This window comes from Pleuronectes platessa, chromosome 17, assembly GCF_947347685.1.
Source record: "Pleuronectes platessa chromosome 17, fPlePla1.1, whole genome shotgun sequence".
Lineage (NCBI taxonomy): Eukaryota > Metazoa > Chordata > Actinopteri > Pleuronectiformes > Pleuronectidae > Pleuronectes > Pleuronectes platessa.
In genome coordinates, this window is record NC_070642.1 from 9,225,374 (window position 1) to 9,297,462 (window position 72,089).

The following is a 72,089-nucleotide window of genomic DNA, read 5'->3' on the forward strand; positions in this document are numbered from 1 at the left end:
TTCATAAAAGTTGAAATGAGCAGTGACACCGCTAAACGTTCTTGGAGAATTAAGAGCAAACTCAGCGGTGGCCCTTTCTATTGGAATGGAAAGTCAGCAGAGAGGAACCTCTAATACAAACACACAGAAAGTTCTTCTTCTCCCTCATAGACGAGTTGAAAATCTATGATTGTGCAAATTCATTTCAAACATTCGGACTCCCACTCACACACAAGTTGTCCTCCGCCTCACTGTGAAGTCCACTCTCAGCGCTAGTGCACGGGAAGTCTCAAGTTTCCACATCGCACTTCTGTAAACTGTAAATTGGACCACGTTGGCTTCCCATGGTGATGTCACGAGTTATTCCACACTTACACTTTTAAGTCTTAAACTGTTTTTAGGAAAGAAACACAGAAACTTTCCCCTTCAATCAAAGGAACATAAAAAAACAACCTTCTAGTGTCAAACTCTTTAAAGCTGAACCCAGTGGACAGAAAACGAGGTGGATGATCTCGACACACAAACATGGAGATGAAGAGGAAAGAGTAAGTTACAAAATTCCTATTTTATTCTTAAAATAAACAAAAATGTACAATCACAATGCCAATTTCACTCACTGTTGTCAGGTCTGTTTGTCCCTTGAAAAAAAACAACAAAAAACAAAATCAATGATGATCATTGATGAAACGTACCAGCAAAGTCTAATGGCGTCTCCATTAGACTCAGATTCCTGACAAGCGTTCATGAGAGAAGAAGCATAACAAGAGACAACAACAAGAAGACTTTACATACGAGCCTGGATATCATACATGGTGATCATTAAATAATACAAGATCTCTGGTGTTTGCAACATTACACCAGAGGAAAGGAAAGGATGAGCGACTTAGTTTCTGAGGTGGAGGAAAAAAAACAACACAAATAAAAGCACATGAGGACAGAATGGGATGTCAGTGCTGCGGTGGCATGTAAACAGTTTTTAAAAGACCATTTCCTGTTAAAATTTGGAAAGAATCTGCGACAAATGTGCAGTTACTATGGAGACACTGGATAAATGGGTAACTGGAAAACATCGCTGTAAAATCACAACAATCTAAAAGGGCTTTATTTGCTTTCTTATGCTTCACCGTACCAGCAAAAATACTTTTCGTTTTGGGCTGCAGCAGTCGGGGAAATGTAGTGTGACATGTTCAATTCCATTAAGTGAGTTCAGAACATCCTCTGCAGAGACGGGGAAAGAGGCTCTGCGTGCAAACCTTCAATGAAAAGCTTGAAGTCTGATCCTTGGACAGGGCCGTGTTTTTCTCAGCTTTTTCAAATTGGGTTATTATATTACCTATATGCACTGAATATCAGATTGCATGAAAGGAAAAAAAAATAGCTTTTCTTTTTTTAAACAAATACCAACTGCCTTGTGAGATCAGATTCTGGTCCAATGTAAATGGCTTGTTTGGCCAAGTGTTATCCATTCTGCGTGTGTGTGTGTGGGTGTGTGTGTGTGTGTGGGTGTGTGACTCCAGTGGCATTATATCGATAGAGAGTACCAAAAACCACGAGCCCCGCTGGCAGCCGGCCACAAGTGCTGCTAGAAATAAAACAAGAAATAAGTGCTTTATGAAACAAACATACACAAGTCTCCCATATTTTTCGGTTACCAGTTTGCTGCCAGCAGCTGCATCCAATCACCTCGGTTTTTGCACGTTTTCCTTTTAGAAAAAAATATCTCACGCAGTAATTTCAGATTGGAAAATATCAGACCTCCCACTCGTCCTGGTGCCACGGAGATTTTTCGATTGTGCCACTGGTTGGTTGGTGTGGTTTGTACAAATGTTATTTGGGTAAATCATGTCAACAAAAGCTAAAACACTGGAATAAATAAACGCCTGAAGGAATGTCACAGTCTCTTTAGTCTTCAACTGTGATGTCTCCTTTTCATTCTTAAAGACGGAGAGAGGAGAACAAAGTACCCATGTGTGTCACACACTAAGACAAACTTTTTCAAAGCCATCTTCTGCACATGATATGAAAGCGATAATAGACTTGGCGCGTGTCTCCCTGCGATCTCGACCGATCACCCGAGGATTTCTCCCGTCCTGAGGAGTTCATGTATCAAACACCAGCCGAACCTGACAGAGTCTGACCTGCTGCCTCGGAGCGAACCACCAGACGTGGGGCTGCAATCATCGTCTTCAGGCTCCGTGGCAAATTGTGCATAAAAGCACAGTTTCTTATTTGGATAAGAAAATACATATGTATGTGAGTGCATGTCAGACTAGACAAACTACAGAAACCAGGCAGACTTTCCCCCAACGGATAATTATTTTTCCTCCCATTGAAGAGCTCTTTTATGGTATGTTGCCAAGAGGCACAATACGAGTTATTGCTCAATAAATACCGAAGGTTTAATTCCGAGCCAAATGTGTGTCAACGCCTAGCGAGGATGTCGGGCTCTTAACGTGCTGAGCAGTTAAACTGAAAGTAACACCAGAAGAAACATGTTGCAATACTCTTTGGAAATTACATTTCATATTTGAAACAATTTAAATCTTTGGGTACTACAAAACAATTAGACCTCTCACTCTCTTAAATTACCTATCAAAAGAAAGAAAAAAAAATCGTTTTAACTTAATCATATAGATGCATCAAAAATATTCAGATTACACTTCTTTGCCTCAAGTTTCAAATACAATACATAATTTATGGCTTTATAAGTTAAAACTAAGAAAACGCCTTAATCTACATCGCTTCACCCACAATATACAAGTTAAATTAATTGATTTAAAGCAAATTTACTGTCCATACCACTTAAGGTAACATATGTGTTACTCTCATCACTTGCTACTCAGTGCGTAACTTGCATCTTGATATTGTCGTAGTACAAAAACATGCTCTGCAAAAAGCCTTATTGAAATACAAACACTATACAAAAAAAGGCGGTCTCCTACAAATATTGTTGAAGCATCCCTTCGCTTGTGGATTATAAGAAAAGTGAAATAATGTCTTATCCACTGGGGCCTAGTAAACCAAAACTGTCTTTCTCATTATTGCTGTGAGAATGACTCCCTTTGTAGTGCCTTGGTCAAAACACATTCCAGGAAGACAAGTTCGTACAAGTCTGGTCTTTTTTGTCTCTTTTTTTTATCTCAACCTTAATTTCCAAGCAAAAGGTAGAGATAGCTGATGAGAGCTCAAAAATCCCCTTTTCAATAAGAAAAGGTTTTGTGCTTTCAAACCATGACCTCAGCTGACTTCCAGTCTCCGCCCCCCTGATCTTCTTCAATACGGCCTCCAGACGGCTTCATCCATGCGGCCCCCGGGGTTGAGGACCGTCGGGGAGTTGCTGTGGCTCCCGTCCCCGTCCACGCCTCCCTCCGTCTGGCTGGGCAGGTTGGGGTTCACCAGGGAGGTGCCCGTGGAGGCGCTAGTGCAAGGCGGGATCATGCGGGAGGGTGAGCGATCCCCGCCAGGAACCATAGAGAACTGGTAGGAGCCGGACGAGGCCCCGTAGTAGAGATATGGTGTGCTGCTGGTCTGAAAGGGTCCACTCTGGTTCTGGGTGGAGCCCGGGTAGGGAGGGGGAAGGTAGGTGTGGTAGTGGGTGCTGCCCAGAGACATGGCGGAGGTGACCGGCGGGGTGTAGGTGAAGGTACCCGGGTAGTGCATCCGAGGGCTGGGGAACCGAGTCTCTGTGAGGGAGGACAGGCCCGGGAACTGACGCTCAAACTGACCAGGGAAGGGGCTCAGGTCGGAGGAACCTACAGACACAAAACACACACACACACACACACAACATGAATCACTGTCTGTCATGAGCAGTTATTACTATGAAAGCATAAATCAATACACTCCCTCACACCAGGTTGTCAGTTTGGATTATGTGATATGTGGCTTTGGACCGTCTCACTATTTAGCACTTTGTCTTGAGGAGTAATTGAATTGAACAAATAAGTCCCTTGAGAAATTAAGCGTTAGTTAACTGAATTGTGCGTAATCAGATATTTCAAGTCAGATATGTGTATCAACCAATTTGGATTGTGTCATGGATTTTGTGGCCACACTTATGGAACAGTATTGCCCCATAAATATTGTTCCATCCTTCGACGTCTGGGCTGTGGCTCACTTCATCTCAGGATTGTTGATAACAAATGTCAGCAAGGTCCCACGCATGCATCTGCTTTAATGTTTACACCTCTGCATAGAAGTTTCTGTGTGAGTGTGTCGGTGCATGTTTATGTGTATCTATATGACTCTTTATGCATGCAAACACACACTCGGTCGTGCAAACAGAGTGTGTGTGCGTGGGTGGGTGGGTGGTTGTGTGGGTGGGGTGGGTGTGTGTGTGTGTGTGTGTGTGTGAATACTGTATGCACATAAAAAAGCAGTTGGGATGAATCAGGAGCTGCACATGTGGAAACACTTTGAGCAAGAAACAGTTTCCATGAGATCCATAATGAGGCAGGGCTGAGCTCTGATGTGGCTCCTCTCCTCGCCTCCCATCGGCTCCAGCGTGTGTGTGTATGTGTGTGGGGCCGTGTGCGCGCGGACTTGTGCGAGCGTGCGCGTGCGAGCGAGCCGAGAGGGAGCCGCTCCATCTCACCCTCCGATCCCTCTCTCCGCCTCATCCCTTTAAAAAATATCCCAAAAACCACTAACTGGCTGCGGCGAGCTTCGCGCTGGGCGCAGAGTTTAAGGAGAATAGGAGTCCCCCCCCCCCCCCCCCCCCCCCACCTCTCCCACCACCACCGCCGCCACCCGCTCCCTCCCTCGCGTCTCCTCTCAGCGGTTTTGTCCAGCCATGGCGCTCTTATCATAAATCACCAGGCGTCTTCCGTGTCACCATGTCTGCTGCGAGAGGACAAGGGGGGGGGGGGGGAGGAGGAGGAGGGCGTGCAGTGTTTATGTGCAGGGGCGGAATTGTGAAGCCGGTTTGTCGCTAGCGTCAGATAGCATATGCTGCCAATTAGGGCCCTTTAAACTTCCTCTTTCCACAAGATCCGTTTGATTCGGATTAAAATAGTAGGCGATTGTCTCAGCTGCTGATCTCAGACCTGAGCGCCGCTGCTCGATAAACTCCTGACTGCTGTGTTTACCACTGGGACCCTTGTGGTGGTGAGCCAGGTTCAGCTGTATCAATCGGAAGGCAACCGGAAGTGAAGCATCGTCCAAATATTTGGGAGGATTTTGCGAGGTTTGGAGCGTCACTTCCAAATGAGGTGTCTGAACTTTTGCAACTGCTTCTTGGCGAATGTCATCTGTGTGTGTGCGTGGAGGGGGGGGGGGGGGGGGTGCTGTTTGCACTGGAGCATCCATATCAGCTGCTGCTCGTGCTTGTCGGTATGTTCTGTGGCTGGATACTGTTACTGTGCAGCCTGGCGAGGTGTCAACATGATCTGCGCAGATCTGAGAGCCTCAGTCACATCACTTAGGAGGCATTAAGCGCTCGAGGTGTGCGAGCGGGTGAGGGAGGGATGGGGAGGTTCTGGCCCGGTGCTTATGCGTGTGCACGTGTCGCTTTGAGAACAAAGCCCGGTGCCCACGAGATGAAAGCTGAGGGGGAATACGGGGCTAATCAAAGCTGACAAGGCAGCTGGCTGGATTTTAAACCCTCTCTAATGCAGAGTCACACGGCCGCGTCGCGTAATCACTCACCCTCGCTCGGGGCGCATGCACGCACACACACACACACACACGCACACTAACACAGAGGGTGTAGTTACAAAGAAACAGAAGGAAAAAAAAGTCGAGCAGGAAAGAAAGCTCACATGGCAGTGAGTCAAACAGGTGTACGGGGGAGAAACTTGTCTGGCGGCACGTAAGGATGTTAAAGGAGGTTTCACATTGGGGGGGGGGGGAACAGAGACAAATTGGAACACAGATGCCACTGTTACGGCACAACAGATGACTGGCTAATGCAATTACCCAGAATGCCTTGTGAGAGTTCTGTATCGCTATAAAGACACTTTATTTGTCAGTCACGAGCCTGTTATTATCCCTGGGCCTGTTATTACCCATACTCCTCTGGGATCAAAGGCTTGGAACGTGGAAAAAAAGGAAACAATCGTTCTTTTCCCCCACTTTAAAGAAACAGCGCCGTCCAACGCGATCCGCTCGCTGTGAGACACTCACGCTCTCACGACACGCTTCATTACTTGCGTTCATTTAAGAAAGAGATATGAGTATTTGTTTGTTTCTGCTTGTGAGTGTGAAAATGACCAGTGTGAGCGTCTTCCTCCCCTCTGATTACGGATGTCCTTCCCCTGTAGTCATTAAAGAGCATGGTCCTTTAATTTGAGAGCAGGACTTTCACGTTTAGATTTTACAACGCCCACTCAAAACCCCAAATAGCCCCTCCTTGTGCTCGAACTGTTTGTTGGCAAAACGTTGTTGCTTGGACAAATTCCCAACACTTTTCTTATTCTTTTGGATTTTTTTGTGCTACAAGTCTGTTATGTTTCCCGACCAATAGAACGCCAGGTGTAGTGATGACGGATGAAATGATCCCGCCCTCGTGGTTGGTGCGTCAGCTTTACCTCTTCTTCTTCTTACTTCTACGGTTACTTTAATTAGGTTCACACAGATGCTGTATTATTACACTGGCTCCCAGTCAGAGGCAATGTGAAACGAACACACAACGTGGCTTCAGTAAAAAAGTGTTATCTGGATTATTTGAGGATTATTTTTGAGATTATTTGCAGGTGAGACAGTCATAACAGGACAAGCGTGGTTCTACCTGGCAACCGTCGAGACACGTCGCTGATGGCAGGCAGGCCTGTGCCTCGGCTGGAGGAGAGGGGGGCGGTCGAGTGGACCGAGGGGGAAGCCATGGGACTCAGGTAGGACGGGTACGTCTGCTCATATGACCAGGGAGGAGAGGTCTGGGACTGACGAGGGTCTGATGGGGAGAAAAGGAGCGAGGGAGGAAAAGGAGAGGAAAAACCGCCCAGAAAGGGAAAAAAACAGACAGGAAAAGAGAGAAAGTATAATTACCAGCGGCCCTTCATCATTGTTGTCCCGGCTAAACCATGGATCAAATTGACAATAAGACACACAACAATCGCAGACATCATTAGTGTCCCTGTTTCTACGTGCTTGTGTTCGGAGGTAAGTATCATTTGGGGCGAGTTTTGCAACATCCTCTGTAATAACACATACTGTTTACTTTTGAAGAGAAGATCTTCCTGTTTGCCTTATAAAACATTGTGCTTGCAGCTGAGGCACAGAGAGCCTCGCTGGCACACACCCAGGGTGTAAACACGCCGGCAGACTACCATGAAAATAACCATCATGCACACTTCAACGACGTGTCTGTACTGCGGCCGGGTGTGGTGAAGACTGACTGATATTCCAATATATGTGAGGTATTTTGAAGTGCTCTGATGATGCAATGGACTCATTTGTAGTGATTGAATGTCTCAGATTCTGTCGTCTGATTCCCTGGATGTGCAATGTGGGTACAGGCCTGCTGTTGGATATTTCAAGTGAGGATGCTTGCTGTAATTGTTCTTGAACCCAGTTATTGCAATCACACAGTTGGTTTACTGTTTTGTGTTTAGTTTTCTTTGCAGGGTTAATTAACCAAAACAAGTTCCCCCTCACAGTATTTTGCAGGAGCCCAGTCGATTGAGCTCATCATTGGCTTGTTGTTTCAGGGTGTTTTTTATCCTACTGCAGAATAATAACAGGAGACCAAAGCCAGACCATTCTACATCGCTGACACAGCACTGTGGAGATGGTGATTCAGTGATTCTCGGTCAGAGGTAATTGCAGCCCAGGAGGTGCTTCTGCAGTTGTCAGTGGTCATATGGAAAGAGCTCAACTGAAAGTTACTTTCAGACATGCACTGTGCTCCGGGTAATCTCCTGACATTCTCCGAAGGGGCTGTATATGAGAATACAAGTGTCGGAGTGAGAGCATCCAGAGTTTCTCCTGCCAGCCCCCTAGTTTTTTAGAGATCATTATTACTTTATAATCAGTTGAGTAAAATAAAGTAAAGTAAAATATAATAAAATAGCAACTTTAAATAAATGAATAGTTGATATGATATAGTTAGTGAAAAGTGCCCAAAGATAAAAGGCTTAAGTAGGCAGCTTAAACTAATAGATAAATAAGTTAATTAAAACCAACCCTAACCCGAACTGCTCAAATGTTTCTCTAAAAGTACTATTTAATAGTTAGTGAAAGATGATTTTAAAATGAAAGGGTGGGATGAATAGGGCAGTTGAAATAGCTGAATATAATGAATATAGAGCAGAAAAAGTTATTTAAATGAAATGTAAAAATAGAGAAATCGATCACTGTTGAACATCCAGCTTCTGCCACTCCACGATGGGGTAAACGAGACGGAGCTGTGGCCGTAAGTCTGACAACATCTTCTGGGGAATCACTCCTCTAAATTCATAAATCTGCTGTTGGATCTAAAGTTTCCCCTCAGAACATCTCAACCTGAAAAACAGTTGACTCACATGGAATTTCTGCAAAATCCAGTGTATAATACTCTCCACTCACCACTGCTAAGCTGCTTAACCATCCCGCAAATGATCCGCTAAGTAACCCTACAAAGCCGCGCCAGAGAGTAACTAAGAGACTAAATGACGACCTGTGACGAGCCTGCAGAAGTGCGGGCGATCGGGTAACGTCCTGAGCCACGGCAGATGGTGTTACCTTCGTGGATGTAACTGATAGTGAGTGATGGAGTAGAGAAGGACAGACGATCTTAGAGGCGATGTAACACGCTGCGGAGGGCGTTTCTGTGGCAGAAACCACTGGGATGTACCTGATGGTCTCCAGTTGGGGTTTGATATTTCACCTCCCACACAGCAATTGCTTTTGATTGTGACTCAGCTTGTGACTCAACCTGCTGGATAATTCCGTAAAGCTCTTTGGGACACCAACTGCATTTGGCTCCAATATTCCAATATTAATCAGAGTTTAAATAGGACTCCACCATGTAAGCAGCATTTTCTGAGGAACTTGTGATGTACATTGTAGATGTTCCACCTTCTTATTGAATTCTTAAACAATGTTGTCATGTGTGTAATTTGGGTGAAAAACATCAAATGTTTAAAAAAAGCTGTCATGCTTAAATGCAAACATCAAATATAGACTGATTTCAAATCCTTACCATCTGCAAAAGTTGTGCAGCAAAAGGATTTTGAATTTTTTAATCTTATTTCAATGACACACGACACTAGACTCAGTGTTGACTCCTGATCACGTAATCTCAGAGGTAAGAGTTCAGAGAACAATCAGCTAATAGACTCAACAGTGTGGATACTTGCTGTTATGGTTCTAGAACCCAGTCCGCTCACCTGTTATCTGTGTCTGACCCTGCGGGTTGAAAGAGTTGGGCCCTGTGTTGAGATTTGGCCGAGGGCCCTGAGTGGGCACGGTGACCCTCACCCTCATCCTCTCCAGCTCACTGAGGCGGTCGGAGAAGAGGCCCGCCTTGGGAGGGTCCTCCAGCTTTTGACGATGCCCTGCAGACACAAAAAACAAGTCCTTCATTAGAGGACAAAGTCACCGACGGGAGCCGAGCTATAATAAAAACACAAGGTGTTATTAGATTTATTAGACATCAGTGTTTACATTGTTATTACTTCTGTGAAGTTGCATGCGAAACATAATTTATCTCACTGATGACAATCCACTCTGGGTGATTAATGATCAACATTTTTTTAGGTGTCTCACCCAACAGCTCGTCAGTTATACTTTCTGGTTTACTTTTAATGACTCAGGCCTTCTGTTTGCCATTGCTCACTTTGTAAACACAAGCTCAACAAAGACCAGCTTCTGGGAGTGAGATGCTACATCCTCCTAATTAACAAAGACTTTAATCTAATATCAGCTTATATGAGGGAAAAAGAGAGAGTTAAGAGAGAGGGATCCCAAGAGTGAGAAATTGCATGTACGTAAGTTTTAACCTGAGGCTTCTTCCTAAGGTAAACACAAGCTCTCACGCCATTCCCCCATTATCCCCACAGGAGTCGTAACTTATGCCAAATCTATTTTACTTGTTAATTTCCTGCATTCCTCTGCTGATCATTTTACACCTTTTATATCCCTGATCCTATTTTAATCAGCCTTACAGGCCCATAACTCGGTTACAGTACACAGGGATCGTGCAGCCTTGTCTTATAATGGGAACCATCGCGAAACCTGCCCATGGGCCCAGGTGTAGACAGTCGTTTTTCAAAGGTGGAGTTAACACAGAGGCCTGTGCACACACGCAGTGACTGTGTCAGTGTGTCTGTCTGATCTCGCACTGGTTTTCTCTGTAAAGGTGGTAAAGTAAATATCAAACAGAGGTAGAGCAGAAACTCCTGATGTGCTTGGCACAGCTCCAGCTGGCTCAGGCAAAGACAACGAGCTTCTTCAGAATCCTGCTCAACCTGTCTGGGCTGGGAACAAAGGCCTGGCACTACACCTATAGAGCAAGGGTGGGTGTCATGGACGGATCGGGAGACGGAAAGGAAAAGAAGAGGAGCGGAGAGAAGAGGGAGGGGAGAAATCATCATTTGCTTTACTGAGGCATCATTATAAAGACCACAGAAAGCTGCTCGGTGTGGGTCCTTGTGGGCTAATAGTTTAACATGTGTACTAATAACCCCCTTCCCCAGCTGGGGAGCTTTCTTAGATGCCTCCCTCTCTGTTTCTGCATATTTCCTGTCACTTTCACTGTCAAATAAAAACTAGAGGGGCACTCAGAGAGTACATTACTCCCCCAAGGCCTACAGTCCCCTGATGAAACCACGTTTCAAATCATTAGATCGGATCTTTCATTTGCATCCAATTGAACACACACACATCAGTCCCCTAAACAAACATGATTTCCTTCATCATGATCCAGGAATTATTCTCTGGGAAATATATATATGAAAATATTTTAAAACAACCTATCCGACAATTAAAGATAAAGTGGGTAAAAAGTCTGTATCCCCCCCCCCCCGAATCGATCCTGTCCAAAGTCTTTGCCTCATCCTGCTTAAAAAGCAAACAAGTAAAAGCTAATAAAACATAATCTCCTTGGAGGGCATGACAAAAAAAAGAGTCCTTTATAATCCGCCTCATCTTCTTCAGCGAAGCAATTTTCCACGACTGCAACATGTCAGCCCCAGAAATGCTTCTATAAACCATATGACTCTCCACAACAACTCAATTTATTCTGGAATAAATGTTTGGAATTTTAATAGCAAATACCGCTGCTGTGAAATGAGACATGAGAGTGGCGGCAGTGAGAAATCAGCCGGTGACAGACCATGATTTTTTATTGCGATGACGTTACTGGACTGGCATCATCCAGTTGAAAATAAACAGGCCATCTCATCATCTGCTTCTTAACATAGCCACTCTGGAACCTTAAATAATATCGGCTACTCGCAAACCTCTCCTCATTGAGGACTTTATAACAAAATTCATGTCCATATTTCATTAATAATATGTCTCCATCCTTCCTGAGGATAATTTGAACCTCTTGCTGGCGTTTATCATCTCTCTGCACAAGCGGTGCCCAGTCAATCATAGCGTTTCCATTTTCAACAGACAGAATTTCTATTCTAAAAAAGCCTCGGGACACAGTGCGGGCTTTGTGCGCGGGCCGTCTCCTAGTGATGGGAATAAATAGCAATGGGAGGCCGAGGGGAGACGGACACGAGGGGGGGAGGAGCGGCACATGGAGAGGAAGAGACCCTGATGACCAGTAAATTAAGATCTCTCGATGGGTCAGGAGACACAGGCTCCGGGAAGAGTGCTGAGCACAGAGAACAGCGAATGGTGAAGCAGTTAGAGAGCGTTTGACGCGTTGGAGGAAGATCCTGAAATACAGACAGATATTAACCTGTATATTTAAAAAGATGAAAACGATTCCGACGCCCACAACAAGTCATATTTAATGACACAGTGTCACTAACTGTCAGCTTCCACCCTGGACGATCATTCCGTCAAACACACCTATGGGATGCAACCGTGTTTTTTCTCCTCAAGGAATGCAGCATGTCAACCACCACATTAAGGACCACTTTACACTGCAAACAGCTCGACCTCAACTCCATTAGTTTAGCAGGCCCTGACAGTAAATACAGTTTTTCAAGGCTTAATTACACCTTTTAAATGACAACTGTTGCCAAACACAAGACGTCTCAGCTGTTTTATCGGAACCTTAGCAGGGCGGAGGAACGAGCCGGGGGTATTTAAAGGAGCGGGAAAAGGCGGATGATTTCACTGCCGTAGGGAAAGTCCCTGAGATTCCCATCATCCCTGTGAAAACAGCGGAGATTTTTGATAGCGCCTGCCACTTCCCTGCCCAGCCAGCGGCCGGAAACATGGACAGATTCAGACCAGATGTGAGCACACACACACACACACACACCCATGAATGGATGCAAACACGAGTCTGCACATGCAATCATGCACATTTGCACATATGGATGGTGCATATACATGTGCGCACACACCCACATACACACACCCACACACACACACACACACTGACTTATAAAAGATTAACCATGATTAGATAACACCTCTGTCGATGGTATCTGTAATCACACAGTTGCTCGCTGATCCTGGAACAGTATTATTTCAGCTGTCCAAGATACATATGTCTGGATTCAACTCAGCCCTGCTGATCTGATAACAGTTAGTAAGAGCAAGTAGGCAAACAGACTATAAGTCTTGTGCAATTAATGGCAGCATTAGATTGGATCTGTGCCTGAACGCTTTGATGGATGGTTATCTGCTGCTTCATATGTCCCGGTTCAACATATTCCTCAAACAATCCAGTTTCTTAATCTATGGGATGGCTCAGGTTTGGGATCATACATGTCAAGGGTAACTGGTTCCAAGGGCTAAAACGTCTCAAGGAACTGTTTGACATTTGGTGAAATATGCTAATTCACTCTCTTGCCAAGCGTTAGATGAGAAGATTAGAAAAATATGAAGCTTCAGGGGGGAAACAGCTCTCCTGGCTTTGCCTAAAGACAATAAAATTCATTTTATGTGCAGATTAAACAAACATACACAATGTGTTGATTAGTGAGGTTTAGAGGTGGTTGTAGGAGGATTTAGTTCCTTTTAGTCAGAGCCAGACAAGCTGTTTCCATTCTTTAACATCTCCGAGATACAGCTTCCTATTTACGTTCACCAAGAAGATGTTTCCACAATGTCGACCTACTTCTTTTAAGTACCGCCTCCCCCCCATCGACACATCAAGTTTCAGCTAACGTCGGAGACACGTCAATGGGAAATTCTCCTGCCTGTTGCCTGACTAAGTAACACGTGAGGAAAATCCTGTATAAATGGGATAATTTATAAATTTTGTGTCACGTCATGCCCTCGAAGCCCTTCAGGCTGGTTTATGATCACTGGGAGAGCTCAAATGAGTGTATCTTTGGGGCTGATTCAGAAAAACCCCTGTGCTCATGGAGCCTGAGTTGAATCAGCCAGTCTGTGTTTGTATGCGTATGTGTGTGTGTGTGTGTGTGTCAGTCATCTAACGGTGGAGCAGCCAGTAAAGTCGATGAATGAATGCACTGGGTCCATATTTCACTTTTTTATTCGGGAGCCCTCACAGTGGTCATGTTGTTTTTTGCGAACGGTCAGAAACAATGAATTATTTCAGGTGGCAATCTGAAGCTGGCAGAGATCGGCTCGGGAGGGAAAGGGCATGGGCTGGTGACAGCCAGACGCCCGTCTACCATGGGGGTCTGGTAAGAGAGAGGAGAGCGAGAGAGGGAAGAAAATAATAGAAACAGAAATGGAAAAAAATGTGAAAGAGGGAGAGATGGGAAAGGAGGCATGGGAGATGAGGCAGCAAGCGAAGGAGAGAAGGAGAAAGAGGGAGCCAGGCTGTCGTGGAGCGCTGCCAGCCGTCTGTGTGGTCCATGCGTTCCAGCCTGGAGGAAGCAAGCCAGGCGAGGGAAGGGCGCGCACACACACACACACACACACACACACACACACACACACACACACACACACACACACACACACACAGCTATTCTCAAAGGTGATACATTTATTGAAAGAAAAAATACTTTGTATTCACACATTTGTATCATATTGTCTGTAGTTTAAAGGGCACACACACACACAGTCATGTGTGTGGTTTTCAGACAGTGTTCCTCTGCACCTCTCCGCTCACATTTAAGTGTTTTGATTCAGAACAGGGAAGAACAAATCCCTCAGAGATGTTTTCGTTGGAAGTCGGAGTCGACCAACCAGAGCCAACTCCATTCTTAACCTTTATCTCTTTTTCTACATTATAGTCATTATGCATCATATTTGCTTTCTGCTTCTCTTCCTTGTTCTTTATTCATTCGTCTCTCTCTCTCTCTCTCTCTCTCTCTCCCCCTCTCTCTCTCTCCCCCCCTCTCTCTCTCTCTCTCTCCCCCTCTCCCTGCCTCCCACTGAATGATTTTGTGTTTTGCGTTGTAGAGGCCTTGGCACCTCTTCAAGGAACTTCATGAGACATTCAACTGACTGACTGCCTCTGGAAAAGCCTGAAGTCTTTTTTTTCCTCTTCTTTCTTTTTCCCCCCTCCTCCCTCCCTCCCTTCGTCTTTTCATTCCTTTTCCTCCTGATGTTTGGGTGAGTTTTATTTGTCCGGGTCCCATTGTTAAAAGCTGCTTCCAGCAAGGCAGCAGCAGATAGGTGGGTGTGTGTCTGTGTGTCTATGTCTGTGACGGACAAAAGACTACTGACTCTTCTAAAATCCCCTTTAATTACTATTGATGCAGTACAAAAGCATATTCTATTTTTTGGACAGATTGCTGGAGGCAGTCGCTGACAAGGCATGACAATCCACAGACATAAAGTGACTCATATTACTGTACATAATTCAAGAAAATGAAATGATAGCTATCTGACATCATCTAAATATTGTTGAAGAATGTAATTAGCATCTGTGCGGATCTTAGCATTTAGTTTTGAGCACAAACGTCCTTTGTAAGAAATAAAGCATTTGGCCTTACAGCAGGTAATTGCACCCTACGAGTGCATGTAACAGCCTCTGTGTGTGAGGACAATGTTCGACGGCCCGTTTGGTGATAACAGACATGTTAATGGAAGCATCTCACTTACTCATAATATTTCTTGCTTGGCAGTATGATGGCAGCCTTATTTCAGGCGTTTTAATAGGGTGCTGCCTGGCAACCACTCCAATAAAGTTGCTTAGGTGTGTGGGTGTATGTCTGAGGGCATGCAGTGGAAACATGCATCATCCTCTTCTGCCTATTTACTTTGTGGTGTACCTCAAGGCTCTGCTTTAGACGCACTATTGTTTTGTCTTTAAAGGGGGACATTATTGTCAAACATAATATTAATCCTTGGGACTCTAATGAGATCTTACTTGAGAGGTCTTTCATGGTTCATGTTAATGCAGACAAGACCCAAATGTATGTATCAATAACTAATGGGGATTTTCTCACTGTCATTGACTGCTTTACTGAGATTAGGTGCTAGATGTGCGAAACTTTACTTCAGCAAAACCTAAAGATAATCTTTACTTTTCCAAACTTCACTCACTACATACACTCATGACAACCTTGGCTGTCCCTGCTAAAGTAAGGAAGGTTGTAAAGTCCTTCTTTTCTCTTTTCTTTTCTAAATTTTTGGGGATAAAAAAAACGATCTCTTTTCTCTTCAAGAGACCTGGAGAAAGGTATCCACTTTTAATCCCATTACTGTAACTCAGCTTAGTTCTTAAATTAATTTCAGAATTGTTTGAGAACATTTCTGGTCACATTTTGGGTTAAATTAGGTCAAGGACCCAAAATACACCTTTCAACTTCTAACACTTTGTGAGCTGGACAACTGCCTTGGCTCTGGTAAGGGTTTCCTGCCTGGTCAAAGGTCCAGAAGAGTTACAAGACTTGATGGAGAGTTTGCTGAGTGGGGTCCACAGCTTTGAAATTCCTCACTGACACAACTTGACTCACAAGACCTGCTGGCTGCACAAAGTCACTATGCAGGCATTTTCAAGCTGATCATTTCTTGCCTGCTATTAGCCGTATTTTCTAGTGCAAGTTTACATTTAATTTTTCCCTCTGTCTCTAGATTAGTGTATTTGAATTTTTTTAATTTTTGTATGAATGTGCGCAAGTATAGAGATCTGCATGAGTAATTATTGTGTGTACGTGTACGTGTACGTATGAGTATGTGTGGTTGCCAATGGGTTTCTTAAACCACTAATATTGTCTGCAGACCTGTGAGTAACCAGGGCCTCTTCACCAGACTTGTTAACACCCTGACCAAAACCGAACCAAAACACGACCCCCTTTCCCGAGTCCAGAACCCCCCAGACCCAGCAGCTTGAAACACCAGAGACCATGCCTGACCGCTAACCTTCACCACTGACAGACAACACACACACACGACCCAGAGTTACGCAAAGTAACCACTGCAATATACGGCAGCAAGACACAGTCAAGTGACGCCATAATGTTTTTTGTCACCTCCTATGTTTGTCTGTCAACAATTAACCATAATCAGAACAGTGGGTTTGGACAGAAAGCCTTGTATATTGTGTTAATACAGCTCAGCTATTATCGCTCAGGAAGTTAGCCTCAGCTGGCTGCAGCCACCTTTAGGAGCAGCTGAAAGGAGACAGAACCACCTATAAAAGCATATTGGTTTAAGCAGCCACTCCCTGTCTATTAGCTCAAAATGACATTTAATGAGGCCTATTAGTTTTGCTCCAAATCAGCAGTGTGGTTACACTAGACACTAGCCTAATGACATCAAAACACACACACACTGTCTCTGAAATGTTATGTGTCTGCACACATGCAGACACAGGCGCTGGGCGACAGAAATACATGCGTCGGCAATCATATCTTCATGAGCAAACAGACATGCACATGCCTACATGCATGAACACACACACGTCCACAAACACACTTGTTGAGTTGTTGGTGCAGTGGCGAACCACAGGGTAACCAAGAGCTGTCAAGCGATTAAGCACAATGTGAACCACAGAAACCGAGTTAGCCTCCTGCTAATAGCACAGTGGCCAGAGGGACCTGACTAACCACTTACCATACACACAACACACACACACACACACACACACACACACACACACACACACACACACACACACACACACACACACACACACACACACACACACACACACACACACACACACACACACACACATATGATCATACCACAGATCTTTAAACTAGGCCTCACTGATATTCGTCACTCTAACCACCCAATTAATTAGTTAAAGCTCGATGCCACAGTTCAGAGATATGAGCCCCCTTCATTCATGGGTGGTCCATCTTTATTCCCCCTCTTATATTAGATGAGGAACCCCTGGGGGAAAATGACATCCCTCAGGAAGACTCATATGGCTACCATAAGTCTTATCAAACACATTTACACAAAATGTCCTTCCTGAACGAGGCACCCGCAACCACGCGAGTAATTAACAGGGAGCAAAAGTGTCAGAAAACACTCAACAAAAACAGAGGGTGGTGATTTATTTGAGCTTTTCCCACCGATCTGCAGCCCAAATTGAAATCCAGTGTTAGTGTCAGTGTATTTTCCACAAACAACTCAGTGTTTTCACAGCGCAAGGCCACAGAGTGCCAGTGTATGTCAACTTTAAGACAGTCTACTGTTCTTTCTCTGTGTGGACCTCTCCCTTAGGGGCCCAGTGTACCACAGGCCTCCTAATTACCCACTCGTTTAACACAAAATAGAGCTGTAATGGCCGACAAAGCCCCCCATGTGTCAATGAAGCGTTCACAGATTGAATCGCAGTCCTGGAGACAGCCGGTGCTCTCAGCTCCGAGGCCTCCTCCGTGCTGAAATGTGGAGGAGGGCTTGAGAGGGCACATGTGTGTTTTGCCACCCTCTGAACTCGGCTTAATGACCCTTGAGATTGAGACGTGTTTTGGCTGTAGTTTTTGGGTAAATTACACCGGCGCTGCAATTCTGACCACTTAACGGCGAACTAAAGAAGTTCAGGGGTTACGTATGATGACATGGTCTTTATTGCTTAAATTACTGTCCTGAGACTGAAGTTAAAACATACAAACTTTAACTTTAAAGCTTTCTACCAGACCACAAATTGAGCAAATACAAGGGAAGAACAGTGGATAGAGGTGCAAAGTCTCCTCCCCTCACCTGACACCATCAGCTATATTTCTGCCTATATGTAGTTTACTGTCTCAGTCTAACATCCATTAAGGCTTTATGAAAAGACTTTGTTGAGACCATCTTCAGCTCTTCTAAATAAATCCTTGCTTCGGCTCATCTGCTCGCCACCAAACAACAGGACTTGTTTGAAAGTCATCTGAAGGGGGACGGCAGATGCACAGGAAATGCTTTTGATCAAACAACATGGCTCAAGAGCGCCGAGCGACGGAGGGGAAATAGTGGGTGTGATTGTGAGTACATGTGCGTTTGAGGACAAGCATGTGCCTTTGTTGCTTGGTGCGTGTTGATGAGCACTGCATGTCTATTGTGTGAGGCGGTTTTTGGCACCAAGGGCAGGTTTCCTACAACAGAGACTGATGCTGGTACTAATCCGACTGTCTCCCAGCTCCTCTGTGTCTCTGTGCGTCCTGGTGCCACATGTGATGGGGGCGGCCGGGCGGGTATGATGAATATGTTTCTCTTTTTTTTTTTTATGAATAGGGAGGAGGATTTTGGGAAACAGCTGCATGCCAGACCAGTTGGCACTGACGGTTATAGTAAAGTTTTTTTTTCCTCCTCAGTTGTTTTTATATGGCCCATTAAAAGGAGCTGATGCTAGCACTCTGCTACCCAGTGTACCCTCTTGGGAATATTCGGCCTCGCGTTTCGTTCCTCTTCCTTTTCTCAAACTGTCACACGGGAGGCTGAGCTGTTTTCTCACTGGTCAGTGGTCAACTTAAATAGCAGTTGATTACTTATTAGCACAATCACAACTTCTAACAGAATATGTTTATTTAGTTAATTAAGCCGTTTTATTACACTCTCATCGTTTGAGCTGGGCATGTGCTGCCATTGGCTAGCTACACAGTCAGACACACCCACAGCTAAGTTAAAAGGACAAGCAAAAAAAAAACGCTAAAGAGCTTTTCAGGGTCTTTGGAGGAAGATTTTAGAAAAATTTGAAACACAATTACACTGATGATGTCATCATGTTTATCTCAGCTTGGTCTTGAGGCTTAAAATTTGAGCTTTCTTTAAAATCTCGAGGCGTGGCCCTCGACTGAAGTGGGAATTTACAAGGCAGAAAGGGTCTAATTAAATACGCTGTTGTGGTGCATTGTGGGGAATGTAGGAAGCAGTGTTTCTGGAGATTGACCCACAGAGGCGCTAATAAAAATAAGCATAATTTAGACTCCTAATGCTTTGATTTTAAACAGGCTTTCTGCATCTCTGAGTCCCCAAGCTTCATGTATGTTCACCCTCTCAAGGCACATTACAAAGATGAAATATGGATCATGCATACTCCCATAGTGTATTAGCGTGCAGTTGTACTCACTCCTGGGCTCACGCGGTCCGTCCACGGTGACTTTTATGGCTCGGTGGTAAGTGGCCACTTGTGGTGGGTTACTGAATACTGTGATTGTCAGCATGAAGCTCTTGCCTGTGGTGACATCAAACAACATCAAATGACATACCATCTGCAGAGACAATGACCTGCATTCATTGCTAAACCATCCCTAAGTCACAAGTGTGGTTGTGATCACATAATAGCAAATACAAACTGGGGAAAATCGACTTTTAGAGGACAGACAATATTGGCTGTTTGAGAGGCTCTATTTAGGCTTTTTGGCAGAACCTTAATGGAACATTAACCAGTAGAGACAATATATTGTAACCCAGAGTTTCTCCCTGTCTAACGCCGTTTGAGTGGGCGAGAGGCATTTTAATAGTCACTTCCTTTCCCGATAATCCCCAGCAGTTGCTGCCTTGGGGGTTAAGTGTGTCTCTGTGCAAGTGTGCTTGTTCCTGTGTGTGTGCACGAGGAATGCTATGAATCAGAACGCAGCCGCCAAGTCAGCAGCAGCATTCACGTATGAGGTATGCAGACGCGTCACGAAACCAAGGCTACGAGACGCAAACTGGAAGGGGGGGGGGGGGGCAGGTACCTACAGCGACCCATCGGAGCAGCTGTCCATTCAGTCGCAGCCGTCCACCCGCCTGCATCCTCATCCTCTTCCGTTCCACACTGCAGCTCACTCTAAACATGCCTTTCACGGCAGCCATAAGATAAGTCGGGGAGATAGCTCATCACAGATGCAACAGGTGTCCCACACACCTGGTGGGAGGTCCATGTGGGCGCTGCAGACCCAGTGATCTGCGATAACAGTGGGACACCCCCTGCGCTCCCTCCCATCATTGCTGCTGTCATGTGCTACCCGCGATCTAATTTGGGCTCAGTGTCAAACAAGCCTGTTCACTAGCACACTATTAAGCCTAATGATGTTATCAACAGTATCCGATTGCTCTCTGTCACCTGTCCTATCCCTCCAAGCTGTCATCAAGCAGTGGCACCGTTTCCACCTTATACAACTGTAACTATCAATCCTTGTCCATCTCTGCTTGCTCCCCCCTCCTCTTTATAGACAACCTTCAGTTATCTAACATCCTATCAGTTTGCTCTGTTTGTACTTATCTCCGTCGTGGCCAGGTATTCATTTCAGACACCTTGTAGTCTGATCCCCCCTGGCTCCTTTGTCACTTCCTGTCACTAGATTCTGTGTCACAGCAAAGGGACGCACGCAGGTTCTCCGTGGCAACACGTTCCAGCCACCAGGCCTTATCTCTTCTCTATACTTTTGTCACCCCTCATCCCTCATCCCTTTTGACTCCCACCTCCTGCCTGCCTTATTGACAGGAAACTGAAAGGAAAAGTCAGTGTTAGAGCTGCTGACAGCTCTTATCACCATCAACTTATTATTGGTGACAGTTTTCTATGAGACTTGTAGACAATAAAAAGTCTCAAAGAAATTATTTCCATAAAGTTTGGAAATGGCGAGTGAGCGACACAGCCTACGTGCCATAAATAAAATGATTAGGCATCAAGATGGTGAACGTTGCAACCAGTCACTTGGGTAATGCCAAATATTCAGGGAATTCCATTTGGCCTAATAGCAGTGTGCCTCTGCAGCGCTGCCTTACCGCCTGGGGATATGTGCAGAGCGATCAGCTGCAGGCCTGCAGCACCACCCAACATGTTTATAAGCCTGACTTGAACTGGGTCATGTCAGGTGAACGTTTTATGAAGTGGATGAATAAAAGCCTTGTTTCTCCTTATCAGAGCAACACTTTCTTCTGCAGCTGATGCTAGACTGACACACATCCCGTCTTTGTCCTTGGTATTGTTTCTTAACCTAGAGGGCAAATATACCAAGAAGGAGACAGAGGCTCGTCTGTTTCACCTCGGTTAAAAGATAAAAAACAAGATGAAGGAACCTCCTTTTAAAGCAAAAAGAGTGGCAGGAAGATGAGTCGCCACTCTAAGGAGACGGGCGGTGGGATTTGAGCAACGAGTTGGAGAGATCATTATGTGGTTGCCACGTAGGGAATGTGACCACTAATCCACACCACTGAACCTAATAGCTCCTCTGACTAATAGAAGTGTACAGGGGAAGGAGCACAGTGTTTCAGGCCTCACCTCTGCCACTGCGGCCCACGAAGCGGAGGTCGTTGAACCGCGCTACTTGGTTCTTCATCACACCCGAGGCGTTCCGCAGCTCGGCGGAGTAGTTCTCATCGTTTCCCGCCATTACCGTGACAACAGTCCCATCAGTTACGTCTCCCAGGGCGACCACCTGTCGGTGGGCACAAAGACCAAAAATTAGGCAGGTAGTTTTATCACAGTTCTGACAAGACTTTACAAACTCTGGTGAACTATATCACTACACAATAAACTGCAATATATTATCTCCCTCTCATGGTTAAAGGAAATACAAATAAATACAGAAAGAAAACTAAATAAAGCAATTCTGTCAGTTAAAAGCTGAGTGAAACCAAACATTCGTTTCATTCTCGGTTTCATCTGGCTAATGTGACAGACTTGTTTTACATCATGCCCCCCCCCCCCCCCCCCACACACACACACACCCTCCCCTAATGATGTTGATAAATGGATTTAATTTCAATCTACCAAAGCTGCTTGATATCGTGATGAATGCGATTACGTGAATCACTCTTCAAATACTTGTCTTAAATAACAAAACAAAGAATAGCAGTGAAGGCCTCGTGTTATCATTCAGATGCCTGGATGCAGATAAAAGAGCTTGAACAGGCCCGAGCAGCAATAATTACAGAGCCGTCGCAATGAGAACCATTAAATAACACACATATATTTTTAAGTGACAGATTTGATTTGAAGCCGGAGCTACAGCTACAAATTTCCACTGTGGTGTGTCTCTGAATTGATGGGGCCTCCTCCGTGAAATATCAGTCAGTCAACAGAGGCCTTCAATATATAAACAAATATATAACTACATCTAATAATAAACATTTTCTGCCTTTGATTTCCAGCTCATTAGATGTTCAACATGTGAGGACGAATTACAGTAATTTAGTGTAATCATAAAAAATGTATTTTGCTACAGTAAATCTAATTCTGGTTGTTACAAGCTGTTATAGATTTAAATTAGTTTTTTTTCACATGTGAAAACTATTGTCTTATTTAGAAGATTTCAATTAATCATCATTAAAAACAAAAATTATTCTTATTCTTAATATTAATATCTGAATGATAGGGTCACAGTAGTTTAATTCACAATATGAATTGACATTCAATTATTTTTTATTCTGCGAAATAAAACAATATAAGCAGGCATTTCCTTATTTTACATTCAACCAAACCTCTAACATTTTTTCTGCCTTTTTAAGCATCATCTTCAATTTAAGCTATTTTCTTTTAAAAACGCATAATCTGAAATATTTAGCTTGTCAAGTCACACTTAAAAAACGTTAAATGGGATTTAACATTTGCAACAATTATGTATTTTTTGGAGAAATTTATAAATACAGGAGAAATAATGTCGAATGTGACAAAGGCAAGAGAATAATAAACAAAACTGACCTAACATCGCGGCATGCAACGGCATGAAATCAATTTAAGTTGCTCAGAGAACAATCCTGCACTTCACATTTAATCTTTTTTAATCCGTTTTTGGCTCCAGTTTGTGGATGTCTCTCTCCCAGTAGAGATGAACCACACCGCAGTTCACCCAACTTTCACTCCAACACACACAGAGCGGAGTCGGGACTCACCTTGAAGGCGACAGGCAGCGTCTTGTTGCACCGCCAGTGGGAGGGCAGGACCGAGCACAGAAAGTTGGGGCTGTCGGTGCGCACCAGCTCGGCCGGGTGGTCGGCGATGATCTCGGCCATGCTGCGGTTCTCGTGGGGGCGCAGCCTCGGCACCGCCGCCGCGTCCTGCTGCCCGCCCGGGGAGCTCCCATCGTTCATCTTCCCTGGGACCGACTGGAGGCTGTTGGACGGCGGACTGAACCTCCGGCTGGCGCTGGGATCTACGGGAATGCGCATCACAACAGCGAGGACGATCAGAACAGGAACAAAAAAGGCACCAGAGAGGCTCCTCAGCTTGCTCTCTTTCTCGCTCTCACACACGCACACGCGCTCAGGGGAGAAAGTGTGCGCCGCTGCTGCTCGCCGAACCTCAGCGCGTTTGCCAATGGAAAATGGGACTGAGCGAACACCGACGTCTCAGAAACCGTCTCCACTACAAACTTTAGTGGTCGCCTTCAAAAGGACATAAAATACACTTCTCCAGCGAGGAAAAACAACCCCTGAAAACGTGATGATGTATAAATGACAAGTTCTTTTTTTCCTCTCAAACTTCTCGGAAGAAGCGTCCGTGCGCCATAACGCAGGCGTCGCTGCTCATGTGCGGATATAAATAACATCAAATAAATGTCCAAGCGCGTAACAGGCTCTAGAGTTACAGGAAAAAAGGCAGGTTTAAAAAGGAGCAGGCGAGCCAGATGCTGAAAAAAAAAGTTTTTGTGTGTCTTCCTCGAGTGAGAAGTCAAAGCGCTGCTCCAGGTGCGTCTTTGTGCCAGACTGAAAGAGTCTCTGGAAGCCCGCGGGCTATGTACACACACAAAAAAAGTTTTCAAAGTCAAAGGGATAAGCTTTGACAATACTTTAACTGAGCTATTTATAACACAGCGACGCCTGCGAATTGTATATTTTTTCCGTAAAATTCTCGCTGGTTTTTTTTAGGGTTAAAAATGTTGATGGATCAGCGAGAGGAAGAAAAAAAAATCATCGGTGTTGAGATGAAGGAGGCGGAAAAACGAATCCAGTTTCTGTAGCCGTAAATGTGGTTAGTGTTTTGAGGCCGGGGTTTCCCGTGCGCAGGCTTTTTGTGGTTTATATAGCTCAAGCGCTCAGCAATTACTGCACTGATGCGACTCCAACACGTGGTGTCTGGAGTCAGATCCATTCCCTGCGCCATAATCTATCACGCCTATATAGACGATCGCACAGGTCTCCGTGTAACGTCGACACCTTCGATAAACACACGTGGGGCGGCTGCGTCCCAAGCCCCAGTTCTTTCCTCCGCTCGATCGTCTCTCACAGTTACAGAGTTTAGCCCCGGAGTACGTACCGACATGTCAGCGCTCCCCCGGACCGTCCCGCGCGCTCCTAACCCCGGAGGAGATGGTCATTTCCAGTCAAGCACAACGCATCGGTCCAACCATCCAGGCCCCCCCCTCTCCCCCACCGTGTTGTGTTACCACGATATCCCGACAATGCGCTGCGCACAGGGTGAGCTGTTCAGAGAGCCCGGTCGAGAAGTGACTCACGCTCCATAAGGTAGGAGTGAGTGAGTCAGAGCCCAGCGCAGAGTCAGGTAGAGTCTCGGGAGTAGAGTTTCAGCCGAGCGCAGGGGAGAGCTGCTGTGCAGGTGCACAGGTACCCCGCTCCACACGGGCTCCCCACGGGCTTCACTGCGTGCTCGTCCGCACATGCGGTAGTTTCCTTTCATCCAACTGCTCTCTTCAATTACAGAGCATCATGTGTCTCATACGACTTCAATTCAATTACAAGACAACTAGATCTAACAGCTCCAAGAGACGACCATCTGGAAAATTTGGAACGTGCGTAATTACGCACACTTTTTCAAAACTGAATCTCAAAAAATGACGGTGGAAAGTAATCAAGTGCATTTATTCAAGTACTTTTTTCAAGTACTTGAACTCTAGGTGGGCATTTGCATTCAATTCTATTTGATACTCATACTCCATTACAACACGAGGAAATCATTTATCTTTCTTACTTTACTATATTTAAATGGAAGCCTTTAATGTGCATATTACGATTTGAGCATTCAAAAGATATGATGACCATTAAAAATCCTGTATTATTGTATTTTAAACTACTTAAACTGCTTTAAAGTAGTTAAGCTTAGCTCTGTCTTGACCAACCTCAAAAATAAAATGTTACTTTCTCCTTAATGCAACAGTAACAGTCATTTATAATTTTTTGACTAAATAGTAATAATAACTATTCACAGGGGGCTTCTTTTTATAATATGAGTAACTTTACTCTAAGCATTTAGCACATAATAAATTTCGATGCATTACTTATAATTCTAATAAAACATCAGAATATTTCCTCGACCAATGCAAAATAAACGATGCAAAAATATTTTTCTTGCAAATTGAACATTTTCCGAAGAAAGGCTAAACTAAAACAAAATAAGACCCCACGCACTTTGGTACAAATCCAGTTTTAAAAAGCCTGAATGACACTTTTACAGTTCTACAGCTTGCCACTTGTGAAACATGAGATAGAATGAAAGAATCCAATTATTTTAAGCTTTGATTTCAGTGTTGAAATGTGCATTAGTCAGAGTGGATGCTGCTCTGAAGACAGTCAGTGCGAGGGCCTGCTCTGCCTGCCCCTCCTGTGTCTACTGTAGAGGGCATCATCTCCCCTCCGTGAGCTCTCCGTGAGACCTCAGCCGACTCTCATCACCCACCCCGCCCTCCGTCCTGATTATCCATCAGTCTCCCGATGAGTGTTTTCTGAGTGCCACATCACACAACAGCATGTGTATAGCTACTCTGTGTTCCTTTTCCATTGCTCTTAAACAGGCTTTTATTACAGAGTCTTTAAGACAAAGGCCTTTGATACTCTGGGCCCGGTTTCAAAAATAAAAGTGACTACTGGGAGGCACAGCTGCCTGGTTGTTTAGATCCTGTCACGGCTTTTGCAACCTATTTAAAATGCTGCAGTTGTATAGAACTTTATACATTTCACAACAAGATGTTTGTGCAGAGACCAAAAAAAGGTTCGGTGCAGCCCGGACATTTGAAATAACTCAACTCCTTATGTTTCATAACTATGTATGTACGTGGGTGTGCACATTCATACATGTCTGTTAGCATGTGTGTGTGTGTCTGAGGATGTGGGAGGGATATATATAAAGTCTGAAAGCACTGACACGCATCTGGCACCTCGTCATGTGGACAGGGAGGGGGAAAAGAAAGGAAGAAAAAAAAGAGTGATTGAGTTACACTTCCCCTCCATGTGCCCCAAACACCAGAAATATGGTTCACATTGTCCAACATTCTCAAAGATCAGCTAACAACTCATGGATGAATAAATGTGAATAGTAGTAATTAAATCTGTAATAGTGATAAACATTTCCTTGCAGGAACCGTGAAGCTAGTTATTCCAACAGAGTTAAGTTTCACCTCTGATATTATCTTCTTTTTTTTTCTTCTTCAGCGCTCACTACGTTTGCAGTAATGTGGAAAACCTCCTGATGTTGTAGTGAAATCTAATTTAGGAGACGTTAGGGGATGAAATAATAGCTCACGCCGAGTCAATCAAGTTAGTCAGCCTAATTATTTTGGACGCATATGTGTTTGACATTGCTATTCTTCAGATTACAATTTAAATGTAATTTTCTTACAGTCTTTGCTTGACTAAAAAGAAAGAGTTGGTACAATTTCACTTCCTCCGTCGCACTTTTTTACTGGTCCTCTGCGTTGTCGTCCCATCAGAGGCAGCAGCAGGAGGAACCCCTTGATTTTTCCCACCTCTGAACCCCCCCCCCGCCCCCTCCACCCCGGCGTATCGTCTTGACAAGACCCCGCTCATCAAAGAGTGTTTGCCCCATCTGACTCTGCTTTTCCTCCCTGTTGCACGTCCAGCATCTGCCTTCCAGCTCCCTACATACTACAGGATACGGCGGCTCATGCTACGATGCCTGCTATCTGCTGCTGTCATCCAGAGGTGAGGGGCGACCTCAGAGTTAAAAAAAAAAAATCCGCCCGTCTGATTTCCTGGAGATGTGAGGCCGACAGCGGGAGGGGGCGTTAATGCTCCTGGATTTGCTGTTTCACTCAGAAGATGCTTCCATCACCGTAATGCTTTTACCCAGCCAAATATCAGCTTTGAATTCAGCTTAAATGCTGTAACCTTTTCCAAAGTATTGGCCTTTAAGGGCAATCGACCGACTCTGCATCAGACTTAATATTATGTGGTAATGAATCTCGCGTAAAGCTGCTCCCTCAGTGCGGCTGCTGCTGGCCTGCTGCACAGCTGGATCGTCTCTCCCGGCTCTGGGACTATTCATCTACTGTGTTACACTGGCTCGGAGTCATTGCACAGTAGGAGAAGTCACTAACAGGGAAGAACCGCAGTATACCACATTGAGCAGGATTTGCGTTTTATGATTTATGGTTATATTGTATTTCTGCCTCTCAGTTTCGATTATTTGTTTTCAATAAAAATCAGACTCGGCTGACGCTCCGACAAATTTTCCTGTCGAGATATCAAGCGTACAGAAAAAAAGTTTTTTGTTCTCGTTCCCACTTGGAATGACAGCGACTGTGTGAAGCGCTAATATGAGCACATACACAAAAAGACGCACACACACACACATCTGTCTATAATGTCAGCAAACAAACTGGGCAGAATCACTCCGTGTCTTTACATCACTCCTGCTCTTTGATTTTCACAGAAACACACACTTAGACCCTGTTTATATTCACTATTAACAACACCTCATTAGGGAAGATTACACGACACAGAGCCCGGTGTTGATGCAAAAAAGTTAAACAAGAGCTTGATGCAACAGTTCAAGCACGACACACCCAAGTGTATGGACTCATGCACACGAACACACCTTTTTATAGAAAAACAACAACAACACTAAAGTGAAAAAACTTTGCTGTCTCTCCGCACCGCTCTTCCTCCTTCCTCCTCTTTTTCACAAGCGCATACTCTCATCATTCAAGAGGAAAAGTACAGCCACTCAGGATTAAGGCTCCATTTCACAGTGGTGCATTTTTCAAGACACTTAATTATAGCTTTCTAGAGGAGGGCTGTGACGAGGCCCAGACTGCTGCAGCTCTAACGGGATGTTTCCATGTTTGGCAGACCACCAGCCCAAGCGGCTTGCCAGTGGACCAATCAGCAAGCCCACCAGGCGAGGCAGCGGAACAGCCAAGTATCCAGTCTATACTCGCCAATCAATACCCAAAGAACAGACACGCAGCCACAAATCTAGCCTGCCGGTCAGTTGCACTCTGGTGTGTAGCCAGGCCAACCGGGCATATGAATTAGTGAACCAGCTAGACAGCGGAGGATGACGATAGGGCAGAAACTTTACTCCTCGTGACCTCATCGACACAGCCTCGCCGACTCACATTCACGCACTGATCCCAGATCACAGCTAAGCCCTTAATGACTGTTTGTCACCGAGCCCGTGACATCACTGTGAACTTTTAGGATGAGGACGGCACGTTCTGTGGTGTGTGTGTGTGTGTGTGTGTGTGTGTGTGTGTGTGTGTGTGTGTGTCCCAGAGCAACCATTTTAATGGAGGCTTGTCCAAGATTCGTATTCGATTTTTTTGACTTTGGCCCCTGGAGCGGCCGTGTATATAGAGTTTAAGGGATTTATACTGCAACACATAGAGATGCAGAGCGAGTTTGTCTGACTTTTCTTAAAAAATGGCAGTGAGCAGCATGGAAAGAGATGGAGACATGGAGGGGGCGGCTGCTCACTGCTTGTGGCAGGAGGGTAGAGAGGGAGGGAGAGAGGGGTATAAAGACAATTTCCTCTCTGCTCTTATTGCTCTGACTGTCTGCCGCCTACTGCCTTCATGGAGGTCCCTAATTGAGATCACTTGTACTTAAAAATAGGAACAAAAAAGGAACTTCTGTGGGCTGGGAGATGGAGAGGAGAAAAATAAAGTAGTAATATGTGACGAGGGCTGCCATTAAAGAGCACCAGCGATAGATCTGAGCGACTCGGGCTGAGAACTCTTTCTGCGTCTGCCAGGGAACCTTCAGATGTTGACGTGCCACACACCACCTGCTGTCATACACTAAAACTGTGCATGTATAAAGAGGATTTGTAGGTTTTGTGTGTGTGTGTTTGTGGCTCTTTGATGGAGAGAGGGTGACAGCGCCCGGGGCTAAGGCCAGCTAAATGCCAACAAAGGGGGAGTTCGGTTTTTCCACTTTTGTATGCAAGTGTGTGTGTGCATGTTAGATCACTGCAACTAAATATCTTGTGCAGTGATCAGGCATATTTGGCCGCCCCCAGTCTGTGCAGCCTTTGTGTCATTAGCTTTTATTTGCCCTTCACTTTAATTCAAACGTTCCACCAATCACATCATCCCCGGAGCCGCCTTTCCCACACTTGGTCCCGGAGTGTCCCTAAGGCGTGCTGGTTTTCCCTTCAAATCATCTTTCACTCAATCAGGTCTGATCGTGCCATTAATCAAATAATGAGCCCCCCCCCCCCCCCCCCCGCGTCCTTGGAGACCAGTTTGAAGGATTGTTTTTTAAGGAAACGCAGCGTATCCAGGAGTGGTCCCGGACCGCGGCCGGGAACAGGAACCCTGTAAAGAGCGTTTTTCTTGGACTGGGACCCTCTGTAGGTGCTAAAGACAATACAGACACTCCGGCTAGGCCAACATTCCACTTTACACTTTTCCCTTCCTCTGTGTATTTCACTGGTCTACTTCCCCTCTGCAAACTAGCCGGCTAGTATCAAAATATTTATAGTACATCTGCAAGACATGCTGTTCTCATGTATCCAGGACCGTTAAGCCCTGTGTTCATTATGCGAGGTAAAACTAATACCAGATTTATAGGGGGAGATTTCCCTCTGTTCTGCCTGTCCGTGCAGTGCGATTGAGGATGATTTATGTGAGGTAAGGACGCACAGGCGAGATAGATTGACTAGACGGCGAGAGGCAAAAACAGCGGCCGCGGCCCAGACTAGCACTCGCAGGGGGGCTATCGGCTGTCACTTGCTCCGTTTCCACTGCTCCCGTTTTGAGACTGGAGGAGGCTGAGGCAGGACGGCGAGCGGCTGGCGACGGCGAGGGAAAGGAAGGAGAGAGTAGGCGAGGATATATGTTTGTGTATCATGCGTGGAAACGGGGGGGAGGAATGTCCAGGTGCACTTGGTCCAAATCGATGTGAGGGGCGGAGGAGGAGGACCAGATGGAGGGGGGGAAAAAAAACTCTGTCATTGATGCTCAATTAAACTCAGACATAAACATTTAACCAAAGACAGAGTGAACCCACGCTTGGAAATATACCTTACATTTTTTTGGTCTTGGAGCATTTAAATGTATTTAATATACTATCTGTTTTGTTTGGCCATCTTCATGGGACGTGCATCATGAATGGTTTTTACATAAATTTGAAAAACAAAAGTTTCTTAGCGTCTCCATTTCTGGGGGGTAATCTCGCCTGTCAGTCAGTCAAGTGAATATGTCCAGCATCGATACAACAGCCAATCAGATAAACAGGAAATGAAAAAACAGGAATGGGCAGGCGCTGCAAGCCGCCACAGCCCCGGGGCGTGCATCAAGCCACTCTCAACTTCCGAGGGTTTGGATCTTGCTCTCTTTCTCTTTTTCCCGATCTCTCGCTGATCGTTATCCAGGCTCGGAGCTGCTCCAAAAACACTGAGCACTGAACTCTGCAACCTGGAGCCATACATACTAGACTGGATTCCAAACCATTCAGATGTCAAAATGGCCCCAGGAAACCTTGGCTTGTGAAAGATGTCGAGAGGCCTAACATGCAGCAGCTGATGCTCCGTGTGCCGAACGAGTTAAAGCTGAGAGTGTCACGGCTGATGCGGCTCACTCAGAGATGGGCCTTTGCCTAAAACCTTCTGCCCAAAGCCTATAATTACAGCCGTGCCTATAAAGCTACTGGACAGAAATGACTCACAACAAAGCGGGGGTGTAGAGGGGCAGAAAAGAGACGGATGGACGGAGTTCACTTTTGTAACTTCCATCCTGAGATGTACACAGACCAAATCAACTCCAGTCATCTTTGGGAGCGGGTTCAATGAAAGACAAACATCATGAAAGCTGAGCGAAAAGATGAAGATGAATGACTATTGTCTGATGATGTGACCTGTGACCGTGGATTTTCCACACACCCTCAGAAATGGCCGGCGTTTCCAAGACAGGGCCTTTTCATGTCGTGCGTGCTCTGCCCCTCGCTGAAACGCGGATGACACCATATCTATAGAGCGTTAATCAAGTCCTAAGCGGGAGGACTCTTCTCGCTGCGTCCCACGAGGAACATCAATTATGTTGTGAAACGCTGTCCTTCATACACAATCTATTCTGCGGTGTTGCATTATAGCAAAGTTGAGAATTTGATCGTCATGCACACACAAACACACGAGAAAAAAACACCCTCTCTGGCAACGGGGTTGTTGGGATGTGGTCTCGGGCTGACAATTAAATTGTCCGCCCGGAATATACTGTCACTCTGAAAGCACGGGATTTACGGCAAATCATTTCACGAGAACTGATCATCTTAAAAGTTTTAAGTGGGTTTTATGGCGTCATAGATCACTCTGATATATTCTTGTGTCCTCAGGAGACTGAGAACCGTTCCCAGTAGTTGCAGAACTCATTTACAGGCAATTAAAGAGGCGCTAAACAACCCAACCTCGGCTCACTGAACTAATGTTGAAGAAGTCTTATCCCAAATTCAGCATCTTTCCTGCCACTGAGCATTATCACTCAACTCTCCATTCATCTACCTGTAAAACACACTTAAAATCATAAAAACAGGTATACAGGGTTAAACTCTATAAACATTAAACCTATTGTAAGCGATTATTTTTCATCAGTAATCATCTCACACTGCGAGCCTGGTGATTGGGTAATATTTATGATGGGCCCTCGGGGTGTGCTTCCCTCGCAGTCTCTCTCCTGTCTATAAAACCTTTTGCCCTTGGCTCAACTGCAGTGCCATTAGAACCTGATTGTATATGTGCTTTTTAACTATGCCTCTTATAGTGGCTGTAATGTGCACAGGTCATGTGTATATGTGCGCCTATGCATGTGATGCGGGTGTGTATTTGCAGTATTGCAGCGAAGGGGCTGGCTCTCAGACTTTGGTTAACCAGACTATAATTTGGAGGCCCGGTGAAGACTCCCAGCAGCCTCTCACTGTTTGTTTACCAGAGAGACCAACTCGACTGTTTCTGCTGCATCTGCAGGGTCCTGCAGGGAAAAAGGGCATGTGTGTGTGTCTGCCTGAGTGTGCACGAGTATGTGTGTGCAGGTAGAATCATGCGTGTGTGTGTGTGTGTAAAAGTGGCACTTTTGTCGGATCAGTTAGTAAAAACTTGCCTGTCAACATTATAAAGATCATTTCGAAGACACGTTTCCTTCAATTAGCTGATTTTCACATCCCTCATTCCCTTATTTCTCTCATGCATCTTTAAAAACAGCAGTAAATCAAGCCCTGAGTATACACACGCCACCCTGCCTCTGCTGCAATGGAAGCTTTGTCATAAATAAGAAAACAAAAAGAGCCCCACTCCCCACCTCCAAAAAAAACACCCTTGCATAAAGAAGTGTTTGTCAGCAAAAAATGACTGCTATTTCTGTTTGTGCCAAGTGTAATTCTCCCGAGACCAAACTGCTCGCTTTCTGTCCCAATTGGGATTTTTTCTTTCTTTTTTCTCTTTTCACCGATTCTCCTCCCAAGCAGGAATAAAAAGAAAACAATGCAATTCAAAAGACCGGAGCTCCCAGCCTGTCATTTAGCTGTAACTTTGAATTGTCTTTGCTCTGCGTGAGCTGTTTTCTCTCTCACACACACACACACACACACACACACAAGCACACAGAGTTGCTGCAGCATCCTAAAATTCCATCACGGGTGAGGAAGAAAGACGGAGGAGGAGGAGGAGGAGGAGGAGGAGAGGAACTTTCAAAATGACTCTAATAAAATATTCCTGCTCCTCTGGGATGCTCTTTTGCTCATTCAGCATCAGGAGAAGTGAAGCGGGAAAGGCCTGTTATTGGTCTCCATCCAAAGAGAGAGAAGAGAGAGAGACCTATTTCCTTCGGGGAAAGACAGAAAATAGAATGAACAGCGCAACAGTTGACGGAAAAAAACTTTCAACTGCGACAACAAAATGAACTACAGATGACTGTAAGAGGGCAGCTTGTCTGGGTGAGTGACAGGATTCAACTCCAGACTGAACGCCTGCTCCGCTGAGGATCAGACACTCCGCATGTATACACCCTTTGATCACGCCGAGCTCCCTGTCAGAGCAGCGTGATTGGACTGAGTGTGTGTAAACTGGAACATTTCGGGGGGATCAACATAAAACAGCTACAAGTTCTCGAACGTCTCCTGCCCCAGTCGCGGGGAAGGAGCTTTGAAAAGGAGCTGAAATGTAACGCTGAGGAGTTTTGCACTTTGGTAACATTGCTGTACCAGCATAAACAGTTTGAAACTTTTCCAATCTTTTTCTTTGCTCACAGCAGCACATGCAGGCTTCTGGAAAGTTGTATGACAAGAAACCTTACAGGTATAACTGTACGTCAACTCCCTCTGTAGTGTATATAAGTAACATATAAAACACTCGCTGGATGGTTTTAAACACAATAGTTGCATTTGTGTATAGATTTGAAGTGTTTTAATGTACTTCACCTCACTTCCTGCGTGGCATTCTTTGCGGTTACGGTACGATTGTGTTCAAATTATTAACAATAAAACACAATTGTCATAATTGACCACGTATATATATTAATTGAATATGATTTTTATATGCATGACAACTCCCTCCCCAATGTGTAAGGTCAATAGATGCAACTGAAAGCCTCGTGACATCAAGAATTGAGAATTATTTTCACTTCCAAGATCGATAAAAAAGGTTCAAGCTCAACTGGACTTCATTTACAAACATTGTAAACCTGCCTGTGAATGGTTTCTATGGGGGCACAGTTATGAAATTAATACAAATACGTACACTATATAATTGTTGTAATCATCTTATATCCGCAAGCATTTTAAAAGCATTTAAGTATTGATATCCTGCTTATTAATGCTAAGTTATGTTAATGTAAAGTGTTAACACATCACTTTATTGTTCTTAATCCCAATTATCTATCTTTCCTTCTTCCTTTCTCTCTCTCTGGAGGCCACTTGAGATCTAGAAGCTACCCTCGTCTCCCCAGAGACTTGTCAGTATCAGCTACACACTATTCAAAGTTCAAAGGCTGGAATCCAACTGCACACACACCTACACACACTCCCTGGGCCCCTTTTGTATCTCAGGGGCATATTTAATTTCAGTGGTCTGCGCACACGTTTGAATATGTTTCTATACGTGTGTGTGTGTGTGTGTGTGTGTGTGTGTGTGTGTGTGTGTGTGTGCCGCAGGTGGTATAGCACTGGTGACAGTGATTATTGTGGTGGCCATTGGCGCCCTGTCACATTTGTCATCGCCCTTTTCCTGAAAGCGTGGGTTTGGACTAGAAGAATGAGGGGAGGACAAAAAGAGAAGGAGAGGGCAGAAGGAAAGGGAAGAGGTAGAAGAGGAGGGGCAATGATGGTAAATGGCCACCCCCACAGTGCCATATGGGAGGTGGGCCGAAAAAGACTCTTGCGTTGCTCTCACCGGACGTCTCACTTGCGCGCTACTCTTTCTCTATATTTCATCCCTCACTCTCACATGAAAGAATCAACACGCATCCCCTCTCTTGCACATGTACTCCAGGCCACCATAAAAGGCTTGTGTGGGCGTTGCTGAATGGGTGGGCACTCTGATTTTCAGGTGTGTTTGATCTGCTGTGTTCACACCTCGCTGCTGGCAGGGGGCCCACAGTGTGGGCAGGTAATTTGAGCAAATTAGGAGATGGGGCCCTTGTGTTATTAATGACACACCATACCCTTCACTGCACTTCCACCTATTGTTCCCTCCTACACACCTTTCTTTTCTTCCGCTCCGAGTCCCCCAATCCCATCTGTACCTCCTGCTCAACACCCACCCACCCACCCTCAGCCCCTCTATCGGCAAAGTGTATAGAATGCACACACCCATGCATGCACGTGCACACACAACACACACACACACACACACACACACACACACACACACACACACACACACACACACACACAGTGCACATGGGACAGGGGCGGTAGGAAGGGGGTGGGGGGGGGGGGGGGGGGGGATTAGTTCCAGGTGCCAGGTTGAGTGAGAGCATTAATCAAGCAGACAGATCTCTTCATAGACACCTTTAACACACACACACACACACACACACACACACACACACACACACACACACACACACACACACACACACACACACACACACACACACACACACACACACACATACACACACACACACACACACACACACACACACACACACATTACATTTCTAGGTTTGCATAGTAGTAACAAACTGTTATTATTCCATTACACAGCCATATAGCAACCTGCCATTTAAAGATTTAAAGTTCCTCTACGAGTGTTTTTTGAACTATGTGCTGAGTGATAAAGGATTACAACTTCAGAGAAAGTGAGCACTGATACCAGCGTCTGAAGACACGTCGTAACAAGGTGTACTTATCCCCTCAGACAGCGCCACTGATCTGCTGCCAAGCTATTGATCACAGTCAGAACTCGGTGTCAAACTCTTTCATGCTCCTTTACTCATCTTGTTTCATCGTCTCCTTGAAAATTAGGCCAAGTCTAACTCCTCTATGTTTCCACTCGGGCACATTAAGTGTTAATTCACAGAAACGATCAGTATTGCTTCATAAATACAGCTTACATGTCCAACACGTGCTGCTCCTTGCATGACCTGCCGGTGAGTAGGTTTATATATTCGGGAGTCCGGCCTGAGTGAGAGGGGATACTGCATTCCTTTAAGATTAAACCAACAAGGGGAAAAACCTTCCTTTCTCCGGCAGAGGGGCAGAACAGGTAAGGCCTTGTGTAGGTGCTGTGGCTGCGCTCTCTCTCACATCGTTACAGGCTGAACGCAAACATCCAGGAGGCTCAACACTCCATATTTCCCCCTTATAGAAACACGGAGTGTGGCAGCGCGGCCGCTTCGGCTGTTCCGCAGGTCAGCGAGGGAACGCTAAACAATGCTGGTCAGGTTTCCTGTGGTTTGAGTTTGCCGTATCAGCTTCGCTTAAAGCCATCTCCCGACTTAAAGAACCTGAATAAAAATAAAAAGCTGAATGCCTGGACGGAAGAAAGGAAAGACAGGGCATTAAACAGCGAGAGCAGAGGTATATGAATCTGGGTTATAATACTGGTGTTCTGTTTCATTAGGGTGAACCGCTTCCAAGATAGACCAATTTTCAAAGTGTTAGGTAGTTACTTCCTCTCTGAGGGCTTATATCGGATAACGGTAATTCGCGCAGCGTGATGCAATTGAAATAGATGAAGGGCCGCATGATCTTGTTAAGTGTGAAAATAGTAAGCTTCGCTGGCTATTCCAATGGCATTAAGCTACCTGGTTATTACGGTGCGTCCCAAAAATGATAGCTATGCGTGGCATGAGTTTGCAGAGCCGTCCAAGAAACACACACTAATTTGACTAGTATCCAGAGTAAACACTGTTTGGAAATTAAACATTTGCATTTTGAGAAAAGCCAAAGCAGGAGACGTGAGCACTCACAGCCCTAACGAACGGGTTTAGTGGCTCCCTGGAGAAGATTGTTTTCCAGTGTTTTATCAACACGTTAAACAGGCAGAGACCGAGAGTGAGCACAGTCCACTGGCAGGTTGCCTTGTCATAACAGTGCAATTAGCCCCACAGCTACTGAATATGAGGACAAAAGCAGCGATAATACACAGTGCCTTGTAAGTATTTACACTCAGCTCAGTGCTTGTTGTTGCAGTCTCCATATTACAGGGGTGAGTGTAATCTCACGCCTCTCCTCGCATGTTTTCATAGCTCCTCGCTGCTTCATTTAGAAGGAGGAGACGACGATTGTGTGGACGAATCAGTCATTCTGGGACAACTACAGTTTGCAAGTCGACACTAGAAAAGACAAAAAGCCCCGGAGTCAAGGCTATTCTTATTTTCTGCAATATTTGAATCAGCATTTCAGATATAACGGATCAAACACAAGCATTATATGTCCAACTTCAAGCACAACTTTCTCCACTACTTTCACATCTTAACCAGTGGGAAAGACGCGTTTGAGTTCCATGAAAATCACAGGTTATGGTTTTCTCATGACACTCTCATTTGGACCTTAACAACTACCTCCAGCCTCTTTAGGGCCCTAATCCACCCGCCATTCAGCCTCACTACTCTGGAGTGAAAATAAAGACCAATTAATCTCTGATTAAACACTGATCACATCAACACGCTGCACTTCCTTGATTACTCGTAGGAATAGCGTAGACTAATGTGCACCCCCAGCACTAATAAGTCCTAATAGCTGGTACGGCTCGCAAAAACACACAGCGCCATTTCACTCCATCAATATGACCCTGCTGGGATTAAATAACATGTTTGCCTCAGAGGTACAATTAAGCATCGCTAAATAGAGTTCCTTTTAGCGTGGAGTTAAGGGAAGAGTCTTCTCAGCACAGTAGCAGCCAGTGAAACGCTCAGATTCCCCCCCCCACCCCCCGGCTCTTTCAAATTACCTATTGATGAGTGGGCTTCACGTTCCCCCCCCCCCCGGCTGTGGGGGAAGCAGGGGGGGATGTCTGGTTCACTTTTAAGATGTCTCCAAGAAGCAGGCCTGTGGTTAGATCTAAAGCAACACTTATGCAACAGAAGCTGCCTTTCTCAAATACATATACGGTTTCCCTGCAAATTATCGGAGATTTTCTTTCGGGGAAAGTTTTTCCGCTCCGGAGTTTTCAGATATTTACCCACATCAACCCGCGATCCTTTTGATCGTGTTGATTTGGGTTCGTCTGTGTAAGCACTTTTTTTTTCTGTCTCTCCCTACTGAACAATAATTGCTCCCATGACTTAATTGTCTATATGTAATTAAGTTTGTAATAGAGAAAATAGGCACTTAAATGTTCCCCAGAGAGGCACGGTGGTTGAGTGGGTGCCACACATGTTGAAGATTACTCTGCCCTCTCCATCTGATGTGCCAGGATGAGGAGTTATAAAAGAAATGTATTTGAGCCAATTAAATGAAAATTGCTTGATGTAAATGCCAAGATAAATTTTAATGAGACCCTATTTTTTTTTTTTTTTCGACTTGGAACATTTTCCTCGCTCCCTCAAGTCGGCTCATCGCTGGTAATGTGCGCTCAGCCCCCTAAATTAAAAATGTCCTTCGTACAACTTTACAGAGGGGATAGAGAGACGTGTGGCCTTTTAACAAACAAAACGATATTTTGTAACTTGTGGCCGAAGCAAACTGGCCGATGCCAGACTAAAGGATCCAGGGGAAACACAGCACGGGGAGAAGTTAAACAAAATATATGAAATCAACCCAAAATCCAGGACGTAAGATTAGTTATACTCAATGTTTTGTCCAACAAATAGATTTAATGTTAAGAATCAAGATTAAAACACAGAAATATATCAATTGAAATAGTGTTAACTCACTTCAACCCTGAAAATCACATCCTTTTTTGTTTGATCAAAAACATAAACATTTAAGATGCTGTTCCCGAATTTTTTACCAGTCTTTATACAGTACAGCACACTACATTTATTTACTTTAAATTAGAAATACAACAGAAAGCGCTGGAGGTCTTGCAAAATCAAATTACACTGTCGAGGGGACTTTTTGTGGTTGCACTGACAGATTTACTACCCAGATGTTCGCAAGCAGGGGCAACATCAATATGCCGTAGCCCAATATCAATCAACAATATTTAATATGAGAATCGATCGGTGATTATCTCCCCTCTAATGTCTCCCCTCCACTTGAACATCTGCTCCTCTCTGTCCATCTCTGCCTCTCCACTACAGTATGCTTTCAATTTCCTGCCACGCTGCTCCTCTCCGCTCCTGCGCTCCGACCCCGGAGACCCAGCGCGAGGTCAGGGGGTTAACGTGGTAATAGGTGGTGGTGATTGGTGGAAGACGCCCGCTCTCTCCGCGGCTTTCAGTGCGTATTAGGAGCCAGCCCTGCTTCTGTGCGGAGCGGGAGCCCAGAACAGCTGTGTCTGACCACGGAGCGGCTTCTTAAAAAACATCTTTTACACATCTGATTTGGACAGAGGAGTGGAGGCTATGGACCGAAATAAGAGAGAGAGAGAGAGAGTGGGGGGGGGGGGGGGGGGGTCCTAAACTCAGCTTTTCAATTTCTTGTGTCGCAAGGAAATGACAATGTTTGTTTGAATTTGAAATTTATTCTGGCAAACCTGAAACATCGTCCATTTTAGCTGATTAAATTAGATTTTTTTTTAAAGAAGTTGTCACAGTAGAACGCAGCCAAACCAAAAGCTGGAACAAGCAGATGAGCCTTCACGGATAATTGAAAATCACGAAGTTGACACGGCCACCGTTCACAGGTCTTGAATAAATTGTGGTCGTTTCCCTATAGTTCCAGTGTGCGAGCAAAGGAGAATGTTGTTTAAAGGTTTGCACAAATAAAGAATAAATGGATATAAAGATTAAATTTAACTCAACATTGTAGTTGTGCAAATCTATGAAAAAACTAATATTTTTAATATAAAGAAAACTTGTGTCAGTGGGTTTTGTTACATGTACACACAATTCCGATCATAGAATAAGAATATATCTAGAGTCAAACCTTCTTATCTACAGAAAAGGAGCAAGTCGGGTCAGATCAAAGTGATTGTTCAGAGTCCGAATGAATTATTACAGCGCTTTAATTACAAATTCATTATATGGAAGTGGACATGGAGCAACTTCTGGCTCAAAGTGAATTCATTTTTGTCGGTTAAACGTTCCCCTGAGACTACGGAAATCGTCACAGATTAATTAATGACAGCAGTGCGACTGAACATTTTCAGGAAGCGATTACAGGCCTTTTATTGGCAAACTAATCAATACTTCTTCCCTACACATAACAGAGACACCCAACACACACAACACAGTAATCCCCACATCTTGTTCCAATGCTCCACTGTAAACTCTCTGGTGCAGTGTCTGTTTACATTTGTCAAAACTATCACCCGTGCTTTTGTTTTTGGTTCCGCAATGCCATTGCTTTGTAAATCTAAGGGTATGTTGCACAAACATGTCATCTCCCTCTTTCAAAAATATTTACAAACATCATGTAGAGTAAATACTGGAATATCTAAATGCGGAAAGAAAGCGATTTAAAATTTTTGGGGCTTTTTGGGGATTTGTGCACCACAAAGAGCCATGATGGTAGTCAGGTCTGTCTACCACCACAAACGCTTGGACCTTGGTAGCATTGGTCCTAGATGACCTCAGCTGTTCCCCCCCACACTCATCTGGACCCAAACCCTTCAATCGGATCCAACATCCTTACCCGCTGTACCCAGACCCCTTCAGCCCTCTGTCCAAACCTCAGCACCTGACCCCAAGTCGTCCCCGTGACCCAAGCCCCCGATTCCCAGCTCCAGACACAACAGAGAGCAAAGAAGCCGTACTCACCCCAGAAGAAGTTTTGTTGACATGGTGTCACTGTGCTGAAAAGGCTGTTCGATGCCATAGCTGCCTCTGGTTGCAGCAAGCCCCACTTTTGTTCCTCTGTGGTTTCCGTGACCCTTGACACGTCCTAAACCAAGAGCACGCAGCATGTCATGAAAAAAAAAAATGGAAAAGCCATCCACAAGACATGCTTTTACGTATCAACTATTTGGATGACCACAAGTAACAACCAGGTTTGGTTTTATAGAGGAAAAAAAGTGCAGAGGCAAATATCGCCTTTGCGGATAGATCAGATGGTGTCGGACTTGCTTGCTTGGCGAGTGTGGTTGGAACGTACTTACTCGCTTAGCGCCGTCCTTGTGACTGGTGCTGGCCCGCGACGATTAACCATTTACACTCCAGGTCGCCCTCAAACACCAACCCCGAGCCGCACGTCTGTGGTTCTGTGGTTGTTTGGGAGGCGAGTAGAGCCCTCACACAACCCAAAAGGCACCAGCTTTAAAACTCGTCTCTTTCCTGCCCTCCATGTGCCGTCACTGGAGAGCCTGGGTCACATGCCCTCTGACGTCATCACGGCAGAGCGATTGAATGGGACAGCCTACCGTTGTGGATTTCTTCCCTCTCCTCTCTCTTCTCGTCTCGTCTCCCTGGACTTTTTTCTCTCTCTGGCTCCCCTCCTTCTCTGCTGCGCGTGGTTCAGCAGCGTTTCCAAGCTCTCTGGGGGATCGGGGTCTGACGCTCCCATGAGTCAGGAGGCTTCAGTGGGGGCAGCTTGTTCAACCGCCCTTGCCTCCTCAGCATATGGGGAACAGCGCTCTCTCAGCTCTGCTCTCCCTTCACTCTTTCATCCCCCTCTCTCTTCTTCTCTCTCTCTCTTTCTGCCCCCCCTCCCCTCTCTCTCTCTTTCAATGTGTCTCTCTGACTCTGCTGCTCCTTCCCTCAACTCCTATAACAGGCTGCCGTGCTGCTCCTGTCTGCCTCTGAGCTCGGAGAGCTGAGCTTGGTAAGATTTGAGGGTGTGAGTGAGGAACGAATGGCTGGCTGGCTGGCGGCGTGAGACTGGGTGTGTACATGTGAGTGTGTGTGTAGAGCAGAGAGAATGGGGGAAGAGAGGGACAGACAGGCTGAGTGTGTGTGTGTAAGTGGAGGTGGTGTGAAAACAGCTTATTTACAGATGAGCGTCTAGCGAGTTGCCTTGGTGTCACTTTTTGCAGCTTGAACTTGCCCTTTCGTGACATTGCTGTGTCACAGACAGCAGTCTTAGTTGTTATCAATATAATACATTAGTGTGTGTATGTGCATGTACACTATGCATGCCATCCCATGCCGAGCTTAAAGGTCTCTCATTGACAGGGTCAAGTCCTCGAAAAGGCCGTAACTCATGGCCACCTGTCCTCTATGTGAAAGAGTTTGCTCCTCACAGTGTTACTAACACTTGGAAACGTGCACTATAACAAAGACACCTTCCATGAATGGCCTGCCAACATGTAGTGGATTGCAGGCAACTTGTGACAATAACGATGAATCATCCAACTACACACACGCACAGATTCCCACGCTCGCACATCTAGCACAAACCCTCACAGGTCCCAGCACATTGTCCTGCCTCGCCTTTGATCATCACAGGAGTTTGTTACAACAGATCCAAGAGTTGTTGTTACAGAAGAAGAGGGGAAAGCGGACCAGGGCAAGGAGTTCCTTTGGATGGAAAGTGACAAAGACTCCCTCTCATTTTGACACCAGTCAGTGGGCAAGCATGAAGCAGTAAAGACAGGGACAGTGCCCCAGGCTTCTGTCATCTAAATCAGTGATTTGCATAAATATATTGGTGTGGTTGAGTTACAACCTTTGATTTGAAGGGATAGTCCATCATCATTCAAAAGGACACTTTTTTTTTTTTCCTTCCGTCTACTAGCGTTTAGCCATGCAGGTAATTTTGGTTCTGGGATTTTTGTACCTCCATCAAAATACATGAGAGGTGAAGAGGATTTAGCTTGTGTTGCTCACTGCATTGAAAATTACACTCCAGTATCACTTTCTAGGATGTGTGATGTACAGTCCTTATTGTAAACTACTTTCTACCAAAGCAGTAGTCAAGAAAAAAGCTGTTCACACTGTGTTTTGTCGATTATTCCTGTTCCTGTTTTTTTCTTTTTCTTTTCTGAGCGTGACATTTACACTAACTTTTACCTGTATTGTATTAGGTGACAGTGGAGATATAGTTAATGTGTTACTCAATATCCAATAGGAATATATAGTATATATATATATATATAATATATGTCTCTTTATTTAATATATGTCTATGGGCCAATTCAAACAAAAAAGATTATAAAAAAGATTAATTATAATGAATCAGAATCAATCACCAATTTAGTAACTGTAAGTCAAATGAAATTTGGGATGAAATAATAATAAAAACAAATCTTTAAAAATGAAAGAACCAAAAGTCAAACAGTTTTAAGTGCTGTATCTGTTAATATTCAAACTAAAGTGGTTCTTAAGATTCTTAGCCCTTATTTCTTTCAAATCTTGATAGACTTTATATAGCTGAGAAAAAAATGTGAATAAAAGTGTCAAACAGGAAATACTAACCCCCGATATTCCGTAGCACAACAGCATTTCTACAAGTCCTTCCCCACCTAACTTATTTTTGTTCAGTGAAACATTTTCCTTGGCCCGACGCTTTGTAAATATTTGCAGTCTAAAACAAGAACATGCTTCTTGAGTTGCAGCGCATGTTATAGAATCCTTAGGGAAAGGCTGTGCGTGTGCCACACTAACACACACACACACACACACACACACACACACACACACACACACACACACACACACACACACACACACACACACACACACACACACACACACACACACACACACACACACACACACACACACACACACACACACACTCCTTTCAGAGATTTTATCAATCATGTCACCCATGCAGTTTTATACCTATTATACTCAGAACTATTCAACAATAGTTTTACTTGATGATTGTATATGTTGGATCATCAGTGCATTGGCAATGATATGCTGCACATAAAGGATTAGTGAAGGACTTGATACTGAGTATTGTGAAAAAATATTTAAGTTTATGTATACACATTTTTAATGTTACCGCAAATGGATGCTTTCTTGTCAAAACTGTTCAACTTTAGGACAGAGTACAGCACCACTGTCTGTTCTGCTGAGTCACAGTAAATTACATTCAGTTTGATGGGAATATAAATCCCACAATGTGATTGAATTGAATACATGGAATGAAAAAATAAAGCATAAATATCAAAACCCAACTCGTATGGCAGGAAACAGAACGTCTTGGGTGGCACGGCATGTGATAAACAAAAATCTCAGCTATGATGATGTTACAGTCTCAGATAACTCTGCATGAGTTCTTCAAGAGGTTGCTAAGATTGTAACTACAAGGGATGAGTGATGTTTTTCCCTGTGATGCCTTAACAAAGTTTAGTCAGAGTTGCCCAAATATTGTTTAATTCACCCGACTGTTGCAGGTCAGCAGTTCACCCACCTTAAGAAAACCACAAAACTTTTCCATCACTGAAACTTGGACCACAACCTCTGATCCTGTCTATAAGTCAGTCTAAAGCCCCCTGATCTCAAACGCTAAACTTAACCCGAAATTAAAGGTTTGGATTTTGTTTTCTAGAGTATAATATTTGGGGGATATTTGGCAAAGGTATTTTTACAAAGCTATGCTTAATAAGCTACCATTTTATTTATCATTCCTTTTAAAGTTAGACATATGGATCACCACACTCGTTCTCAACAACACATCGCCATTGCCAAACCCTACATGCACAATGAACTGGGTAAAGCTGCATTCAGATACCATGCTCCTCATAGTTGGAATAAACTTCAGGACTCAATTAGGCTAGATCATTTTTTATCTATCTATCTATCTATCTATCTATCTATCGATCTAAAGATTGGTAAAAATGGTATTAATTGAATTTATTCTGGCCTGATTCGAAAGATTTTAGCAATTATGTTGTGAGAGGAGCTGATTATGTTGTTATTAAAAAACGTTTGTATGTATATAGTTTCGGCCAGCTTCCAGAAAATTAAAGCTTTAAATAATCATTTGATCCTAGACCCACAATCGATTGCAGTGTCTCAAGTGCCTTTGTTTTTTTTTCTTTTGTTAGTCAGTGTGCAGCTACGTTAGCTGACCTTTCTGTCCCTGATAGTAGCTGCAGAGTGAGCACTCCTCGCTTTCAGAGTGCTCTGTGGACAAAATCATTCTACCATGTGAGGAAGAGGTTGTACTGAGGAAGATAGGCCTTTAAAATTTTAAAAATTACATTAACATAGAATAGAATTGAAATGGACAGAAAACTAATACGATATAGTCTCTGACTTTTGTTTTAGCTTCTAGTGTTGGCAGAAAATGTTGTTGCACATCTCCGACCTCTTGTTAGTGTTAGATCAGAAAAATAACTTGTTTTAAGTTAGGGTTGGGAAGTTGTTGCTCCAGCACTTCATTTGTTGAAATCCTCTTCATGTCCCCAAAACAAGGCCGATCTGTGGCTTTTGAACACAATAAAACACACAATGAACAATGAAACTTCCAGCTGAGTCCTGGGAATCGCTCAGAATAATTTGCTAAAGTGTAGCTTGATAATATATATATATATATATATATATAGTGACAAAACGAACAAATGGTTGGATATTCATATTGAACAGTCAAATCGGATTAGTCTTAGTTACAGACCCACTATGTGTATTTAGAGTGGAGGGAGTTCCATAAAACATCCCATGAAAAAAAAAAAAACTTGAGGGAGGTATTGCCAGCTTCTTCATTTTGCTGTAGAGACAATTTTGTAATATATGTACAGTTGTACTGCTGTCATAAAGAGCCTTTATGTGAATGTAATGATGTTAAAGGCTGGAATATGATGTGGAATATAATATTTCATTCATTACTGCCTCTCCACCGGTGGCCGTATACTTGCTGTACTTGTGTGTGTGTGTGTGTGTGTGTGTGTGTGTGTGTGTGTGTGTGTGTGTGTGTGTGAGTGTGTGTGTAGCTGAGGAGCTTGGCCATACTCTGAGCTCTGGCCAAGGTCTGCCCTGAGGACTGTGGTCGATGGCCCACCCTGCCAGACACTTTCTCTCTCCTACCACTCAGGACCACACACCTTCACATGGACTCACTTTTGTTATCACAAGCTCTCATACAAACATAATAGAGGTATCATGTGTTGGAACATAATTCAAATTATACATGCTATTAACACAGTGTGTGCGTGTGTGTGAAACAAAGTGCTGCTACAGTACAGCGGACTACTTCCCTGCTTTGTCGCAGCAGATGAAGTTCACACTCGACTGTTTTCACTGAAAATTATTTATTGCAACAGAGTATTTCAGCAGAAATATTGGTGGATAATGACACCGAAGATGAGTTAAAATTAAGTCAGACTGAGGCTGTCTGTGTTCGTCTCCCGGCGAAAGCTAAAAATGAGGTGACATAATTAGACCGGAGCAGACATTACACACGTAGAGGTATTACAGTATTAGAAAAGGAAGGGCTTATTAATAGCTCTTTTGGCTTGTGTTGTGTACTCTTTCTGGCGAGGCATCAGAACGGCCCAGCCGGGCAAACAGGCAGGTACAGTGATTCACTTTAACAGGCGACATCTGTAAAACGCCAAGGTAGTTTACACTGCGGCCGAGCCTGAATTAACGTGCTTTCATTGGAAACAAACACCACTTGCAATCAGCTTCTGTTGGCCGCCGCGCTGCATGGTGTGAACGTAAATATCTCTTTACAGCGCTACCGAGGCAGGACGGTGACCTGGAGCCGTACAATCAAGCGAGAGGCATGGAGAAGTTCACTCCGAAACTCACGGAGTTGCAGAAACTTAATCTACGACGGCGAGTCGCCAAGAGGATGTTGATGTTGCATGTGAATTGTTGGTAATGTACTGTATGGTATGATCTTAATGAAAAGTAGATATTTTTCTTCTGGACTCCAGCAGTGGGATCGACATCTTCCAGCAACTTAAGGCCCTTTCTTGTGGTGTCTGGACAGCTGTTTTTGGAGTCACAGCTTTGAGGGAAAATAAAGTTGGTCTTTAAGTAATAAGGGGAAATGTTTAATATCGAATGGCGGGCGCACAACCTAAACACACATTAAAAATAGCTCTCGGAGTTGTGATCACATAACATAAAAAAGGGAAAGTCAGATCATTGGTGGAGGCTGCGACAAGGAGGCTGTGGCTGACCACTGAGAGACGGAGACGTTTCTTTTTTCCCCCATTCCTCATTTTAATCAAGGGCTCAGTCCAGCATAAACAGTGCCTACCTACCTACACTGCAGTTCAAACAGCGAGGCCCGCTGAGACCCAAGCGATGATTTCTAAATGTTCACTGACAAGCTGGTTTAATTTGTGTGCTAAGTAGATGGAGGTGGACTTATATATATCTCTCGGACTTGGCGTGCATACCGCTCTCCCGCTATGTCTCAACCTCAGTGAGACAGTATGGCACTTCTCCTTAAAAGAAGTATACTGGCCCTCCGCAGCTCCGGCTGTCTGGTTAATATACGACATGCTGTGTTAAAGGTGAGGACAGGTCCGGCCGCTGGGATCTGAGGGGAGACCTAACAGCGGCTCCTTCATACCCAAAACTCCCCGACCATGACTGAGGACCTCGGAGAAGTTCCAGCTTCAACTCTATCTCGGCTCTGACTCACTTAAGCTTGAGTACAGTGAGGTCGGTACAGTATAACCACTGGAAACCCTGTCATTGTGTGGTCAGTCGTCAACAGCTGAGAGATTTCACAAAAGCTACTCTGGACCGAGGTCGACGGGGTTCAATTGGCTGAACTGCTAAGTCAGCATTATAATCAAATTGCACTGATGATACAACAACGCAGCGTCACATGACGCCCCCCCCTGGTCACATGATGCCGTCACCCTGAGCAAATGTCAATAACACAGATGACTGTGTGTCAGGGATACAGCAAGCGTGAGGAGGAATACGTTAGCATGCGCTGGCCGTGACTCAGATATTGGGGTCACGAAAGCCAATCGCAACCTGAATGAGCTTACACATAGGCGGCCCATTATGTGTCTCAGAAACTCGGTTTACTCGCTGTCGAGAACAAAGTGTGACTGATAAAGGCAGACGGCTCGCTGGAGAAACAAGCCATTATGAGGAGGAGTTCGGCACTGTGTCACTGACAATGGGGCAAACAAAAGGCTCTGTTGTCTCCTCCAGCCGGTGGGTTATTTTTTTTCTGTGGGGCTTTTGTGATGGATAATTGCCCTCCTCACATGATTTCATAATGCTGTGACTCTTCTTTCAGTCCCTGTGTAACACAATAACAAGATAAAAAAAAGGAGGGGGGAATCTAAATCTGAATTTTTGACATTGTTTAGAAGTGGCCGCTTTTCTTCATTGTGGTGTATAATTTTAGAAAGATGTACGAGCTAGGACGCTGACTTGAACCAGTCATAATAGAGCCTGAAGCGCAGGCAGGCAGGCGGGCCAGCTCCCAGAGTTCACTTGCTGTATTGTCTCAGGATAATCATTTAAAAGTGCTCACACAACTGCACAATAGTTTTACGGCTTTATATCTTATTGCTGTCTGAATATCAAATTCAAATCAGACGAGAGTACTTCAAGCAAATCCAGATTTATACTGGAAAAATAGGAATTGCCATACTTCTTTTTGTAAATCATAGTAAACCTATATTACATCTGACATTTATACTGATCGGATTAATTTCAACTCTAAAACTTCCAAACTGCAGATGAGATTTTTCACCTGCACCTATTTTTGTTGCTGACAGGAGTGCACGGCAGTCTGCAGAAACACAGCACAAATCAGTCTGTGTTGCGACCCCAAAGTCTGGGCTGAACTGTAAACATATTGTTCTCCGCTCAAAGTCGTCTGCACATGTACTGAACGTGCGCAAGAGTAACCCCAGGGGCATTGTCTATTAGATGCTCGGTAGGTATGCAATCTTTCCTCTGAGTCAGCAGAGATCAGTCCGGGACAAGCCAGCCGAGGAATGTATTTACGCCTCACAGGAAAAAAAAACACTTAACTTGAAACAGAGAGCACCTATCTCTTTATAAAATATGCTGGCATTTGACTAATCCAACAGCATATTGGCACATAGGAATGCATACATTACAAGACACGGGTGAGGTAGCACTTGCAAACATGTTCTTAAAAAGACCCTGCATTCCTCGCCGCGCCGGTAAAACATGCAAGCGGATTAAATATGCTTGTAAAAAAATTAGAGGCTTACTGTGCTGCTGGGAGTGAGTTTAAAGTGAGAGCAGGACACTCAGAAGCCCGGTTAAACAGAGGTGGGTGTTCTGTGCTGCTGTAAAATATAGCACGGGAGAAAATTTGAATTTGCATGCATACCTGAATTAAATTTTACAAACCTCGTGGTTGTCTGATCACTGGAGCCTATCCTTAAGTCAAAGTTTATAGAGTTCTGATGTAAAAAAGGCTCCGTTACAAGTCGAAGCCACGTAAAGCAAGTATTAGGGCTGGGCTACATGGCCTCAAATTATATCAAGCTAAAAATGTTCACATCAGTCAATATCGATAATTATTCAAGGGTCAGATTAATATTTCTTTTAAATTTATTTAAATCTGCTATAGATGGAAGTTATATTAATCGTTTAATTAAACAATACTAATCACAAGAATAAAAAGTCTAGGTAATTTAAATGTAAATGTAGTGAATACTGAGGTATAATATTCTCCAGCTCCAACACTGGGTTTCTTTGTCTCATCACTTTTTTCCGACCACATCTTCTGCAGTCATATCACAAAAACAGGTATTGCTGAATAAAAGTATTCTCCAGATTAAATAACACCCACTACAGTTATGTGAAAGTAATTAGTGACTGAATGTAATATATATTTTTATGTAATCTACTAAAACCTGCATTGGGGCACATTCATGTTGATATAGTCAAACAATGATGATGATGATCTATTTAAATCAAAAAATGTCCATTGGCCTAACATAACAATTAATAAACTGTTACAGCATAATATCAAGCACATGTCTTTAAATGTCTTTTATATGTATTTGTGAATGACCGTCTGCTGAATACAGCTTGAAAAAAATCATTCATGGCCTGTAATGTAGTAGCTTTGACTTCTTTTATAAGTGTTTGTCTCACTTTAGTAAAAGTAGGAGTTTTATTTCCCAACAAGGTACAGAATTAGACACTTTTGGTCTGTTTTATTACAAGAGATCTCAACCGTTCCAGAAAGAAAATGAAAGGAGTGCAGCTGCAGTTAAATGCGGCTTTTAATACGTCTGCCTTTGAATGGTACACTCACATATTGTTGCTGTTCCAACACTATTTCACAGATGGTGGTTTGGGGATGTGTATTTGTGAATTACAATGACTCCTTTTTTTGCTTCTAAAAACATTCCAGCAGCCTTCAAGACGAAATGCTGGAATCCGAGGCATGATGCTAATTTGAAGACAGAATAAATCTATAAATCTGACTTAGTCTCTCGCCCGGGGATATAGAGCCACGATAATTACAGGTTGACTTTACAGACATGCAGACATCTCTCATCTGTACTGCTAATAGTATAACCAGCAGGCTGCTACGTGCTTACTCAATGTCTAGGAGTAGGGGTGAGCAGAGGTAAGCTGCAACAATGATATCATTATAAAGAAGAAATCGGTCGTCTCAAATTGCATGTTGTTATGACAAAGATTTACTTCAGTCAGAAAAAAAAATGATCTGTTTGTGGTTACACCGTGTCAGATGTAGGACTATCCATTAATTAGCCCATCATTCATGAATAATTCTGAAATCAGAAATGGAAACAGCATTTGCAGAACTGCAAAGCCAGATGTTCAGCGAGTGCCATGGCATTAGCTGGCCGCCCGAATCAAAACGGATTTGTGAGTACTTTAAAACCCTATGATTGTCCTTGACAAACAAACAGGCTTCCCGTTCCACTGGCAGCACGACTATCTGAGGAGGATCTAACACAAAACATAACGGATGATCTGGGAGGACAGTGCTGCATCTGGTTGTAGTTAAATCCTTGTTTTGCTGTGTCCTTCAGATTTGGTACCATAGGCCCTACTGCTCAAGCAAGTAGAGTTCATATGGACACAAAACCAACATGTGGTGCCTTGAAGACTCCCCACAGAGGTCAGCCCCGGGACTCACTGGCCCAGGGGACAACGGATCAGGGCACGGTGGGTTGTATCGCTGGTGCAGGCCATGAAGCGAACACTGCAGAAATTCAAGACATTAAATAGAGCGTCGGCCACATGGGGAGCTTTATAGAGCTAGAATTTGAGAGACAAGGAAAAATGAAGGCCTGCACAGATTTAATCTGCGCTGTGAAAAAAAACTTCTCTGTTTCCTGTTTCGTATTTAATTTCGCCATGAAGTTCTGACTCTCCTCGGCTGAGTGGGTGGGCTGGATGAATGCCATATTGGTGTCCATTCAGAACAGGTGAGTCTTCCGTCCAAATCAATCAAAGCCACTAGTTCTCTTATACGTGACGAATTTCTATGCGCAATGCTAACCCGGCCTGTCCGCTGACAACAGCTCCACACCCTGGATTGGTCGCTCTTTCTGCCTCCTGCGTTCATAGGAGTTCATCAGAGGTGGTAATATTATTTTTGCACGGTCAGAGTTTTCCGGGTATTTTTGCGGCCTCCTGTTTGCACACCTGCCGGAATCGTGAAAGTTTGTCTTGGGTCATGTCTGTTTACACACCCCGGGCCCCAAAGGTGACCCCATCACGCCACCGACAGAGAGGCCAGCGCTTGCGTGTGGCGATTTCCAAAGTGGACAGGCTTGGAGAAGGGCCACGCTGCCTGTGCTGCCTTTCTGCGATCTGGCCCCGCTCTGGCTGCGCTGGGAGGAGAGAGGGTGCGGTGGTGTGGGGGGTGGCGGGGACTTGTTGGCAGGGGCCTGCAATGTTTTGAGAAGCACAGACTTCTGGCAGCATCGCTCAATATGATGGAGAAAAATGCCTGCTGCTAATGAAAGCCAGCAGTGTCTCTCCAATTGGACTACAACCCAAAAGGCATTATGTAACTGAGATACCATAAACATTTCAAATTTGTCTCTCAACAAATTATCAGTGTTTATTTTTTCCACATTATATCTGATATTTTTGAAACAGTTTGTAATTGAAGGAACTGCTCAGAATCGAGGCTACATTTCTTTTTTAAACCAAGGACATTTTGTCTGCTATTATTTTTCCATTTCTCTATCAAATGGTCCTTTGGCCAACAAGATTCAAGTTGGCAAGTACCAGCATAGGGTCTGAATGTTGAGAGGATCTTTTGCAATAAATAATGAAAGTGAAAAGTTCGAGTTTGTGGTTTAAGGTGTTTTATTTAGAAAGTACTAATTTGAAGTCGATCAAAATCAAAATCCTGCTTATCTGAGGTGTGCAAACACTGCATGTGCAATAATCAGCGACTGCTGAATGCTCCTCTTTCACTCTTGTTTTGATAGCGGTGTGTTTGGCCTGAGCCCAGTACTGCACTACACTACGTATTAGACAAATATTTATCTTGTTCAGAAATACATGGCTATATTGAGATGGGAATAGGGTAAAATGATTTAATGGGCACACCAGAGAGCCTGCTTAGGTGCCAAAGTTTTGCAATTTTGGTGGTCTTCTCTCGCAGATCAGACACCCAAAGGGTCGTTTAGGGAGACCACGAGATGCCGTGATTCAAGACCCACTGAGGGGACATGAAAGTGTGCAGAAGATGGAAGGGTCTGCATGGCAATTACTGCTCATCAAGGCAAATTTCAAAGGGTGACTAAATTGTTGAAAGTCTTGCATATGATAGATTTACAGTTTTTCCTTGTGGTGTCTTCCCCAAAGAGTTGAGGCTGTGGAAGCATCAATTTTATGTTCTCACAGTCTTCATCACTGCATAATAAACTATAAGCTCTTCATCGCAGGAAGAGATTTTTTTCTACCCTTATGGGGTTAATTGAGACTTACATTTGAAATGCGGACACATTCAAGCCTGTCCAACATACATATTTGCTGTAGTGTTTACTGACTGCTGCTCAAGCAAAGTACAGCATAACCATTTGATCCCGATGAAATAACAGAAACGAGACTTAAAAGACAGAATCTGTCTCCGTCTTTATTTGGAAATTCTAAATCTTCCTCGCTTTGACTTTTATGCTGCAGACCAGCATAGAAAATGTGATTTTCCAGTATGTTTAACGAACCGACTTTCACTCAAAATAGATTGAAGGAACATTTCATCCTTAAAGACGTTTCCTCTGGACGATTACTTGCCATATTTGAGAACTGAAGAAATTTTTAACTCATACATTGCACTTCATATATCATTGTTAATGTCAACTGCCATATATTTAAAAATAATATTTGTCTAGTTGTTTCCCTATGTCATGATATTTGATGAAATGTTCTAAAGTGTCTTTTTGTGTTGTTCTTTGGACAACCAGCCACAGGAATAGATATTTCCAGAAGGCACGACTAAGGTTACAGCATGAGGGGAATGAATCAATACACCAGAGTTCTGGTTTTTCACTTTAAAATGTAGTAACACATAACCACTATAAAAGTCATGGTTTAAAAGCATTTTCAAAAGTACTTGTGAATGGTATTTATTAACTAACAATGATAAGTATATCACTGGTTTAATGTCGTAATTTTGAGCCAGATAAATGTTTCCCCTCCTAGAAATACTTAACACATGCATTCGTTCTTCTCTTTAGGACCTAATCATTAATCCATCCATCTATTATCAGTTCCGTTTATCCCAACTGACATTGTATCGCGGCACCAACAAACAGAGACAAACAACCATTTACACTCACACTCACATTTAAATAAGATCAGATAATTCACCTAACATCAATCTGCCTTTTTTGGACTATGGGAGGAAAATGGAGTTGGAGTAATAAAAAACACACAGACACAAGGAGAACATTCAGACTCCACACAGAAAGACCCCGGCAGAACCAGGAGGAACCTTCTTGCTGTGGGGTGACAGTTCTTACCACTGCGCTAAACCCAACCAATATATGTTAGTTTAGGAAAACCTGTATATAATGTTTGTGTCATTATTTTTAGGATTATTGTTATGATGTCTAGTGCAAAAAAATGTTGTGAAGTATTTCATTTACGAATGCCAACCCTTACCTCACAGAACGACAGTGGCAATGACATAATAACACCAGCGGGAGGCAGCAATGGGCAAAATCAGGCTTAGTCGTTAAAAAGAAGAAGAAGAAGGAAAATTGCAGCAGGAATTGTCAACACCAGCATGTGCATGCGAATTGTCTTGGGAAAAAGGCAGGTATTACGAGTATGCAGTCCGCAGACTATGGCGATAGGTCATCTGTGCAGCAGCTTGTTACAACCCATAGCTATGTTAAACAGCTAGGCAGCCTCTAGTGGCTACACTTATTATAACAGGAGATAAGGAAAGAGCCAGGTATAAATAGTAGAATAGTAAAATCATTGTATAAAGAGCAACAAAGTCCACGTTAAAAGAAGGTTGTTGTTGCTTAGATGGATGATTAGCTATGGATGGTATTGCTGAATATAACTACATATGTAGCTCAAACTTGAAGCGCTACTACATTATTCTGGAAACGCTACCAAGCCTAGCTTAAGCTGGTCCTTCATTAGAGGAAGTATTACTACTGCATTTAGGAAACTGGTTAATTCCTCTTAACGCTTTCGACTTTGCCGTTCTTTGCTGGTGTGTTTGGTCAAGAAAAAAGATTTTGATAATCTTCTGAAAACGTTTCGTAACATAGATGAAACTTGGGTGGCCTTGATAAATGACATTTGACATTTAGAACTGCTTGCATTCATAACAGTCATTACATCAGTGTTCCCTAATGGTGGTTCTTATTTTAATGGGCAGGATTATGTGAAAGGCCATGACGTTTATATTGAATCTGTTGCACCTAATTAGAGTGGAATGGTGGGATGGAAGCGGCTGCTTATTCACAGGCACAATCCGCCCGTCCAGATTCCCAAACGTAACGCAACCGCAATTCGTACATGTTGTTTCAGGTACAGTATCTCCATGTTTCATTATACTCAGCAAACCTCAAAATTAATTAAGTACATGTCATATTATTCAAGCATTAAGTCAAATTTGGCTGAAATGAAATCCTCTTACATGCGCTCATTTTCCACAATACAGCAAGGCCTGTGGGTGTTCAGGTTTCACAGCATCAAGGCTCTAAAAGGTGGCATTAACTTTTGTTGTGAGAGCTCAAACGCCACAGGGGAGCCATGGGAGGCCCAGTGTGAACCGCTCCACAAGCAGCGGCAGCTATCTGTGTTGACCTTCTCGTATAACCACCATCGGGTTTCCCTAAATCATACCTTAGAGTTAATCTTGAATTTCACTAGGAGCTAAAATGCAAACATGATCTCAGCGCAAATAGTTTTTGAGGAGCTTCACGGGGCCAAGTGCCCTCCTGCCACTGAAGCGTTCATATCAAACAAGGCTAAATGGTTTACACAGAAAATATATAAACCATAACTGCTGCTTCACAAAACAGTTTCATCAGATAGCTCACTCTTCGTGCAAAAACACGCCTCAAGGGAATTGGCTGACTGATTCCACCCACTCATTTTCTCAGTTGGAAAGAACAGACAGGGAGTCGCAGATGATGTGTGTGTGTGTGTGTATTGTGTGGGTGTGTGTGTCATATAACTGCCTGAATGTGTCCGTATGATATACTAGTGACTCATCCCTTTCTAACAAATGCCTTCATTTTAATTTCAATTTTCTGTCATGACAGCTGAAGATAAAATATCACCAGAGCAGATATCAACTGCTCGCAGAGCCGCATCAGAGGACATGATGACTACCCACCTATCTAAGGCATGACTAAATCTCAGGGATGCTGCCAAGGGAGGGGGGGATCCCCTGCTAAACAATATGATATCACATAATCCCGCTCCTATTTCCCGAGCAGCCAAGCCCACATCAGCTTTCAATAGTGACGACCTGGCCCTCTGATGAAAGAGAGCACAGGCCTATTAAAGCTCATCGACTCATCTGAGTAATGTGGAAAAGGCACACAGCTGGATGAGTGGGTGAAGGAGAGAGGCAAAAACAGAACAAGGACTTGGAATAAAAATAAATAAATATATATATACATATATATGTTCTGGTTCAACTTATTTTTAAAGAGATTTTATAGACAGTATATCATTATGTGTGTACTGTAATTTGATTGGTACAATATCTGATTAAATTAACTTTGGTAATAACTAAATGTTTCACAAATCATATTGCTGCATCTTTTGGCTTGGACTTTGCCTATTTGGTTTAGTGGTAAGCTCAGTCTGCTGCTGATACAAACTGTTACTCTTCCTTCAGAAACTAACACCATACGAGCTTTCTTTATAGGTGAATAGCTCAGCATACACAAAGTTTTAGTCGATTTTATGGTCTTATACTAGACTTTTCATGTTAAAGATTCATATCACATGTACTCAACACATCAACCGCTACTTAATGACAATATGACACAATTAAGCAAAACTATCCCGCATGTGGCTGCTGCCATTTTGTGCCAGTCTCATAAATTGGATCCATAATATAATAAAATGTGTGTTTGGGGTCTCACAAATCTGCGGGACCAATCGTGAGTCAATCTCAGTTTTCATTCATAATGCTCCACCTCCTTACAGACCTGAATTTGCTATTATCGTATATTCTGGGCAGCCGAGAGGTCGATGATGGTGAGGTTGATGCTGAAGGAAGAATTCTCCGCAGACCCAGAACTTGCTTGTATAGTTAAAGTTTATTACACAGAAGTCTTTCCAGGTCAGGACGGACTCTAGAAATCCGGAGACATTCACACGCCAATAGTGAAGCCTGCTTTGCAGGAGTTGAGCCCACATTATATAGAGGTTGCCTACGCCCATGACAACGTCCCACATCCCATGGTTGAGAGGGGCATGACTGCATGTATCTGAGCGCATAACATGTAAATGTAGGATGAATTCATAAGGACATGCCTCGTGCTTAATAGACAAAAACCCAAGTTCTATACTTATCCATTAACAGGTCAGAGATCATTCCCTAGGGGGGAATGAACTAACAAGAAATGCATAGAAGATTTACTGAGAATCTGAAGATGGGGGACGCATGCTTAAACATGTGAGTCTGGTTCATACCCAGGTTACAGGTAGCGGAATATACCAAACTATAACCAAAAAAATGGTTTATTTGTTATGTTAATTTACTTTTTTACTCTGGTCCATATCCCTTCTGAAAGAAGATGGGTTTTACGACCCATACTTGTGCAAACTACTAGGGGGACAATCAAGATGTTTTGACTTCCCTTTTGGGGAGCTGCTCCTTCAGTTTTTCCTATTCCTTTTAGTGTGATCTTCTTTTTAAGTGATTGTAAAAGGTTTGCAAAAGTGTATTAAAGGTCCTGGCACACCCCCTGACAAAAAAAGGTAAAGCAAGAGTGGAGGCTGGAAGTGGTTGACCAATCACCACATAGTGAGCCAGCTGGCCAATTCGAGCAGACTGGGATTTGTCAGGGGGGTGGCCTTAAAGAGACAGGAGCCAAAACCAAGTGTTTCAGACAGAGGCTGAAAAGAGGAGCCAAAGCAATGGGACATTATGCGAAAAGTGATGTTTTTTCTGAACATTACAGCATGAAAATAACAATAAAAACCCAAATACAATGATGAATCTGAATATAAGCATTCATGTCTCGTTCAATGGAAAATGTTCTAAATGGTCATGTGAGCGTTCTTGTTTAAATGTTCATAGGCTGTACGAGGGTGCTGTACGAGGTAAAAAAAAAAAACTGCAGTAAATAACACACAATAGGAGTTGACAGCGTATTTCCTCAACATACATTTTCAGAGGGCAGTCTCTGCCATAGAAAACGCCCACACACAGATGTATGGATGCTGTTTCCACAGCTTTGTACCTAAATAGCTTTGTCCTCTTTTGGGTTAATGTAAAACATAACAGCAGTGTGAGGCTCCCTGGTGGCCAAGCAGTTTGGGCACCAATGAACTGCAATGTCCCTGGTTCGTGTCCAGCTTTGTTTTATGCCTTCATTTAATTCACGTCTTTTGTCAATCATCCCCATCAAATAATGGCATGGCATGCAGAAAAAATTGATGCAGTAAAATACACTTTCTTACTAAATCAGAAAAAAACTTTCTCTTAAGATCCTTGACAAATTACACTTCTTGACTTCTCACTCGTATCGGTTTTATTAAAACTCCAAATGTGCAGTACAGAGCATCTACTGCGGCTCATTTAAAAGTTGAAAGACTTGCTTCTGCCGGCAGTTTCTCCAACTTCCGGACTATATACAGTGCCTTGCACAAGTATTCACCCCCCTTGGACTTTTTCCCATTATGTACTGTTACTAACTGGAATTCAAATAGACTTAAATAAACTTTTTCCCGTTTGATCAACAAAACATGCATAGTACTTTGGAGGTGCAAAATAAATTTTATTGTGACACAAACAATAATGAGAACAAAAAAGTTGACATCTGTTGGGTGCATAAGTATTCACCCCCCTGTGTCAATACTTGGTAGAACCCCTTTTCGCTGCATTTACAGCTGCATTTTGGGGTATGTCTCTACCAGCTTTGCACATCTAGAGATGGAAAGGTTTGTCCATTCTTCTTGGCAAAAAAGATGAAGCTCAGTCAGATTGGATGGAGACCGTCTGTGAACCGCAATCTTCAAGTCTTGCCATAGATTCTCTATTGGATTGAGGTCTGGGCTTTGACTGGGCCATTTTAGGACATTAACATTCTTTAATCCAAACCATTCCTTTGTAGCTCTGGCTGTATGTTTAGGGTCATTGTCCTGCTGGAAGATGAACCTCCGCCCCAGTCTCAAGTCTTTTGCAGACTGCATCAGATTTTCTTCAAGGCTTTCCCTGTATTTGGCTCCATCCATCTTTCCCTCTATTCTGACCAGTTTCCCTGTACCTGCTGAAGAGAAGCATCCCCACAGCATGATGCTACCACCACCATGTTTCACTGTTGGGATGGTGTGCTCAGGGTAATGGGCAGTGTTGGGTTTTCGCTACACATAGCGTTTTGCATTGAGGCCAAAAAGTTCAATTTTGGTCTCATCTGACCAGAGCACCTTCTTCCACATGTTTGCTGTGTCTCCCACATGGCTTCTGGCAAACTCCAAACGGGATTTTTTATGGATCCCTTTCAACAATGGCTTTCTTCTTGCCACTCTTCCATAAAGGCCAGATTTGTGGAGTAGACGACTAATAGTTGTCCTGTGGACAGATTCTCCCACCTCAGCTGTGGATCTCTGCAACTCCTCCAGAGTAACCATGGGCCTCCTGGTTGCTTCTCTGATTAATTTTCTCCTTGTCCGACTCTTCAGTTTGGGTGGACGGCCTCCTCTTGGTAGGTTTGCGGTTGTGCCATATTCTTTCCATTTTCTTATGATGGATTTTATGGTGCTCAGAGAGATGTTCAAAGCTCTGGATATTTTTTTATAACCTAACCCTGCTTCATATTTCTCCACAACTTTATCCCTGACCTGTTTGGTGAGCTCCTTGGTCTTCATGATGCTGTTTGTTCAGTAATGATCTCCAACAAACTCTGAGTCCGTCACAGAACAGGTGTATTTATACTGAGATTAAATTGCAGACAGGTGGACCCTATTTACTAATTATGTGACTTGCAAATGTGACTTGTGAATGCAATTGGTCGCACCAGATCTTTGTTAGGGGTTTCACAGTAAAGGGGGTGAATACATATGCACTCAACACTTTTCAGATTTTTATTTGTAAATAATTGTGAAATCCATGTAATATTTCCCCCCACTTCCAAATTATGCACTATTTTGTGTTGGTCCATTACATAAACTCACGATGAAATAAATTTTAATCTGTGGTTATACCATGACAAAATGTAGAAAAGTCCAAAGGGGGTGAATACTTATGCAAGGCACTGTAGGTCAGGGAAACCTGCCAAAAGGCTTCCTGCATATTGGGCACACGTGTTGTGCCACACATCACTGACTGACATTTGATGTTTTCTGCCTCTCCACTTCCACTCCTCCCTCAGCCTGTTTAGGCTCCTCTCACCTCTCTGTTCTGCTCTCCTCTCCCGCTTCGTGCCTCCACTGCTTGTCTTCGTATCCTCTTCCCCGGGATAGTGATTGTGATGGAGAGGTTAATCCGGCAGGCATATGGTTGCCATCGGCGGCAGATCTCCCCATAATGGTGGATGGACAGTGTAGGCTAATCACGATCTTTGATCTTCCATGAAACCCTCAACTTGCGTGGCTCTGATTTCCCTGCATCGCTGCCACGCTGAAATGAGGAGGCCCTGCTGCTCTGGAAGTCATTTTGGGCTTATTACTTAAGCCTCGACGTATCCCCATTGTCTTTGCGAGCATTGGAAACGACTCGGGGCTGTGCTTCTGTGCAGTGAGCAGTGCGGGTAGCTCCTCTAACTGTGCTGCGCAGTGCGCCAACTTTGTGCCTTCTCGCCCTCTTTCCAAGGCAGCCAACTTTTGATGAGAGCTTTAATTTGATGTTGTTAAGGTTGTATGGTTTCAACTTTGCCATTTCTTTGGCTTATAGCAGTCGAGTTTTTTTCCCCCCATGTGAACTCATAGCCTGTTAGGCGACGTCCTAAAATGGCCTCCAGATTTATTGGTGAGTTGTTTAGTTTTTAGCCTTTGAGCCAAAGAAGGAACATTACTCAGCAGCAATTACTTCAGCAGTTGACAGGGTCGCCGCTCGCCACGACCTACGCACATCCGAGCGTCAAGGTGTGCAGTGATTGAGTAATACAGCACTTTTGAAAATGCACAATTACCGCTTACGGCCTCGGGTTTTGTGACAGTGTCATCTTGGCAGGGCTGAAACAGCACACCGGCTGAGCTCGGGATTGTCACCAGGGCCATCACAGACACCTCAGCAGTAATTAGAGTAAGACTTAGAGAGGGCATCCATCACGTACCCGTTTCAGTGACTCATGACCCCCTTAGTGGAGCTGTTGCACACACACACAGACACACAAACACACACACGCACACACACACACACAACACACACACACCTCAGTGCCGCCTGCGAACACGTGGAACCAGTCAGCGGACACTGAGCCTGGGCTGGTCTTAAGTAAAACGTAGAGCCTTTGAATGGATGATCTGTTTACAGGGAGAAGAAAGGCAGGCTATCAGGTTGCCAGATCTGGAACACATTGATGTTGATGCTACTCCCATTGTCAGATGAAATTGTGGATCTGTTTCATAGACAACAGATGATTTACAGAATATATAAATACTTTGACAGGCGACAGGAAGATCTGTGAAATGTGAATGAGCGTAAGGTAGCATCTGCAATATTCCGCAACTGCATCCACATGCTCGATTTCCTTGCATCCATTACGGTTTATTTCAAACGGGCACCGCTAATTACAGGACCAATTTCGCGTCAATATTTAGACAATAAATTCAGCATCAAACAAACCCCAACAAACACAGAGCACTGAGTGACTGTTTTTTTCTTATGAGGTGAAGTTTTCCCTCAAGATTGAACCAAACGTTACAGCTTTGGTCCAAGTCACCACTCCGAACGGCTCCCCAAAAGACGCCAACAAGAACTGGCAGATCCTCTCACCCATAAGAACCGGAAACGGGAGGGAAGTTTGCCGCAGCCAGTGTGTCAGGGTGTCAGCTTTTCGGTTTGAGCCAGTTTGAGGCACACCTTTGTGTGTTGCAGTGAAGTAAATGGATATTTTCCTCAAGGATTCCTCGCAGCACAGTTTGTGTGTTCACCGGGTGCTTTCAGTGCGTGGTTGGAAGACAGACTACACTGCAGACAGATCTCTGGTTTAGCTCCGGCTTTGCCTTCTCCCCCTGATCCTGGCCAAAACTATGCAGATGAAAGTTTGGAGTGCAACAAAGTAATTAACGGCGGTACGGCATGAATGGCTGAGGTTTGCCGTGTTTCTCCTGCTGGGTGGTAACGTAATGGCCACATTAACATTAATTAGATTTTCTCCTATCCTGTATTTTCAGATTGGTGCTTCATTATGGCGGGGACATTCCTGACTTTTACGACACGGGAGTGGGAAAACAGCAGACTGCTGCTGGTTAGAGAAGAAAACATTTGAAAACATCCCAGCGACACAGCAAAGTTTCCCAGGAAATGGGTGGCTGCTCTGTGACTCTTTGTCTTTGCTTTTTTTTTATCAAACAGAAGCTGTGTTTTATTTTTAAGAGCTGTTTGTGCACATTTTCAAAATGAGAAATGCAGACCATATCCTGTTATTGAAGGCCCGGGTGTCTTTATTGCCTGGTGAGGCAGCAGCAGTATCCCTCTCTGCATATCAGGGTAGCTTGGTGAAGGGGCAGCATGTTTAGTCATACATTAGGGCGAAGGACATTTAAGTGCTACCTGATGTTAGCAGGAGTACATGTGGACACAGTGGGGTTTTTTAGGCGTGCCTCAGAAAGTATGCACAATAATTTTGCCATTTACTGCGGTCCTGTGATGGTGCACTGCCGCTGTTATATTGGTTTGGAATGTACCATTCTATTTTTGCAAGAGCCCACTCGGTGGGTTGTGGGCCACTATGGCCACTGCCCCACTCGTGACTTTTACAACAAAGCCCGGTGATTGGGCCCAAAGCAGATGAAGCTGCCTTTTTGACGCAGGACATTTTTGAGGCGATTGTGTCAACATTTCGACACTGCAACATCCTCTATACAGAAATAAGACTGACAGAGTAGACGCTGAATTTTACCGCAGTGTTTTCCAACAAATTGCCCTGTTGGGATTTCCAAGGTTTCCAGCTCAGTCCTGAAACTTGCAAGCAGATAATGATGCAAATTTGATGATTAATATGATGAGGAAAATACCTTCTGATTGCAATTTCACCGCAATTTGTTATAAATCTTAAGGATGTGTACGTCTAAAGAACAATCCTTGTTCTGTGGCTGTCTGTCCCATTCATCTGCGTGAATGGAGCTTGTAATTACAGACCCCAGCAGTTGTGTTTAAAACGCCAATACAGTTTGCAGTTTTTCACATAAACTGTCAGAAGCTCGAATCTGAAACGAAGCAAAATAAGCAATATTTCTGTGGAGCGCCGCTGCCAATAGCGCGAACAAAATAACAACTCCCCAATCCGGGCCAACTGCTGTGGCGGCCCTGTTTATTTTTCTAGACAGAGTTCATCGATGGAACTTCAGAATTAACTGACAGACTTAAAAATATTTATTAGAGGGCACCATAGCAAAAAATTAACATCGGGGGAAAAAAAAGAATCTAAAAGCATCCATCATCACCGGGCAAGTATATGACCGTGGTACGGCTGTCATTTCATTTCCACTTGCGCTAGATTAAATAAAGAGCGAGCTGGAAAAAAGTCCCTCTGTACTCCGGAGTTCCAAGCCCTCTGGCACTCCATTTGACTGACCACTTGTCAAACTGAGGATGAAAAAAAGGTAGTCTGTAATTATGACTTGCCACAAAACTGAGCAGTTATAAATGAAAATAAAATATATTAGCCTACATTTTATCTCACTGGAGCCTAATTAGCACAGGAACGCAAACATATCATTGATATCTGAGTTATCAGTTGCCAGAGGACCACTGTGCCCGTAATTCTGCACGATTGTAATCATGCTTTAATATTGATCCATCATGCAGCGTTGGTAATAGTAGCTGCAGTAGTTGCACTCGTGGTATAGTTAAGCTTCAAACCTCAAAAGCATTTCATATGTGTGCTGGCTTTGATTTGGAGCTCAGATGGGGAAATAATGGGAGGCAGACAAGTTGGGGAGTGCAGCCACACAAAGGCACCGTGCCTCTCTGAGGGGTCTGGCTGCCTGGCGGTCTCGGGGCTTAGGTTGAGGCTGAGGCTGAAGCTCTAAGGCTGGGGGTTTCACAGAATACAGAGCCGCTCGGGGGGGGGTTCGGTAATGAGAGGCCTGGATGGATGAGGAGAGTCAGAGGCGTGTCATCCTCTCCTGCAGCCTGACCCTCACCTTGCAGATTAGTTCATCGCTCGAGCAGAGTGGAGACCAGGGTTCTACGGGGACGGGCTGGGCTGCGATGGGACGTCGGGCAGGGTGGGGCGTCTTCGGGGGTTGCGGTGGCTCCTTTCTAAACATCGGCCCTAAAAATAGATCCTTCCACTATTTAAGCATCCAGTCATGAAAGGATGAAAGGCTTTTCTTTATAAATCAACTTAAGCAAAGCAAATCTTGAATTTTATGCAAGATTAAACTTAAGCGAATGTACGAAAAGTGGAAACATGGAAGTTTTCCGTCTCTCCTCTGCAGCAACGCGGCTTTACAAGGAACTCGCTGTTGTACCTTGAGCGTGCCTGAACAGTCAAACAGGAGCTCTAATAGAGAAATAAAAGAATATCTGCAGTAAGTTTGAGGGGAATGACGCAGCCTAATACAGCTGCAATAAAGTTAGAACGTCAACTACGTCTGATTTATTTGAAGTGGAAGGGAAGTGTTTAATAGGAGACACATGGTTTCAATAGATAGCTTCAGTTTCGAGCCACGGATTGCAGAAAGATGTAAAACGGACTGAACAGGGATCGGTCAGTGATAAGTAGATGATATAAGACAGACACAGATTGATGCCATAAGAGCTCGTACTTAAAATGACTATCCACTTTAATTTTAGTTTAGTAAAATCCAGGGTGATCTGATGCAATTCAGATGTTTTATAGTTCTATTGGTTTTGCATTTAAAGAGTTTTTCACTACATTGCAAAACTCTTCTGAAGTTGCTCTCCCTTCTAGACACTTGCATCTTTCTTAGTTATATCTACACAGACAGACAGGTACAAACAAACACACACCACGCTGGGCTGCAGGGCCTCTACTGCACACAAGCTTTAGATGTCCAAATATACTGAGTCCCACACCAAATCGGCTTTCCCAGTCTTTGTTCATGTGTCTTGCACTAACACTTGGTGCCTGCGTTGCCCAAAAAAATAAACACTATCACTCAGGACGGGGACACGAATTTGAAACGGTGTCTGGCACAGGCGGCGATGCTCAAGTGCAAATCCAAACATTTTAGAGTGAATTCTTGAGAATTATACTGATTAAGTGCATTTATCGGTGATTAGGAGATTTATAAAAGATACCTGAAGGGTCTGGAGCCAAATAGGATCCGCACTTTTCATGTTAGGCCAATGTTAATTTGGCAAAAAGTGAATTCAGTTTAATCATTCACTATCAGTTTTAGTCTTAAGTATTCAAGTGTTGTTTTTTCAGTACAGGTTAAGTCCCATGTGTTTTGTGTTATGTTGAAATGGGCATTTTTCATGTTTTGAGGCTACAGCTGTATTTTTTTTATTATATTAACCGTGGTTACATGTTTTCTTGTTGTTTACTCATTCATGTCATTTTAAATTACCCAGTAAATAGATGACATCCCCTCATACTCCTAATGAAGGACAGTTATAGGTTTTATGCATTTCCACCGATTGAAACAAAAAGAAAAGTTAACACTACAGTTCATGCAACGATACTAGCTCCATAAAAGTTGTTTTTAACTATAGTTCTTATTTCAGTTACTTCATTATATCCACAAATGCTCTGCTGTTATCCCTATTTTTGAACAAAATAAAAGATACAAAACTTAATTCCAGTTTGTAATGTTTCTACATTAAAGTTTTCTTACCATTTTCTTTTAATGTCAACATGCTGGCAACCCTTGGTTACCTTTCATCGTTTTATCAAGTGAGTGAATCAGCAGGTACATGCTGGTCATTGAATAATCCTAAAGCAGTTACCAGTCAAAGTAACTAAATCATCACCTAGTTTTAATTCATTGAAATAATGTCTGCAACAGCTGGGGCGGATGGTGGGATGAGGGTTGAAAACCGTGAACAACAGCTCTCCCAACCCCTTGAGCAACTCTCTGGTCACAAATCAGCTTCTCTTAACTTCTTCTGCTCACAGTTTAAATGACCGACGAGACGCTAAATCAAACTCCTCTTTCTCGCTGCTCAGCATTACGTTGTGGCGCTGAGGCTTTATTTCAGGGACGTTTAATGGATGTTTTTTTTTGTGCTTGTTTATGGGCATGGCTGTATTTTTTTGTGAGTGGAGAGAGAGAAGAATCCAAGAGGGAGGCAGAGAGAGAGAGAGAGAGAGTGGGAGTCCTCAGATGAAACCATTAAACGCTGACATGGAGTTTCCTTATGGTGCAGAAACGGCCCGTGAGTTCGGAGGCGTTGTTGAGACTACAGAAAAACGCTTTCCTCATTTTTGCTGCGGAGGAACTGACTGATCAGCGGCCAGTCTGCTTGGTTTTTCGAAAAGGCCGTTGTCTCTGTAGTTTCCTGATCCGGACCAAAGCCCTTTGTGACTAAACAAATGGAATAAATTACCCAACTGGAGTGAATTATAGATTTTCCCTCAAGAAGTTGCTGGCATTTATTATATTACAAATGCCTTTATGTTAGGAACAGAAATTAAATGGGGAAGTCGTAAAAGTGCACTCCCAGACTTATGGCAACAGCCCCCATTATTCTGTTGAACAGAAACGCTCCTCTGGAAGGGTCAAACATTTATACTTCTGTATATGTTTATATCATTTTGAAGATCTCGGTTATTAGTTCAACCTGGTGACCTCACAGACGCTTTTCCTTCTGTCAGAGACGACATTTCCTACAGTGTCAGATGGGCTCCAGGCGTGAGCCTTTGAATTTGGCTGCTACATCTGCTCTACATATTCATCCAAGGGCCTCTTTAATTCTTGCCCTGCGCCCACACACGCTCTCTCTCTCTCTCTCTCTCTCTCTCTCTCTCTCTCTCTCTCTCTCTCTCTCTCTCTCTCTCTCTCTCTCTCTCTCTCTCTCTCTCTCTCTCTCTCTCTCTCTCTCTCTCTCTCTCTCTCTCTCTCTCTCGCACACACAAACAGAGAGCACACACCTACCTACATGCACTGTACATGCACAGATGTGTGCACATGCACGCTCAGGATTGACCACACATATAAACATATACTGTGATTAAGGAAGTGCAAAAAAACAGTTTATTTATTATGCCAAGATGGAAAAGGAACGGGAGTTAGCGATCTTCAAGCCAACGGTTCTTAAAAAGCTGTGACTATTTTGGTCTAGAGATGAAAATACAATCTCATTTCAAACATGCCCTCATGTAAATACATGAAGTGACTGGCAGTAGAATTATGTGGATGCAACATCCACAAACACAACTGTGATTAAGCAAAGTTTAATTAAATGCTCAGAACCATCCCTGACCCAATATTTAATTTGAATGTAGCCTCCTATACATGTAACGATTGTCTTTATGTGAAGTAGACACCTCTGTTATCTTACCGGCTTCACTCTTGGCAAATGTATCCTTAAAGTCTCAAAGAACTGCAGTGTAGGGCGGCAACAACTAATCGATTGAATCAATTATAATCGACTATAAAAAAATTCGCAACTAATTTAGTATTCCATTATTTGGGTCTGTTATAGGGTTGTCAACAAAATAGATACTCAGATACTACTCGATTCTAAAAACAAAGCACCACTGCAGACAGGCATGCTCGCAGCCCCTCCCCTCACTAGCAGTTGAACAGATGAACACTAGTTGACGCTCACAACACTGGCTGGTGTCTAACTTAAAAACTTATAAAACTAACTTAACACGGCAAGTTCTGCTGCTGAAGGGCCTTCGCGACCAGTTTTTGTTGAAAATAAAAAAAAGCAAATGTGGCATTTGGAAGTATTTTGTATACGAGGCAAACAACCAGGAAAAGGCAAAGGATGTCAATAAGCCCACACTTTTAACAACTCAACAAGGGGAGAAAGAGAGAGCACAAGCGGGGTCAAGAGACCTAAATGCTGAATGAAGACAGGGCAATGGCAATGAAACAAAAACTCAAACCGTAATTGCGGATTGTTTCACTGCGGTTGTGTTCTAAGACACAAAAACAACCTGCTGGGAGAGTAATTTGTAAATACAGACTTGAATTCAGGTCAGTGCAGTTTGTCTGCTGTGAGAGACAGACACACCTCTGTGTCTCAAACACACCCACCACAACAGGACGCTTTTACTTTTCTAAGCCAAGTTTGACAATACAGGATTAACTTTACAATATTAATGTCATTTTGACTTTTGCTGTTACTAGTGATAACTTTTCTCAAAGATATATATATATATATAACATAATTTTGACTCAAAACAATATCTTTGATTTTGCTATTTCAAAATATCTGTATTAACCATAGACTGTATTGGTATTTACATAGTAAGATTCTAGTAAATTTCATTCATGTGTGTGTGGTTTCTTATTATAGATACCTACAATTTAGTTATTACCCAATTATTATATTATATTCTAATTTTAATTCAGTTCATGACATCCACAACACCACACTGAAAAGTTAAGTTAAGGCTCTTGAATTAAGGTCATTTTTATCTTGAACTTGGATTATGACTGATCAAAATTAAATTGTAGGTATCTGAAACTGGAATTATTTGGAATTATCATAATTAGGTTGCAGATGTCTGTAATATATAAACAAACACATTTTACAAGACTATATAGTTTACAAGACAATAGTTGGCAACTGGCCAAGCAATGATATCTGTCCTCAAAGATTATTTGATAATTTGATTAGTGTGACATAACTACCCGGCTCCTCGGCCAAGATGGATGCAAAGTGGTGGATTCTCCTATTAGGTCTTTGCGTTTGACCAAGACTTTAATACTGCTTTTAAAAATAAGCAAGTATACAAGTTAGTTTTTTAAATACTGCCAAGCCTGAGTCCTTTCCCATCGCCAGGAGAGCGTGTCTGTCTGTGTTTCCTCAGTGAGTCATGTGCAACATCATGAACAAGCCGGAAACTGAGAAGCTCTCCCTACACTCTGTCTTGCCATTATTGCATTTTGCTCAATATGAAAAAGAAAAATGCTGTAGCACCTTCTTACCAAGATGTCAAAAAGAATAAGTCCCCCAACTTCATGACAACTATAACACATCAATGCCAGGAAGTACAAGGCACGTCAATATGTTGCCAAGGAGACAAAAGTGCAGTGACTACTGCAGAGTCATTGACCAGAGAGTGAATGTGGATTGTATCCATCTGCAGAAAAACGCCAGATGTTAGTGGGTGTTAGTGGGTTTTTGACCAGTGGAAAATGGACTTTAAAGTTTAGACCAAAAAATAAAATGATGTGTCTTTGCTTACTCATTACTCAGCATGACTATTCACCAGACAATAACTTATCATTAAACACTGAGAATCTGTCGCATCAAGTGGTAAATGGGATTTGAGCAATTCAATAATGGTGTTTGCATCCTAATATAAATGCTGGAGATGTGAGTTTGTCCACAAATAAGTTTTGAAGAAAAAAGAGAATGTAAAATAATTTAATTTTAGAATTAATAAAGAGCAGAAATTTGCAGCAGATGTCCATAATCAGATCGAGGCTATGGGAGAGCAATAAAACAGCAAGCAACCTCATGGTTAACGGAGAATGCCGAGCTCACAAACACCAAAAGCAATGAGAAAAAACATTTACTCTCCGTATGCATGCTGCTTAACAGCTCTTAATATGGAAAATATAGACAAGATCAGGGAAGGAATGTCGCCGGCTGCAGCGAGAAACACCATAAGCATGCAGCCAGTGGCAGCATTGACAGAAGGGATTCTGCAAAGGAGGACTGCACCAGCAGTATGGCAGAGCAAGAATGCAAGTAGAGTATCTTTTGTATAAATTGGGAATACTTGAGTTATCAATCTGAAATAGTTTCAGTCCATTTGATCTTAGTTGTAAATAAAATGAGCTCCACAGTCTTTGGAAAAACCATGTACCAGCCGGCCATGTTCACACTGCCACCCAAAATAATTTTTTGGGGTGTATTCTGATTGCACCCAGATTGAAAATCTGGACCACAAAGGAAAAAAATTATATGAAATAGGATTATGGCAAATTAGATCCAAACCACATTTGGAGGTGGTTTTGAAATTTGATTCCCATCTGATCTCAAGAGATATGTCTCAGTCTGGACTCTCACATCAGATTTCAAAGTTTCTTTGCAACACGACACTTAACATCTTCAAATCCAACACAAAGCTTTTACAGGCCTGTGACACACAAACTAGTTCATCTCGACAGTCTGACCTTTGGGGTAACAGAAATATCCAAGTCCAAAATAGAGAGAGCTATCGTACCTATAACGTCTATCTATCACCAAGCTTCCAGCCCGGCCTTTGTCAGGAAACATAAAATAATTATCTGGTTACATATTAATTGAGTCTAATATAATAGTAGCAACATTATATTGGGCCATTGAGTCTCCTCAGTGTTGATGAACACCTTCTGTGCTGCACTTTTATCAGAAGGCAACTAAGATCAATTGAAGTCTGATATCAAACAGATACCTTTGAGAGATCAAATAACAGTGTGAAACAATCTTGTGTAAAAGTGCATGTTAAAAGTATCCTAATGTAAACTGTGTGTAGTCTGTATGTATGTTGACTACCTAAGTGAGGTGGGTTTCTTTTGTGAATTTGAAAGATTAAGAAAATAAACACTTAGTGTTGCGCAAGCAGAACGCTGCAGGCTGTGAGCTCGCTCCTGCTATTCCTGAGATGGAGAGATACAGTGATCTGACTAAGAATCAAATAATCAACAATTAATAAACAAAAGTGCCCTACATGTGAGTTTGTTGTTTGTTATGTTAAGTTTTTTTGTATAAAAGGGAATAGCTCAATGAATGGCCAGAGCCTGAGGGACCTTCAGGTTTGAATCTGTGAGATAAATTTCTCCTGGTAAACGATGATGGGAAGGAACCCAGTGATTATAAAAATGAGTGACACCAAAGGACAATGATCGGTTTTGCCTTCAAAACAAGTCTCTAGCTCTCTGATGTGTCGACCAATCTTTTTCTTTATCGTCTGCCGATCTTCTCTCTGTTACACCCCAACGTTCCCACTGAGTCATATTATTTCCATATTTATGTCGGATCACTTTGATCTCCAGCCTTGTTCAGAGGCTGATCCTGTTATGGCTTGTTTCTGTAAATACTTTGAAGTGCTCCAGGATTAGACGATTGTGGATCCAATGAAAAGACAAACAGCTCTTTACGCAGATTCATTTATGAGGCCCCCTTAAAACACACACAGAAAAAAAAAAATCATTTGGTAACAGTAGATGGAAGTTTACTCTGTAATTGTTGGTAATTGTGAAGCCACTGTTTACAGGCTCTGACAGAGTAAGATTGTGAGTGATTGAATTTGGAGTGTATTCCTGCCACACACAGCATTTAGCCTTTGAAATGTGACAGCAGCTGGGGTTTCCACACTCAAACCATCTATCTGGTGACCGTTTGCTCCATGTGGCTTAGAAACTTAAGTGAGCAGGATAACACTGAGCATATGTATAATGGTCTGAGCTTGACAATAACAAGATGGGGTCATGCCAGCGGCTTTGTCAGTGCACAAGAGTGCTAGAAGCTACAAGCTAACTCATTTTAGTTTATTATGTATGCTTAATAACATTTGCTAATGAGTACGAAAGATGAAAATATGAGCTGAGGCTGATGGGTGCCCCATTAGTTTTGCTGGTATTTGGTCATAAACCAATGTATTGGACGAATTGAAATATTAATCTTGCTGGGGAATTTGAGTCATAGATGAGGTGCAGACCAATCAGGTGTTTATATCACATATTTTGAAAAAACATGACAAAATCAATAAAACATATAAATTTTTTTGCAAGAAATACACATGCATGTGATCCAACGGCACAAACTACAACCCTCACAGCAGCTCAGAGAGGTCTGAGGCTAATCCTCAAATCAGAGCTACAAAAAAACATAACAGATGTAATAATGTAATTGATCCGATAGATCTTCAAACTCTTCCAGCTGAGAGGTGCCTGTCTATTTACTAAGCCCAGAAATCCATTCGTTTGAACTTTATTTTTTGTCTGCTTCACACTTGGCACGTGTATTGTTAAGAAACCAAGGAAGTGAAGTGTATTATTCCGTGCAATGTGGACATTGGATCAGTTCAATATTAATAAACTTTGGATAAACAGACGACCAGCGCTCTGTAGCAGAGGCGGCTGGGACTCATCATCAGCGAGTTCACAACAACAGCACATTGAGACAACAACAACTGATTGTCCAGTCCAGGGTTCAGGGTCCTGTGGTGTGAATCCAGCTGTTGGTCTTTCCTGGCCAAGGCTAAACTACTGCAGGTCACTTTTACAGAGAGA

At 43.5% G+C, this 72,089-nt stretch overlaps 1 protein-coding gene across 3 annotated transcripts; it reads right to left on the bottom strand.

The window, feature by feature from the left end:
* Positions 1-525: 525 nt before the first annotated feature.
* runx2b (RUNX family transcription factor 2b) lies at positions 526-40,869 on the bottom strand. Of its 3 annotated transcripts, none has more exons than XM_053445768.1 (7): positions 40,812-40,869; positions 23,209-23,468; positions 21,596-21,752; positions 19,457-19,561; positions 9,285-9,452; positions 6,707-6,868; positions 526-3,731 (listed from the first exon to the last, which is right to left on the bottom strand). In XM_053445768.1, exons 1-7 carry the CDS (start codon positions 40,867-40,869, stop codon positions 3,253-3,255), a joined length of 1,389 nt encoding a protein of 462 aa, XP_053301743.1. In that variant the 3' UTR covers positions 526-3,252. The 3 variants fall into 3 exon arrangements, with proteins under 3 accessions (XP_053301743.1, XP_053301742.1, XP_053301744.1); XM_053445767.1 differs by having other exon boundaries at positions 526-3,779; XM_053445769.1 differs by lacking the exon at positions 40,812-40,869 and having other exon boundaries at positions 23,209-24,599.
* Between the last annotated feature and the right edge of the window lie 31,220 nt (positions 40,870-72,089).

Excerpts from the sequence above, each read along its gene's own strand:
- runx2b (XM_053445767.1), bottom strand. The coding sequence starts at position 40,869 with ATGGCATCGAACAGCCTTTTCAGCACAGTGACACCATGTCAACAAAAC. Across the intron at positions 19,562-21,595 it reads CGTGGGCCGCAGTGGCAGAG|GCAAGAGCTTCATGCTGACA; the intron begins GTGAGGCCTGAA and ends ATGTCACCACAG. Across the intron at positions 9,453-19,456 it reads CGGACCGCGTGAGCCCAGGA|GGCATCGTCAAAAGCTGGAG; the intron begins GTGAGTACAACT and ends TTGTGTCTGCAG.